The sequence below is a fragment of the Malus domestica genome, chromosome 15, assembly GCF_042453785.1.
Source record: "Malus domestica chromosome 15, GDT2T_hap1".
Classification (NCBI taxonomy): Eukaryota; Viridiplantae; Streptophyta; class Magnoliopsida; order Rosales; family Rosaceae; genus Malus; species Malus domestica.
Genome location: NC_091675.1, coordinates 29,197,984 through 29,270,072, shown reverse-complemented (window position 1 = coordinate 29,270,072; position 72,089 = coordinate 29,197,984). Strand labels below are relative to the sequence as shown.

Below are 72,089 nucleotides of genomic sequence, written 5' to 3'. Positions count from 1 at the left end.
ATGAATGTTTTTATAAATTCCGTTTGTCGTGAAACGGTCGGAGGTGTTTGGAAAGTTCGTCGACACCCACGGCCTCGCCAGAGATGGGTGTGCCTATTCCCGAGCCGATTTCGTCCCAAAAACCTTGCAAAAACACGATTTTGAACTTAAATTTCACATATAAGCTTCAATCTAGAACAGAAAGAGGCAAACTCGAAGCTTACCTAACTAGAGAAATTTAAGAAACTCGCCGGAGTTCCTGCGTTCGCCGAGACGAGAAGGAGAGGGAGAAAGACGAGGTTGCTGATGATGATGGGTGTCTTCCTGAAGCAGGTGTGATGGTGTGCGTGTGTGTATGTGGGTCTCGGACCCTTGGTGCAGAGAGAAAGGAAAGAGACGGCGCCGACGAGGGAGGAGCAGAAGGCGATGTGGGAGAAGGATCGAGAGACCTTGGGTCTCTGTGCATGTGTGTGGGAGAAGGATCGAGAGACCTTGGGTCTTTGTGCATGTGTGTGGGAGATCTGTGTGTGTGTGTGGGAGAATGGAGAAGGGAGAGAAGGGAGATCAGAGAAGACAAAAGAGAGAAGGATCGAGAGAGAGAGACTGTGTGCGTGTTGTGTTGTGTTGTGTGCGTGTGTTGTGTTGTGTGCGTGTGTGGTGGCATGTTGGTGTGTGTGTGTGGTTGGGTCATCTAACTCACACTCACCTGACAACTTTTACAGTCACTTTTTACAATTTCAGACCATGGACAAAAATAATAGTGCTTTCATAATGAAACCGTGTGCCATTGTGAGTCTGTGATATTCTTTCACATTCAAAACCGTGTGCTACTGTCTGTGATATTCTTTCACATTCTCAGAGGTGGAGTATCAGAGCCATCCAGAGCATTTTCGTTTCTTCTTCTTCTCTTACCCCTTTCAAAGCCATTCCAGATCCATTCCAGAGCTTGAACACAAAGGGTTCCATATTTAAAGTAAGTTTACAAACTTATATTTATATTATTGTAATTTATACAACAACAAAAAAATTTGTGTGGACTCGTATGTTAATTTTTTTAAGTAATTAATACTTGCATGTTAATTTTTGTAAGTAATTAAGTAATGTTAACAATTACATGTAAATTTTTTTAAGTAATTAAGTAATGTTGTATAATTATTCCCTAGGATAATTTTAATATGTTTAATGTTATTTATTATTTTATTAATATTAGGTTTTATTATCAAATTGGATTATTATTCATTAATATTAGGTTTTTTTTTATTATCAAATTGGATTATTATTCATTAAATTGGATTATTTATTAAATTGGATTATTATTAAATTGGATTATTATCAAATTGGATTATTATTCATCACTATGTTTTAAATTAGGATTATTTTTTTATCAAATTGGATTATTATTCATTAATATTAGGTTTTTTTTATTATCAAATTGGATTATTATTCATTAAATTGGATTATTCATTAAATTGGATTATTATTAAATTGGATTATTATTAAATTGGATTATTATCAAATTGGATTATTATTCATCACTATGTTTTAAATTAGGATAATTTTTTTTATCAAATTGGATTATTATTCATTAATATTAGGTTTTTTTTATTATCAAATTGGATTATTATTCATTAAATTGGATTATTCATTAAATTGGATTATTATTAAATTGAATTATTATCAAATTGGATTATTATTCATCACTATGTTTTAAATTAGGATTATTTTTTTATCAAATTGGATTATTATTCATTAATATTAGGTTTTATTATTCCATATTATTTTTATAATTACTTAAATTTTTACAATCATTTTCTTTACTTCGTATTTAATTCTTATGTAGAATAACTTTATTATTTAGGTTCTCTTATATAACCGTCATCACTACTATATTTTTTGACCGAAAAATAATTGTCTAATTTTCATGAAAAATAAATATAGGTACGTTTAAGATGTCCAGTGGAGTTACTAAACGTGATCCAGCTTGGGAACATGGAGACCTAATAGATGGAAACAAACATGGCACAATTTGCAAATATTGTGGTCGGGTAATGAAGAGTGGCGGAGTGACACGACTTAAGTACCATCTTAGTGGATTAGATCCACAAAAAAATGTCCAACGATGCGATAATGTCCCCCCAGAAGTGAAGGCAATCATCAACACATTATTAAAAAATAAAAAACAGCGGAAGGAAAAGATAACACATGGAATGGAAAATATTCAAGCTGGGCTACAAGGAAAAGTCATTGGCCAAGCGGTTGACAGTGATGATGATGACGATGAGGACGAATGTGATGATGACATGGGACCTGAAGAACGACGCAGTTTGAAACAGCATTACGTGCCTCCAAACAGTCAGCATGGGAAAGAGAACACCTTCATAAAATTCCTAATAGAGCACAAGGTTCCGGGACAAGTGGTGATGCACAAATGAGATGGGGAGGCAGTCTTAGAGAATCACAACCAACACCACCAATAGCCCCAAGTTTATATAAGTCATCCAAAGCACGTCAAAAGAGTGTTTGGAGTTATTTCAGTGGAGGTAATGTGAAGGAGGGAATGGGGCGTCTAATTAGCAAGTTCTTTATCTATGAAAATGTCCCTGCTGCGAAGGCATCATCACATCATTTCAAAAATATGGTAGTGGGATGTCAACAGGCCGGTGTTGGAGTACAACCTCCCACTCCCTATGAGATAAGAAACAAATATTTGGATATGGAGTATAAAGACATTGTCGAGTATGTTAACAAGTTGAGGTCAAAGTGGGAAACTAATGGTTGCACAATCATGTGTGACGGATGGACTGACCCGACCAGATTGTCTATCATAAACTTCATGGTATACTCCAAGGGAAAGACAATTTTTTTAAAGTCTGTTGATGCTTTAGACCATATAAAGAAGTACAAGTATATTTACAAATTATTGAGGGATGTAATCATGGAGGTGAGAGAGCATAATGTTGTCCAAGTCGTGACCGACAACAGTTCTGCATTTGTCAAAGTTGGAAAAAAGTTAATGAAGCATCATAATGTGTTTTGGACATCATGTGCAGCACATTGTATTGATCTCATGTTTGAGGCAATAGGGAAGAGAGAGAATGTTGCTACTGTGGTAAAAAGAGTTAGAACGATCACAAATTATATTTACAATCACGGTTGGTTATTGGCAAAGATGCATGAATTTTGCAAAGGAGAAATTATTCATCCAGCTACCACTCGATTGGCCACCAACTATATTGCATTAGACAACCTACTTAAGAAGAAAGCAAGGTTGAAGCAACTATTCACTAGTGACGATTAGGCCAACCACAATTTGAGCCGCTCAAATGCAGGTCGTATGGTGGAAAGTATAGTGCTTGATCATGCTTTTTGGACACAATCAGAACATGTGTGCCAAGTTTGAACCTCTTTACAAAGTTTTACGGATCGTTGACACATAAGTGTATCTTACTATGGGGGCAATATATGAGTTGATGCGTGTAGTGAAGGATGAATTAGAAAGAAAACATGGTGCAAGGTGGGTCATAAAGATAATTGAAGACCGATGGTATAAAACATTATACCACGATTTGCATGCAGTAGGTATACATTATGTCATAATTTGCAATTCATTTCTTTAGTCGCATAAGTATTATTTCTCTTATTAGAGCATGTGTTTCTTTGAACAGCATATTCTTTGAATCCTCGATACCAATACAGACCCGGTGTTGGAGATGATGGTACCCTTATACGTGCTGTACATAATGTATATTCTAAATTAGACCCTGCATCACCAGCAGTTGGCCAATTTGGAAATGAGGTACACAATTACTTAAATTATAATAATTACTTTGTTGGATTAAACTAACACGATTTATTGAATTCAGCTAACATGGTTTAAAGATGCAAGAAGAACTTTTGGAGAACCAACATCAGTTGCTACTCGAACAAAAATGTCTCCAAGTGAGTGTAAACATATTTCACGATAATTTTATAATAGAATTTGTTGGAGTTATTAGGCTTATCAACATTGTTTTTTATTGTAGCTGAATGGTGGATCATGTATGGGACCGATGCACCAACTGTGAGAAAGTTAGCAATCAAAGTATTATCACAAATAGCTTTCTCATCTGCTTATGAAAGAAATTGGAGCACATTTGCACTCATACACACAAAGCAAAGAAATAGGTTGGCTCATAGTAGGTTGGAAAAATTAGTTTATTGCTACTACAACATGAAGCTTCAAATTCGAGATAAGGAAGCAGAAATAGATCATGTTGACCGTGGTGACCCACTAGATGTGTTTGATATTGTTGTTGAAGATGATGATACAAAGGGTAACCAACTTTATCAATGGATTAGACTTCTTCATTTAGATGATGATGAAGGCAACCCAGCTCCCAGAGTTGCTGAAGAAGCACGTAATGAAGGGATAAATGTAGAAAGAGTATTAGCGGAGGAGGTGGGATCTAGTAGCGCTGACTCTTTAGAAGAAATTTTGCGCCCAAGACCAAGAAACACTGGAATTCCACCTTCTTCCAATCCTACACAACCACAACATCGTGCTGATACTAATGATAGCTCTAGTACAAGATTAGGAGGAGACTCACCTACCACCGGAGGTAGGAATGATGAAGGATATAGTGGAGCTGGAGGTAGTGGTGGTGGATATGGAAACTATGTTGGACCACCTCCCGGATTTATGAGCCCCTTCACTGGTGAGGCAAACTTCACGCATGCAACACAGGATGAGGACCATGGCAGTAGGCGGGCAGGACCAGGAATTGGTGCCATAGGGAAGGACTATACTCGTAGAGAAAGAGGCAAGAAGATTTTGTCAAGTCAAGAAGATGACTCGTTATCTATAACTTCGGACTCTGTTGGAGTAGGAAGTAGTAACTATGGTTATACTCATAACCAACCATTTCCCTACCCTTCATATCCCATTCCTGTTGGAATGGAATTGAGCGACTCATGGAAACAATCCGAGACTCAATCTTCAAATGATTTTGCTTATGGATAAGGTCAACCAATCTCGGATCCATATGGGTGGCATGTTAACAATTACATGCAAAACTATTTTGGGGATTTATCATTTGATAACTACTCTTCACAATACACTCACTCTACACATAAAGATGATGAAGATAGTGAAAAATTTGAACCTCATAGGAACTCTATGTGGTACTAAGTCACTCATGTATCTTACCATGCAATGTATAAAGTGTAAAATATTGTACTAATTCATTATATATAAATGATTATGGTGTGTTTAAATTTCTTTCATTAATTACTACATATTTTCTACACTCACAATGTTTGCCAGCTCGCTATATAATCAACTTGATAATGTTAAATCCATCATGCAATGCATTTCCTTCCAATTTTTTGTGATAAACTAATAGATAATTGACTAAATAAACATCCTGCAAAGTTTCAATAAAAATTTCCAAGTTTTTCTTACAATTTCCGTGGTTTCCATATTATTTTTATCGATATCGATATTATCCCGATATTTCCATCGATATTTCCGTGTTTTCGGACTACCGATATTTCCGATATCATCGATATTTAATACCTTGGTTGTAGTTAGTGGTTGCAGTTTCTTTAAGACAAGGAAAAAAGAAAAGAAATGTAGAAATCTGTGAAGCATGCTTACAACTTACAAATTGGTTCTCCTCTCGTTATCAAACATGCTAGTTTAAACTAATACGTGTTAATCATTGTAATAAGGTGAGTAAATGTTGGGGATAAACCTACTTTTTGTATGTTTGTATGTTTCTTTTTTATTTTCTTTTTAGTTGTGGGGAAAATTAAATAGCACTCAAAGAAGCTTATGTAGGCTCCACGATTCGAACATATGGAATTTTTCCAAGTGAAGTTTATAAGGTTTGAGTTTCAATCCTCCATTTGTTCAACTTGAAATGTTACACCTACCCCCAGATTTTAGTTATATTTCTATATTTTCTCCTGGAACATGTTTATGTTTATCAATTTGGTCCCTTATCTCATTTAATCATAGCCCTTGATCTAGATTCCCCATTTCTCCTAAATTGCCAAGTGGCAGGTCCCTAGCTCTCTTCTTTTCCCTCTATTCCCGAGCACTCCCCCTCATACATCTCTCTTTCTCTCTCTCGGAAACTCTCACTCTCTCTAGAGCTCCGAGAGCTCTTGTTTCTTTCCTCTTCGAAAACTAATCAAATCCAACAGATTAACCACATATCTAGAATCCTTGGGGCTTGAGGAACTTAGCTGTAATCCTGCATGCATCATTAGAACACCTTTGTGTGTTCTGCCATTGAAGTTGAGAGCTTCAAATCTCTGAAACTCGAACTCGAACTCGGGCAAGGCTCATTGCTCTATTCTGTTTTGTTGAGTTGTTCTCAGTCCAAATGGAAGGTTCTAATCTGTGCATGCACTATTTTTTGTTTTCCAGAACCCGACGAGTTCCGTGATCAACCCAGCCATTCTCGACCACGGTCGAGACTCACAGTGGTATATTCCAATTCCTATCACTTCAGCTGTGTTTTCCTCTTCATTTTTGGAGCTTGGTTTATATGTTTGTCGTCGGCCGGAGCTGTAGCAACTCTGGCATTCTTCCCCGACAACATGCAGGCCACCAAGCCACCCATGGTCCTTAGCTAGTATTTGGACCAGCCTAGTTTCTTATTTTTGGTTGGTTATTTGGCCTGCGGGCCGTGCCTTGCATGGGTTGTGCGAGTGTGTAATGTGTGTGTTTTATGCCGTGCGTGTGTGTGGGTGTGTGCATGTACTGTGTATGTATGGTGTGTGTGTGTGTGTGTGTATGTTATGCCATGCGTGTGTGTGGGTGTGTGCATGTACTCTGTGTGTGTGTCCGTGTGAGAGAGAGAGAGAGAGTGTGTGTGTGTGTGTGTGTGTGTGTGTGTGTAAGCGTGTGTGAGTGTGTGTAGTGCATGTGTGGGTGCTAGCGTGTATGTATGTGTGTTATGCGAGTTTGGGCTCAAGCCCAAACCACCCCCCATTTTGTTCCTAAACCTATCCAAACCCAAAACCCAATAGGTTCTAACCTTATTTAACCTAAACCTAAACCCTAATCCGAATCCAAACCCAAGACCCATTTCCATTTCTTGAAATTCTATAGTTGGGTAGTTTGATAAATTGTACATTTTTGTGCTTAGGTGAAGTTGCTAGTGGGGATTTCCTTAATCATTTTCCGCACAACTCTGCTGTTACGGAGTATCTGTGAGTGGACCCCTTTTAAAATTTGCATAATTTCATAGTTTAATTGCATAAATGAATAGCATGCCTTACGAGTTTATGAACTAATTTTATGTTAAGCTTGTTTATGGAATATGTTTGTACCATACTTGACCAATCCCGAAACTACTGAGCACCGGTCAACGTTATACCGTCAAGGACCCAGAAGAGTTTCCCTCCAACCAGGAGGCCAATCACAGCGCGGCACATGTCGACATCAGAAGCCAATCAAAGCACGACACGTGTCAATATCAGAAGCCAATTACAACACGACACGTGTCAATGTCAGAATGAAACTAAAAACTCTTTTCTATAAATAGAGATCATTCTCTCACAATATTTCCTAATGTCACTTGTACTAAATCATTCGCTTGAACCTATGTACTTGTGTAAACCCTTCACAATTAATGAGAACTCCTCTACTTCGTGGATGTAGCCAATCTGGGTGAACCACGTACACCTTGTGTTTGCTTCCCTGTCTCTATCCATTTACATACTTATCCACACTAGTGATCGGAGCAATCTAGCGAAGGTCACAAACTTAACATTTTCTGTTGTACCAAAGTCCCCACTGATTTTGTGCATCAGCATTTGGCGCCGTTTGTGGGAACGACACTTATTCCCACTCTCTTCAGCTTTGTTAAGCTGGTTTCCACCATTCGTACACTCTATTTTGACCAGGCATCCCTTTCCAACATGGGGAGTGAAGGAGGCCACAACACACAGAATGAAACCCCTCTTGCACTTGGTGTGAATCAACGAAGGAAGGAACAAAAGAAGTTTGCTCTTCAGGCTAAAGTCGATGGGTTAGAAGCTCAGAACAATAAGATAGCGATGAAGAATGAGATCCTCCAAGAGCAGTATAAGAAGGTCTTCGAGATGCTCCACGAGGTTAGATATACTAAAACACACGAGCTCATCAACGCTGTGAAAGTCAACCATTAACTGGGTGCCCCCCAACACAGAGGGTCATTTGCCCTCGACATGGGTATTCCTGTTGAGGAGCGAGCTACTCATCGAAATGGCGACCAACATGAGACTTCTCTCAACCGCTGCTTCGACCCGAAGCAGGAGGAGTGGAGGAAGGCACCTCCTTACAGAAGGAGTGGAAGGATCAAAAGTCATCTTTCACGATTGTCGAGACTTCCTAAAGCAACGTCGAGACAATCCTAACCATGTAAGCTCAAAGATCAATGACCCAAAGGTCTCTGAAAGACTTGGTCCCCTCCCATGTCCCAGGCCAGCTACTAATTTGGCGAAGGGGAAACAAGTCCTAGATGAACACGAAGGTATAGGGGACTCAGAGATGTTTCGACAAACATACCTTGGAAGTCAGTACGGTGAATCCAGGGAAAAATCACATGCTCTTGATCAAACCTTCCTACTTCCAAGAGGAGATGGAGATTTACGAAAGAAAGCTCCAATGGTACATGACTCCACTCAGGACCCTCTTGTCCTATAGCTCTTTAAGGAAGTAAACAAGTTGAAGGCCGAACGACAAGCTGAGATACCTGATTGGAACCAACCTAAGCCTGGCCCTCTTACAAGGAGGATCCTCGACACCCCATTCCAAGCAAAGACAAAGTAGAAGCTTGGCTTGCAACTCTATACTGGAAAGGAGGACTCGATTGAACATCTTAACCTCTTTGAGTCCACCATGGCATACCGGATACACACCGACGAAAAACGATGTCTTCACTTCCCCTCCACCCTCTTTGGCGGAGCTCTAAACTGGTATTGCCATCTTCCACCTGAGACGGTAGACTCATTTGAGGAATTGAGGAAACTGTTTGTTTCTCAACATATTTTCCAAACCGATCGCTTGCACCCTGCGAATGACTTGTACACTATTCGCCAGAAGCCAGACGAGTCATTACGTATGTATGCTGGCCGCTTCAGCCATGAGTATTCTCGTTGTGCCGAGGCAGACGACAAGACTGCCTTCAAAGCCTTCACAGCAGGCCTACGTGATTGTTTCTTCAAATGTATAATCAATGCTAACACTTGGAAGAATTACTCTGAGTGATGGCACATGCTTACAACCATGCCTCCGTCGAGGCAAGGACATATCAAGAGAAACCCCCCACAACCACCCCTTATCAATAAGTATGGAGTGGAAGCTAGATCCAACCAAATGCGAAGACCTCGAACTTCCAAACGGCAGCGGTGCCTCCCCCTCCCTTACTTAATACTTCGCCAAGTCAACAGACATATCAAACTCAGGGCAAAAGGAAATATTTCCATTCTCACCAGTCTCATTTTAGTAAAAGGAGTAAGGGACACTATCGTGATAACCAAGGGTATCACCACGATAATGCCCGCCCCCAGGCAGTCAACACAGTGGGCCAAACACGTGTCAAGACAGGCCCTACCCTGAGGTACGAGACATACACACCTTTGAAAGCCACATGCGTGGCCATTTACCCCAGCATAACACACCTGATACTGAAGCCAATGCCGAGGCAGTCGGGTTACAAGCCCAAGAACACAGGCACATTTTGTTGCTACCACGAGCATAACGGCCATGACGGCAAGAAGTGTATCACCCTTCGTGATCATATTGAAGCTTTGGCGCGTGAAGGAAAAATTGATGGATTCCTTCTTCACCCTTCAAGGGATAACCGTAACCAATGCCAAGTGAATATGATATATTCCATAAGCGGCGGCACATCCATATCTAAATCTTCCAATAGGGCCATGAAAAATAGCGAGCGAGCTTTAAGGCCTAGCCACAAAGTGTTTCACGTGAAAGACATCAGGGGAGGCAAGTATCAAAAGCCTAACTGGGATCCAATATGTTTTTACCCTGAGGAAGAAAGAGGTATCATCTACCCTCACAACGACCCACTAATCGTGAAGGCTCACATAGCCAACTTTGAAGTACGACGAATCCTGGTAGACACTAGGGCTTCGGTCAATATCATGTTTGTTAAAGCTTTCAGGGCACTTAATATAGCTGAACACTTGCTCGATCGCTTGATTTCTCCTCTGATAAGCTTCTTCGGTGATATCGTGCAACCTTTAGGGAGCATACACTTACCTTTCACCATTGGTACATGCCTTTACACAGCTACCATTACCACTAACTTCTTGGTGGTTGATTGCCCAACAGCATACAATGTCATCTTTGGACTCACAGACATCAATGATCTTAAGGCCATGGTATCCACATATATGTTGTTGATGAAATTTCCAACCACCTATGGCAATGATTACATCAGAGGAGATCAACTTAGTGCACGGTCATGTTACAGCACTTCGGTCAAGCAACAGCACCTGTCTGTGCCCAAGGAAACATTTTCTATACATGACCAAGTCATAAAGACTAGCCAGACGAAGCCAACTTGGATCTTCACGATGGCAACAGTCAACTCGACGATCTTCGAGATGACTCTTTCACACAGTAAACACAACTCGCTGAAGAGCTGGAGAAGGTTTCTATCTCAAAAGATTATCCAAATCGCATGGTGAAGATTGGCACCACCTTGTCACCACCTATTCGGTTAACATTGATCTCTTTTTTGAAAGAGAACACTGAGGTTTTCGCCTGGTTATACGAGGACATGCCAGGCATCTCACCCGATATCATCTGTCATCGCTTAAGTATTGACCCCAAGACCAAGCCAGTAAGACAGAAGCGAAGATCTTATGACGCTGAACGGTACGAGGCAATGAAGGTAGAAATTGAAAAACTCAAAGGCATAGGCTTCGTCCGCGAAGTCAATTATCCAACGTGGGTAGCAAATGTTGTCCTTGTTAAGAAGAATCCGACCAAAGAAAGTCTCCTGCTCCAAAAGGTCTTGTGGAGAATGTGTGTCGATTACATCGACCTAAACAAAGGATGCTCGAAGGATAACTTTCCTCTTCCTCTCATAGACAGACTTGTAGACTTTATGGCAGGGTGTGAACTCCTAAGCTTCATGGATGCTTACTCAGGATACAACCAAATTCTCATGAACCTTCCAGACCAAGAACACACAGCCTTCACTACTGATAGGGGACTATATTGCTATAAAGTCATGCCATTCGGCCTAAAGAATGCAGGAGCGACTTATCAGAGACTAGTCAATTCAATGTTCGCTGAACAGATTGGGAAGAGCATGGAAGTTTACATTGATGATATGTTAGTCAAGAGCAAACATGTTGACCAACACATCACCAACCTATCTGAAACTTTCCCCATTCTGAAGAGGTATCGAATAAGATTGAACCCCAACAAATGTGCCTTCGACGTAGGCTCTGGAAAATTCTTAGGCTTCATGATAAGCCAACAAGGCATTGAGGCTAATCCCGAGAAGATCAAAGCAATCCTCGACATAAAGGAACTGGTAATTTCAAAAGACATCCAGAGTCTTACAGGCAAGGTGGCAGCCTTAACTAGGTTCATCTCTAAGGCCATAAATAGATGTGCTCATTTCTTCAAAGCACTTAAGGGAAGTAAGAAGTACATTACATGGACTGATGAATGTGCCGAGGCATTCAAGAACCTCAATGACTATATGAGTAAAGTCCTTCTGCTCTCCAAACCTAAGGTTGGTAACACTCTCATTATCTATCTATCGGTATTAGCTTCAGTAGTAAGTTCCGTTCTCATTCGAAAAGATGGTAATGTCGAATGGTCTGTCTACTACGCTAGCAAGGCCTTACAAGAAGCGGAGACATGATAATCCAACATTGAGAAATTGGCTTTAGCATTGGTCATGTTCGCTCGAAAACTTTGCCCTTACTTCCAAGCACACTCCATCATCATGCTTACCAATCATCATCTTCGATAGATACTCCAAAGTCCTGACACTTCCGGGCGAATGATCAAATGAGAGATAGCATTGGGTGAGTTTAACATCTTCTACCAACCAAAGCCAGCTGAGAAGGGCCAAGCAGTGGCAGACTTCATCGCTGACTTCACATATCCTGTTGACATTGTTTCTACACCTAAATAAGTGGTTTCATTACCTTCGAAAGCTCAGAAAATAGAACCAACAACCCCAGCATGGAGTCCAACCAACAGGGTTGTGGAGCAGGACTAGTCCTTACGACCCCTGACAAAGTGGTGATAAAGTATGCTCTTCGTTTCAAATTCAAGGCGTCGAACAATGAAGCCGAATATGAAGCCCTCCTAGCAGGCTTACGTTTGGCCAAACACCTTGGGGTTAAACGAATTGATATCTTCAGTGACTCCCAATTGGTGGTTAACCAGGTCACCAACAACTTTGACGCTAAGGATAGCTCCATGGTAGCATATCTGGCACAAACACAATTGTTGCTCAAGCACTTCCACTACCAGATCACCTAAATTCCTCGAGCGGCAAACAATTATGCAGATGCTTTAGCTCGCCTCGCCTCAGCGGTGGAAGACAAGATTGGGAGAAAAATTCAGGTCGAATTGTTGACAGCACCAAGCACCATGGCTGCAGAAGTGTGCAACTTACAACAGGGGGATAGTTGGATTACCCCGATTTATAGATTCCTTGCTCATGGCACCCTCCCAGATGATAAAGTCCAAGCTAAGTAGATTCGATACAAGGCTACCCGTTACTTGATCATTAATGACTAACTCTACAAGCGGGGTTTTAACCTACCATACCTAAGATGCCTTACACCCGCAGAAACGGAAATTGTCCTTCGGAAAATACATGAAAGAGTCTGCGGAGATCATGCTGGATCTTGATCCCTAGCATACAAGGCTTTTCGCCAAGGATATTACTAGCCAACACTCCACCAAGATCCCATCAGAATATCCCGCTCATGTGATAAGTGTCAACGCTATGCAATTATTCCTCACTCCCCTCTCGAGCCGCTCACTCCTATGATCAGCCTTTGGCCCTTCGCCCAATGGGAACTTGATTTGATCGGCCCAATGCCTACAGAGAAGGGCAAGGTCCGCTATGCAATCGTTGCAGTTAACTACTTCATAAAGTGGGCCGAAGTAGAACCCTTGGCAACCATTACTGAGGTAAAAATAGAAGACTTCGTATGGAAGAACATCCTTTGTAGATTCGGCATTCCCAATGCAATAGTTATTGACAACGGGCGACAGGTCGACAACAATAAGTTCAGGATGTTCTGCTCTAAGTTCAACATCAACTTATATTTTGCCTCCTCAGCTCATCCCAGTTTAATGGACAAGTTGAAGCTATTAACAAAATAATCAAGCGAACTTTGAAAACTAGCTTAGACAAGGCTAAAGGTTGTTGGCCAGAATTTGTACCCTAAGTTCTTTGGTCATACCGCACTTCGTATCGAACACCAACAGGAGAAACCCCATTCTTACTTGCCTTTGGTACAGAGGCAGTTGTCCTAGTTGAGCTTGAGCAAGCAACGTTCCATGTCCAGAACTACATGCAAAGCGAAAATGACAAACAACTTACCCTCAACTTAGATCTAGTCGAGGAACACAGAAACCAGGCTGACTTGAGGAATGTCGCCTACAAGCAGCGCATCTCTAACTACTATGACTCAAGGGTCAAACCTTGTTCTTTCAAAGTGGGGGACTGGGTATTGAAGAAAAAATTACTCTCCGACATAGTCCCGAGTGAAGGAACACTTAGTCCAAACTGAGATAGACCGTTTAAAGTTGTTGGCATCAATCGCCCTGGCTCCTATAAGCTTAGAAGCTCTGATGGCAAGACCCTTAGCCATCCATGGAACGCTGATCACTTGAAGTACTATTACAAGTAAACTCGCATTGTACAAGTGTTAAGCTTCAACCGTTCGACATCCTATGTAACGAAGACTATTTGGCATGAATTCAATAAAAAGGTGATGTAGACAACTCGGTCCTAATCCTCTTACATTCCTAACAATGAAACACTCGTGTTCAAAGCTTCAACATGAATGCTTCCAACATGAAACAAAGTCTAAGTATATGTCAACAAGACTATACAAATAAATGAACAGCTTCATAATATATTCGTTCAATCATACATTCCAACACATTTATACATAAGCCAACTGTGCTTCGAAAGGGTTCAACATACTTCGTGTCATTCGACACTTGCTACAATGTGCCTCGACACCTTACCCTTATTCTCACCAACTAGGTGATGAAATGTGAAGAAGGAACTCATCTTCATGCCACCAACCAGGTGATGAAATGTACAACCCATACTCATTTTCATGCCACCAACCAGGTGATGAAATGTACAACCCGTACTCTAATAACATTTGCCATTCATGCCACCAACCAGGTGAAGAAGTAACTTATCCTCGTGCCACCAACCAGGTGATGAAAGGTGATGAAGGTGAAGGATGATTTTGTGAAAACATGTTCATTTAAGCAACATCAATAAGCATGCAATTAACAATTAAAGGCGGAATCATGCTTGCTTGCACTTAAAAAACAAAACATTAACCAAGAAATTCAAAGCCTAGTAGATTGGTGAACCATTAATCAACTCAAAACAAAGTGAGTTGAAATTTATACCTTTGTAGATTCCTCTTTGCATAAGCAAAGGCTAATCACCCAAAGAGAGGGCCTTCATTCCTTGCATATTAAATCTATGGATTTGGATGGAAGAATAGGATTCTCCAAGTTCCCAAAATAGAGAACCTCTAAGTATCTTCACCAAGGTTAGATTGGAGAAGAAATGAGTGACCTTGGAGTAGTGGGATTGCTAGATGCACCCTCCAAGGGGCCGGCCTCTTTAGAGAGAAAGGGAGAGACATGTTCTCTCCAATTTTCTCTAAAACAAACCCTTATGAATTTGAGTGGCAAACTTGTAAATAAGTCCAAGTTCACTACCCTAAACAATATGGCCGGCCATTAGGATATTTTGGACTAATTGGGCCTTTGTGAATCATTATTCATTAAGTTGTCATACAACTTAAGTTAATGGGCTTGACGTTCGAAGCCCATTGGGCCTTAAGGTCCAAAACTATCCCGAGGTATTTAACGAACTTATTCGTTTGATTAATTAACATATTAATTAATCCTTGCCATAAATAAATGATTAAACCATTTAATCATTCTTACTCATCTCCATTGTTTCTTCAATCTCCACCTTACACGGTGTGCGATCCATTAGGTTCCTTTTAGCGAGGCAGTGGGCGATTAAAACCATTTTACATCGATTGTGAATTGAAACTTACTTTCAATTCTCCCTTTAGTGATTACACACGTTTAGGGCTTCCACAAACCATGAGTGACACCTTGCAGCATATCATGGTTACCCAAGCTAATCAGAAGAGGTAGAGAAAACCTATTCAGTTTGGGATTACAAATGCAATACGGTCTTTCTCTAATACAATACTCTTGACCACATTGTTTGGTTTGATAGTTTATTTATTCATGTCTACTATCCAATGTGATTCGTGTGCTTATATGATTACCTTGAATGTGATTTGGAACGCATTCCTAAATCTCATTCATACTCTGGCCAGAGATTCTAAATCATATCATATAGTATTCTCCCCCAACGGTTTGAAGGTTAGAGATCCCTTGTTGCGCATTCACTTGCCTCCATGGCTAAGTGGCTTAACCCCAACGATGCCGTGGACACTCCAATGGAATGACGTTTGACATAATCAAAGATCAATGACTTAACCACAAGACAACTGTGATGCCTCAGGTCAAAGGACTACTTTGCATTATCCCAACCATGAGTTCTCATGTGACATGAGTATGAGAACTCATCGTTGATCGCGTTCAGTGAACTCATTCTCTACTGAGCACCTACGTACTTGTCTTGATGTCACACACACCAATGACTCGAGACTAGTCACTCTCCCTGAGAGAAGACATAGCACGTACCGATCTTGACGGACTGTCAATGCCCAATTGACAATCCTATGATCAGGAACATTTAGGATGTGTCTACGAAAGAATGGTCTCATGAATCTAACTTCATTAGATTGCATTCTCCCAATCACATATTCCTTGGACTTTATCGTTTAAGCATATAACATTTATATGAGACGGCTCAAACAATAATATTTGCCCTTTATATTTAAACTAGATTAGTTTAACATGTGAAATGTCCGTAAAGTATCATCATATGATTGGCTTTAGGGCACATTTCCAACAATCTCCCACTTGCACTAGAGCCAATCCGCTTGATCATCTGTGATGATACCTCTTCTGTAGTCATTTCATAAATGGCTGAATAGTAGGCCTAGACAATGGATATCTATATGTTATCCATAGAAGCAACCTTGAGAATAACGACGTCACCATTATACATGATTCTCAATCATGTGGTTCAGTCTCTCATATGAGTTCAGACCTTGATGAGACCTTGATTCCCTGGCTTGAGCTATCGCCCCATTAGTGTCATAGTGTCGATACACTAGATACATTTTCTGGTTGGAACCGAATAGAGAGTTCATGAATGAACTTCCACATCCAAACAACATTGTTGTAAGCTTCTTTATGGCAATATATTTTGCATTCATAATGGAACACACTAAAGTCATTACTTTAATGTTTCCATCCAAATATCTCTTTAGTCATAATAAACTACAATATGAATAAGATGGATAGTACTCATAAGATGGATAGTACTCTCTCTGAGTTACTAAATATGTTAGTAACTGTCGAGAAGACTATGAAGAAAGAGAACGTTGTAGGGACTGCTGCAGTAGCCTACAACAAGCCATCATCTTCCAAGGCCATGCCGCAAGGCAAAGGCAAAGGGAAGGAGAAGAAGTCACCCACTCTTAAGCCAAAAGGAGGAGTGAGGAAAAAGAAGGCAAAGGAGCCCAAAGGTACCTGCCACCACTGTGGAAAGGAAGGGCATTGGAGGAGGAATTGCAGGTTATACCTTGCAAGTCTTAAGGACAAGCCACAAGGTATGGTTTATGTTCTTATCTTCAATTCTAAATGTTAGATCTTCTAAATATTTATATTTGATATAAAGAGCTAATCACTTGTATAATTGTATATAGGTGGAGAAGCCAAGTAGAAGATGAACAAGCAAGGAAAATGTGGTGAAGGGTTCGGCCACTATGTTTTTTGCTTACTACTTAGGAAGTTTGTTAGGCATTAAAGATTGTCTTTAAACTTTCTTATTTTGTTAAAAACTTATTATGTGGCTTCATATGATGGAAGACCACTATTAGTGCCTAAATGTATAAAGGTATTTATATTAGTCTCTAAATGTATAGAGCTAATATTTTTTGTATTAAACATTATGAATGTTTGAAATATCATATTAATGTAATGTGAAGAATGCCTTTTTAATATACTATTTCCTTAAAGTAGTATTATGAATTGAAAATTGTCTTGTTGTATCCTAGATGAGATACAAGAGTTATATCACTTATTGTAATGTGATAACCAAACTTTAGATTTATCAATTATGGATAGATCTCACATGTAGGACATAAAAGGATACAATGAATCTTTAGATTTGGTTCCATTTGTCTACCTATGAGTTCTATATGAATTGACAAAAGTCTAGAGTATCCTTTCTTGAAGAAAAGGAAGATTACATTATAATGATATAAGTAATAAGAAAAAAACGTTTCTTATTTGGTCATCACTTGAAACACAATGATCAAGATCACTCTTGATTCAATTAGTAGTTTTGAACAACTAATTGGGCATTCTTTAAAAGGTTCTAAAATGTTAATTGTGTTAGTGATTAAACCAAGAAAGAAGTGTCTAAATCTATAAAATGTTTAAAGACTTTAGTCACTTAATAACAAGACATTAACTTAGTGAAGATTGAAACAAATAAGCTTTAAATGCTTTAAAGCTACTACACAATGTCTTCTTCCAATATACTCCACTTTTATACATTTTGAATGTATGAAGTGATTTCTCATTAAAGTCATGAGAAATAGTGGGAGGTGTGAAAATGGATATAAACTTGAATATGATTGGTTTATAGTTGTCAAAAGAATAATAGTATTTGACTATTATTAAGAGTTTGCAATTTTAATTGTTAAAAGACTCAAGCTCTTCAAACGTTAAAATTCTATGTTGTGTGACATTCTAAAGAATAGTCTTTTAATGTTGGTTTCGTCAACCTAGCATAAAATGGTTATATGTTGGGAGTTGTCCATAATTCTCTTTTATGAGAACAAGCTAAATAACCAAGCATGTGGACAAGTTGATGAAACAAAAGGGAACAAGTTTCAAAATGAGTCACAACATATGGTTTAAACAAGACAAACCAAATTCAACATCTCATGTAACAATATTGCTCTATGAAGTTTTGATAAAGAATTATATCAACCACCTAGAAGGAATGGTTGAGTTTCTATATCCTTAGTAGGAGTCATGCTTCCACTAAAGACTTGGATAATTCTTATATGACTACATTAAAGGTCTTAGTATGACTAAAACTTGAAGTATGGTGTATGACACCATATAATTTAAATGAATAGACTTAATGAAGTAAGTCACACATTTCATGGAATTACTTGTGAAGGAATTCTTTTGTGTGTGATTCATTTAAGTTAGTGGGAGCAATGTGCATTCAAATCAAGAAAATATAATTGTTATTTTTGAATGAATGCTAAGTTACAACAAGGGCATTGGGAGTGATGTCATAATTTGAGCAACAAGATGTAAATAAAGTCTATTAGATAGACTTGATAAAACATAGAAGTTGCTCGAGAAATGACAAAACATGACACGGTCAATTTTGAAGTTTAGACTTGAAATTGGACTTATTGATATAGCAAGGCTATCTCAATAATGTTATATGGATATTAAATCTCAAATGTTGTAGATTTAAGAAAGCATTTTCCTATGTGATAGGAAATCACTTTCATAGCCCTTATAATGAATGTGTCATAAAATCACAAAAGGGACACATGTATTGACTTGTGAAGTAGATATCCGAAAGTGAAAAACCACAAGGGTTGTCACTATAAGATATTACTATATCCCAGGATCAGAACCAAAGCAACTGAAAGAGTATTATTGCCTTTAAAGAAAGAAACATCAGAGTGGGACTCTGGAAGCGTGCATTCACTTAGGTTGTTAACCAAAGTGAAAATAAACCATTTTAACAAATGGAACTTCATAATGGATGAAGTACTAATCATATAAATGAATTGTTAGTATTGTACTACAATGGTCTCAAGAATGGAGCAAAGTTTGTATAAAGTATACAAACGAAATATATGTCGATATATAGTTTTAGAAACTGCTTCAAAAAGGTGTTTTGAATGGAAGGGGTTCTTTTAGAACCAATGATTGAATCCAAACCATAAGGTCGTCAGTAAGGTACTACGACGTAATGGGGCGATAGCTCAAGCCATGGAATCAAGGTCTCATCAAAGTATTCGAACACAATAAAGAGACATCATCAAATGTTTTGGAAACATTTGATAAGAAAATCCCTTTTAAATAATAAAAGAGATTAATACATAATCAAGTTAACCTACGAGCATAAGCTTTCTCAACAAGATGTATAAGATACACTAGTGATTGACTTTAGTGCAAGTGGGAGATTGTTGGAAATATGCCCTGAAAGTCAATCTTTGGAAGAAACCTTTCAGGACAAATGAATCGATGTATGGATGAATCTTATACATCAAATGGCAAAGACACGAATTAGGACTATCTCAATAAATGATATATGTCCTAAATAGTGTATCCATGGACAATGGATCGATTGAAGAAGTAATCTAATGATGTTAGACTACAGAGACCTTCTTCACATAACCATTGTGTCCAAAAGGTTCCTAGTCATTGGATTGTCGGAGGGAAACTGACAATGCTTAGACCGGTACATACTGTGTCCGCTTCAAATGGAAGGATGGAAAGTCTCATCCCATTCGTGTTGTGACACTAAGACAAGTATGTAAGTGCTCGTTAAGAGAATGAGTTCACTGAACACAATCGAACGAGAGTACTTGGATGGAGGTCTTCTCACATGTCAAGCAAGTAACTCTAATGGTTGGAATAATGTAAGTAGTCCTTTGACCTGAGGCATCGTCGTTGTCTTGTGGTTAAGTACTTGATCTTTGATTATGTCAAAAGTCACTCTATCAGAATGTCAACGGCATAGTTGGGGTTAAGCCACTTAGTCATGAAGGCAAGTGTATGCGCAACAAGGAATCTCTAATCCTCGATAAGAGAGGAAGAATACTCTAAGATATGATTCGGGAATCTTCGGCCGAAGTATCGAGCGTAATAAAGGAAAGCGTTCCTATACGACTCAATTGAATCATATAAGAAGGAATAATCACATTAGGGGTTTGACATAATATATCCATACCCTAGTAATGTGATTGAGAGTATTGTTTTAGAGAAGGATCGAATTACATTGTAATTCCAAATGAATAGGTTCTCCGAACAACTTCTACATTAGCTTGGGTAGCTATGACATATGGTTAGATGTCACTCATAGCTTGTGAGTTTTCCTAGATGATTAAATGTAGTCATCAAAGAAGAAAGGTGAATTAAAATGAAGTTTTAATCACTAAGTGATTGAATTAAATATAATCAATTGGATTGATGCCAATCACCTCACTGCCTTGCTAATTAGAACCTAAAATGATTGTACACCGATACACTCTTGTAGTGAGTAATTAATGGATGATGGAAATAATTAATTGGATTAATTAAGTGTTGTGATTAATTTAGAAAGTCTAAAGAAATCATAAAAGCGATAAAAATCGTTTTGGGCTTAAAGAAGCGTTCGGGTTTAATTGGGCCCATTGGGCCTAAACCCATTGGGCTTTTGTTCAAGCATTGGATGACTTGAAATAAATGAAAGCCCAAAGCCCAAACAACACAAAGAGGGTCGGCCACTTTAGGTGAAAGGGAGAGATATTTAGTCAAGTGGTTGACTAGGTTTCTTTTGTCTATATAAGGAACTTTATAGCACAAAGTTCATTAGGGTTTTTGTGTGTTTAAAACAACAAAGAGGCAAAAGAAATATCTCTCTAAAACACTACAAAGGCCGGCCACCTTAGGGGTGTTTTTACTAACACATTTTTCACCCTTTTGGTTATTCCTCCATCCATCTCACTACACTAGTGGGTGTGGATCTTTAGAGGTTTTCTACTTTGGAAACTTGGAGAGAACCTAGGAGCACTCTTACTAACAAAGTGGAGGAGGCAAGGAGGGAGGCTAGGCTCAAGGACTTCAAGGAGCAAAGGGCTTGGAGGTGGTCCATCCTTGGTCTAAAATCAAGATCAAGAGGTATAGATCTATTCCTTGTCTTTGTTCTTAAGTTAAATATTTTGATGCATTGTATATAAACCTATGAACCTTGAAGGGGATTTGCATGACTATAGCTTTGATATTATGTGTTAAATGCTTCCGCTGTTTTCGTATATAAAATTTGATTTGTATATGCATGATAGTCTTTTTCGAAATCCCATATGAAAACTCATTATTTTCCCTTCACAAACATAACGAGAAAACATCTTAGACTTCATTTTCATTGTACTGTAAAGCTGCAACAAATAACAAGCATTCATGGGTCCCTGGGATGAACATTACCAGAGCAGTGTAAGAGTGTGCTAATTAACATGGGCAATAAAAGTCGAAAATGAAAACCCAATTTACTGTAAAAACTAAAATGTATGTTACCGTGGTAAAATCTGGTTATTATAAACAAGTTGGTCTACATAAAAGAATATCCTTAACCTGACTGTCTAATAATATGAAGGAAACATGGATACCAATGATCTCAGTACAAACAAAAGAAAAATGAAAAATATACCCTAATGTTATAGCATTCTTTTCTCTGTATATCTTTTCGTTGCATATATCCACTACCATTGTCTTCTAAAAACAAAAAAACTAATAGGGAAGACATCTTGTTCTCTGTTGTAACTACGACGACCCCAAGACTTACAAATTTCCTAGTGACTGAAGGCAAGTCAACAGCTTTGAGGCAGATTGCATACAGATGCATATCCTAATGAGACTCATACGGTCCAACTCATAATGAATTAAATTGTTCAATAAACCACTAAACGCAATCCAAATAACAAGCATTCTCTCATCAAATTCAACTGCTTCTATACCGTTATACAATAAACATTCAAAACAAATGATTGAAACCTTCATATATATAAGCCGTCAAAAGTATTCAATTCACGTTTATGAAAGAAAAAAAATCAATTCTCAACAGCTAAATTAGATTTGCTTACTCCAAATCAAAGACCATCAAATAGCAAAGGAGGGATTGCATGATGAAAAGAGATGAAATATTTGTATGTTGAATTTATGAACAAGGGAGGGATTGGAGAAGGTTTTGAAGAGAAATGGGGGATGGAGGTAGCTGCTGCAACTGGGTTTGCAGTTTCTGCCTCCCAAACTGAATAAGTGAAGTACAAAAAGTCGTTGACTTTGCGCAACGCATGTGCACGTGAGTTGTGCAAAACGTCTTTGCGCGATGCATGCCTATGTCGCGCAAAACAGCTTTGTGCGACGAAGGCTTACGTGCGTCGCGCAAAGTTGTCAAAAAAAGGCGAAAGCATTCTTTATTTGGCGCCAAGATCTTGTGCGACGCACAAAACGTCGCACAAAGTACGTTTGCGCGACGGACAAAGTTATGTGTTTTGCAAAACAGCTTTGCACAACGTCAGCGTTCGTTGCGCAAAGTACCGTCGCGCAAACATCCTTTGCACGACGTTTTGTGTTTAGGGTCGCGCAAACATACTTTGCGCAGCGAAATTTGCTGCGTCGCGCAAGATTCCATCGCGCAAACATGTTTTTCTACTAGTGATCTGTTTAAGAATTTGTATAAAGGATATCATTCTTTGTATATTTAGGGGTGCATGTTGGAATGGTGTTTCTAATTTCGACATTAAAGTTTTTAAATCTGAACTTGAAATTTATGAATTTGAATATTTCTAAAAAATTGGAATGCATTTAGAATTAACAAATTTCAAACTTATTGCAATATTTTTTATTCGAAAGTTTTCACTTATTTCGATAAATTTTTTGGTTGTCCCACCTTTCTCTAGTTGTGCCATGCCAACAAGTTGCGAAAGATAGTAAATTCTAATTAAGGGAAAGACTATACAAATGTCCATACCAAAGGCAAGTTATATACAACCAAGCAATTATGCCAAACTAAACAATGCACCTAAACTAAGTATACTCGAGGAAGCACCAAAAAGCATCCAAGTAGAGTTTCAATGCAAGCCACACGACGCACATAAAAAAGTAATGAGAAAAATCAGAAAAGACAGGCACACAGATAGGATTGCACCCCTTGCCTATGAAATTCAAAACCCTAACGTTCAAGCAAAGGAAAAGATGGAATCATGCTCGGATTTAGCACTGGGGCCAATAGAGAAGACAAAGAAGCAGGAAGAAATTCAAAAAAGTAAAGAGAGGAGGTTGAAAGTGTTGCGAGTTATACATTAGTTAAAATGTAAATAGTAGTTTATTGTCCCACATTGGTGAAGTACATATGTAATACCAATTGTAACTCCTATATATACTCCACTGATCATGTGACTAGTGACCCTAGAGTGTTTGATGAGTTATGTGATTATGTTCGTGATCCGTATATTACTAGTGCAAATGGAGCACTTTCCCCTGTGAAGGGTGAAGGCACTATCTCTTTGACTCCAACCTTATCACTGGTCCGTGCTTTACTTGTTCCTGATGTTAAGTGCAATCTTTTGTCGGTAGGAAAACTTCTTGATACTTTATATTGTTCTGCTCACTTCTATCCTACGTATTGTTATTTTCAAGATATTCAAACTCAGAAGATAATTGGTTATGGTAAAAGGATAGGGGGTTTGTACATCTTGACTATAGAGGATACTGTTGTTTCCGGTTCAAATAATCATCCAGTTTTAAGTGCTAAAGTGGATAACAGACATCAAATTTGGTTGTGGCATCGACGATTGGGACATCCATCATTCAGTTATATGAAGCATCTATTTCCTTCTTTGTTTCGCACTTGTAGTGATTCAGAGTTCAAGTGTGAAACATGTGTCATGGCTAAGAGTCATCGTGCTTCCTTTCCTGTAAGTGATTCTAAAGCTACTTTACCATTTGATTTGATACATTCTGATGTGTGGGGTCCTGCAAAAGTTACTTCTAATGGATTCCGTTGGTTTGTTACTTTTATTGATGATTGTACTCGGGTAACTTGGGTGTTCTTGATGAAAAATAAGAGTGATGTTCCGTTACTTCTTCAAGAATTTTGTACAATGGTATCTACTCAGTTTCAGACCAAAGTTAAGGTCTTCAGGTCTGATAACGGAGGAGAATATGTGAATCACACTTTGGCATGTTTTTTCCGTGATCATGGTATTATTCACCAGACGACTACTCCGTTTACACCCCAACAAAATGGTGTGTCCGAACGGAAGAATCGTCAAATAATGGAGGTTGCTCGCTCCTTGATGTTAGATAAATGTGTTCCTAATCATTTGTGGGGTCATGCTGTTTTGGCTGCTGTGTATTTGATCAATCGTGTTCCAAGTCGGGTTCTTGATTTTCAGACACCGTTTGATGTGCTACAAAAACATGTTTCTCTTGTTTCTGTCTCAAAGCTTCCTCCGAAAGTGTTTGGGTGTATTGCGTGTGTGCATGTCTACTCTCATCAGCGGAGTAAACTTGATGCATGTGCTATCCGGTGTGTCTTTATTGGGTATGCTAACAATCAAAAAGGCTATAAGTGTTATCATCCTCCGACTCAAAAAACTTATATTACCATGGATGTCACCTTCCATGAGGAAGTTTCGTATTTTGTGAAGTCCTCTTCCGACTCTCCACTTCAGGGGGAGAGGGGGAGTGAAGTGCAGATTCGAAGAGATAATATGGATGATGTGTTACAGACAGAGTTGGGAACAGAACCTATTATTTTGCGTGATACTAATCAGTCGGCTACAGATGATGATCGGTTGCCTGCTGCTGATATATCTGATGAATTACCTTCTGATGATCGGTTGCCTGCTGCTGATATGTCTAACGAGTTGCCTGATGATGGTTCGTCCAGTGATGATTCTTCTAACTGTTTGGTACGAGATGGTGGCATACATGAGGTAAATTCTGACAATTCTTCTACTTATCAGTTGCCTCCACGAGCTAATCGTGGAAAACCTAAAGTACAATATGAGCCTGATATGCATGCCAAAGCCAAATATCCTATCAACAATTATGTGTCTTCTCATCGTTTGTCCCAACCATATGCATCTTACATATGTCAGCTATCTAGTGTATCAATTCCAACAAAATTGCAAGATGCTTTGTCTGACCCTAAGTGGGTTAATGCTATGAAAGTTGAGATGGAAGCTTTGGAAAAGAATTCTACTTGGGATTTGGTTCCGTTACCAAACGGGAAGAAAGCCGTTGGATGTAGATGGGTGTTTACTATTAAGCACAAAGCAGATGGTTCTATTGATCGGTATAAAGCCAGATTAGTTGCTAAGGGTTATACTCAAACCTATGGGGTGGACTATCAGGAGACCTTTGCTCCTGTTGCCAAACTTAATACTGTGCGTGTTCTTCTGTCCTTGGCAGCAAACCAGGATTGGCCTCTGTTGCAGTTTGATGTTAAGAATGATTTCCTTCATGGTGATCTTAAGGAGGAAGTGTATATGGATCTCCCACCTGGTATTGGAACATCTCCTGGAAAAGGTATTGTATGCAGGTTACGAAAGGCCTTGTATGGTTTGAAACAATCTCCTAGAGCATGGTTTGGGAGGTTTACAAGTTCAATGAAGAAGTTTGGGTATATCCAGAGTCATTCAGATCATACTTTGTTTCTAAAGCGACAAAATGGTAAGCTAACTGCATTGATTATTTATGTTGATGACATGATAGTGACTGGTAATGATCAAAAGGAGATACAACACCTTCAAAAGTACCTAGCTACTGAGTTTGAGATGAAAGAATTGGGTGAATTGAAGTATTTTCTTGGAATCGAGGTTGCACGATCCAAGCATGGTATTTTTCTATCTCAAAGGAAGTATGTTCTTGATTTGTTAGCTGAAACAGGTATGTTAGATTGCAAACCTGTTGATACTCCGATTGAGCAGAATCATCGTCTGGGCTTATTTCCAGATCAAGTTCCAACTCATAAGGAACGGTATCAGAGGCTTGTGGGGAGATTAATTTATTTGTCTCACACTCGCCCTGACATTGCTTATGCAGTTAGTGTGGTAAGTCAGTTTATGCACTCACCTAGTGAAGCTCATATGGATGCAGTAACTCGTATTTTGAGGAACTTGAAGATGGCTCCTGGCAGAGGCCTGGTTTTCTCCAAGAATGATCATTTGAATGTCGAAGGGTATACAGATGCAGATTGGGCTGGTTCTATCACTGATCGGCGATCTACATCTGGATACTTTATGTTTGTGGGTGGTAATTTAGTTACTTGGAGAAGCAAGAAACAAAAAGTGGTGGCTAGGTCAAGTGCAGAAGCTGAGTTTCGTGGTATGTCTCATGGTGTATGTGAGTTGTTGTGGTTGGAAAAATTGTTGAGAGATCTTGGGTTTAAACACAAAGGTGCTATGAAACTTCATTGTGATAACAAGGCTGCTATTGAGATTGCTCATAATCCAGTGCAACATGATCGAACAAAACATGTGGAGATTGATCGACATTTCATTAAGGAAAAATTGGATGCTGGAATTATTATGTTTCCGTTTGTGAGATCTGGAGATCAACTGGCTGATGCTCTTACTAAGGCTGTGTCTAATAGTGCGTTTTCCGACTCGCTTGACAAGTTGGGCATGCGTGACATCTTTGCACCAACTTGAGGGGGAGTGTTGCGAGTTATACATTAGTTAAAATGTAAATAGTAGTTTATTGTCCCACATTGGTGAAGTACATATGTAATACCAATTGTAACTCCTATATATACTCCACTTTGGAGATTAATAAATATATAAGAAATTCCCAAATATTATCATATATTTTTGGTATTTACCATGTTTAGTTCAATAGAAAGAAAATTAGATTTATTACTGTTCGCCCAATTTCATGAAATGTTGTATGCCATTTTGTGTGTGTATCGTGTTTCGACGAGTACAGAAGGGGGATTCAATAGATCCATGCTCGACAGACGCATATGGTCAACAGACTAGAAGGTGCACCCGAATTCCTTCATGAGACCATGTGCGATCTAGCTTTCGTGATTGGACGTGATTGTAAATTGACTAATTAAAATTAGATTAATCACTTCGATTTTGGATTTGCAATGTATATCTTTCTTTCTTATAATACAAGGATATGTCTTATAATACAAGGATATTAAAAAAAAGAACATGGTATCGCATAGATGTAAAGTCCTTTAATTAATCACTTGAGCTATAAATTACTTACCACGTACATTACTACATGCTTTTAAACTAATAATTGTAATGTCTCTTAATTATTTGAGTTATAAACTTACTGTGCACAGTATTACATGTTTTTAAACTAATAATTGTAAGGTCTTTTAATCACTTGAGTTACAAGCTTATTGTGCACACTACTACATGCTTTTAAACTAATAATTGTATGGTGTCCATTTTTTTTTTGTGTAATTAGCATTACAGAAGCTTGATTATATTACTAACAATATGCTAACATTTATATTTGCATAAGAATTAAAAGCCAAAACATTGACAAGCACATAAGATAATTACATTAATGGTGATACAAACTTAGGTGGAGAAGTGGAGAACATGACTTTAGCTAATTTAACTCAACCCAAGTAATTTTTTTTTAATCATATCTGCGAACCGATGAAAGCGTATTATTTATTATCACAGAAAATACTGATAATCTTGTGCTAGCTAGGGTGGGTAACAACCAATTTGGGCGGAAGGCCAACCCCATGTACACAAATTAATTTTCTTAAATTTACAAAATGTTTAGTCATTTCAAATGCAAAATGTTACGTTGTATCTCGTTATCTCACATTCATTTTAAATACAATGTATTAACTGCTCTTATGGTATATTTTTCTTTGGCTAATAGGTATCCCCATTGCCAAATTAATCCAAACTATTTCCCTTCAAGCCATGTCATTAAAATATATCCTTGGATTGTTTATAATTTCTATAGTTTACGAGACAGAAGAGGCATGAAATGCAACACATACAGATACATATATACATATATATCATGTTCGATAATATATATATGTATAGACACACGCATGCAATCACTCCCCCAGTTTTCCCGATTAAGCAAAATACAACCTACATGTATTTTGATACAGGCTTCTTCTGCCATCTAAATCTAGAAATTGACGTTAAAACGTATCCAAAAGTACTCGCTTCCTTCGACGATTCTTTCGCTCTAACAGTTGCAGATCATCACAAAAAAAAATGCATCTCTCTCTCTTCTCACCCTCCTCCTCCACCAAACCATCCAATCAAAACTAAATATTTAAATAAATAAAAACCCCATTTTACATCTTCATCATCTTCACCAAATGGCACCATCAACAACAAACAACCAACACACGATCATCAGCAAGCTCCCACCAAAACCCACCTCCAAATCGACGACTGCCCCCCCCAAAACAGCCGTTAGTCTGCTTCTCTGTCGCGGCCTACGCCAAGTCCGTCGTAAACCACCTCCACTCCTCACCCCATTCAATCCCAATCGAACAAGGCCTGACCGACGAAGAGCTGGCCTCCCTCGAAGCCGCCTTCGACTTCACCTTCCCCCCTGACCTCCGTGCCATCCTCCAGGAAGGCCTCCCCGTGGACCCCGCCTTCCCCAACTGGCGCTCCTCCTCCCACCAACAACTCCGGATCATCCTCAGCCACCCATCCCGCAGCCTTATCAGACAAGTCTCCAACGGAACCCTCTGGTGCAAGTCGTGGGGTCCGAAGACATCACCACACCATCGTCATAGTGATGTGGACGTGGCAAATTGAAGAGAGCACCGGTTCTGGTTCCGATATACCGGAACTGTTACGTGCCTTCCAGGCTGACCGTGGCGGGTAATCCTGTTTTGTACATTGACGCGGAGAGGGTTAGGGTTTTGAGCTGTGACATCACTCGGTTTTTTCGCCAAGAGTTTGGGTTCATGCACGTGCCTGTGTGGGCCCCCAAGGTGGCGCGGAGGATCGAATTTTGGAGCAATGTGGCGGCGCGTGAGGAGAGGCGCGGGTGGTGGAGTAGTTATAAGTTGGCGGAATGTTTGGAGGAGGTGTTTTGGAGGCTGAGGGAGGGCGGGTGGGAAGAGGAAGAGGTTAGGGAGATGATGATGATGGATGGCTATGGTGAGAAGATGAGAAGTGGGCCCTACGCAATGGGAGATGGCAATGACTTGGCGGGAGTGGGGTGGCGCGTGAAGGTGCTGTCTAGGGTTTTGTTGCGTGGGGGTTGGACCAAAGAGGATGTGATAGACTCCCTTGGTCTTGAGGGAACAGAATGAGTAACATGCTATGCGCTTCTTCATAATTAGAACCCTCATTTGTACCATCATCGTTCGGAAATTAGTCCATTACCGCTCGGAAATTAGTCCATTACCGCATTTACAAATAACATATTTTTATTGTAAAAATTTCATAATTAGAACCGTTCAACTTTTTAGACTTTATTTTAAGATCATTCTTACAAAAAGTCATTCGAATTAGAGTTCGTTTAGTCATCCAAATTTATCAAATACATCAAGGGTGTATGTACTAAGTAACATATTCATAGTGTACCGTTCATTTATTTGATACATTTGGGTAAAAATAATTTCTTATTAGAATAATATTTTGTAAGTATAATCTTCAAATGAACATTATTAAATTGAATGGTTCAGGTTTTAAAATTTCTACATTGAAATTTATATTTTCACGTGAGAGAATAAGTTTATCTCCAAAGGGGGAATGTAAGTATTATCTTTTTTTTTTTTAAATATAAGAGGTATCCCACCACATATTTGATTGTATTTAGCTAGGATGGAAATTAGTTATATTTTGATATCTTTTTGGAGCAATTTCACTCGTTGAGGAAAGGCAAAGATGAGAGCATTGAATTTCCCTTACTATTCACTCTAAAAAGTAATTACCTTTGTGCAACTCCACTTGTTGGGGAATAGCAAAAGCGATTACTATTTACAAATATGTATGTATGTGTGTGTGTGTGTGTGTATATATATATTATGCTTTGTTGGCCTTATCCTCCACGTGTCGACATTAACGCCTTACATTTCCGATAAGGTTTTCAACAACTTTCGTCACGCCACATGTCATTATCCATTAATAATATTCAATCATATTTTTTAAGAGATTCTCGACCATTCCCGTAGTGCCACATGTCCTTATCCAATCTTTTGGTTTCGTCGTATTTCTCCAAAAAACTCCTTCAAACCATCACATCTTCTCACACCAAGCCTCATCCATTCTCTCTACTCATCTCAATTCATAGATTTTTAGAAAGAAAGTTCTTTCAACAATGTCTATCTTGAGGAGGTTACAAGAAAGTTGAGAACAAGAAAACGAGCAAGAAGATGAAGAAAGAAGAAGAAGACGTGCTTAATAGTGAAAGCGTGAAGAAGCATCAACCTGTCAAGTGGTGAAAGCGATAACATCAATCGATCAACACAACAGAGAAGCAAGTGGTTCAAGAACCGGTCCGGTGTTGAACCTCAACCGACGTAGGGGAAACCGAGGTGATAATCTATTGGAAGATTACTCTATCCCAAATAGTTTGTACCTAGAAGATTTATTTTTGAAAAAGATTTAGGATGCGACCACATTTGTTCAACAAAATCATGGTTTCTATTTGTACTATGATAATTACTTTGTTCAAAAGAAAGATGTTGAGAATGTTTTAGGTCTTGCTCACTAGATAACTTGTCTTGCTCCATATTCAATGCATGTTGGTAAGCCAATTCATCAACTAATTTTGAATAATCATTATTATAAAAAAAAAAAAAAACTCCCTCTTGCAGCTCTTTTCTTAGCAAACTTCTTATTAATAGGCATTGGGGCTTCTTGGGTTTGTGCGACCAATTCAATTAGGGTCTGCAACGACAACTCTTCAATAATTGATTTGTGTAGGGGAGTCTCGTTCAACGCAACTTGTGGACCACTAGGTAGAATTTTGTACTTTAGAGTATGTTTCACACGCTAATTGCATTTTAACATTTATTAAGAATAAAATGTTATTACCTAATTGGCTAGATTATCGTCACTTCGATAAATTCCTTCTGCTTTTGTGACGTCTTTTTGCCAAGCTTTTAAATCTTAATGTAGATGTTTTTACCTATGCGACAAAGATTTCTTGGTTCGGGATATGCCTTGAATGTGCTCAGTGAATTGTGCATGAATTTTTTTTCCATGTGTGTTGCACCCTCATCTCATTTTTTGTGACTAGGTCATGAGTAACAAGCACCCAAGCCTCCAGCAAAGTGACGTCTTCCCAATTCGACCAATTTTTCTTCCCACTCATTTTTTTTCTATAACAAAAGGATTTGAAAAATGGAAAATAAATATAATAGATTGTAGTGAAATAAATATTGAGTTATGGTGTGGGAATTGAAGAAGATTGTTGAGTAATTATAGAATTAAAAAAATTCTACATTAATCTTGTCGTTGACTTCCATATTCTTTGGAAATCAGACACACCAGGTTATGCCACGTGGCACATGTGACATCCAGTCCTGAATTTTATTCCCAGAAGCAATGCAATTACCATAATGCCCCTTACATGCAACATGGATTTTCTACATGCACTTGTCATTTATTTTCAGTCCTCGTCTTTTATCTTGCCATATTTAAATAATTCTCTTCAATATGAACACTGGGTTATCAGCCTTGTTTCAAAATGTAGACTTTACCTCTGCTTATGTTTCAAACTCAACTTGGGTCTATAAAATTTGTTGAGCTTAACCATCTACGCAGAACTATACCCTCTTTTTTTTTTTCTACCTATGCCTCTCACTCTTGACTCACTACCTTTCCTTCAATCTCCCTCTAGTTTCCCATCGCCGAAACCACGCCATAATTGCTCTTGCCAACTCCGATGAGACAACAACCACCAAATCTCTCTCTCTCTCTCTCTCTTTCTTTCTCTCTCTCTCTCTCTCTCTCTCATGATCAAACCTAGCTCAATGTACTAAACCAGACATCTTCTTCGCTGTTAGTCTTCTAACAAGATATAACAATGAACCTACACTCAGACACTGGACCGGTGTTAAAGACATCTTCAATTACCTCAAAGGTACGACAAATTTTGGTTTGTTATATCCTATGAATCCTCGAGATGAGCCGCTGCCCCCCTTGATTCTCGAGATGATTATGTTGACACAAGTTACTTGTCTAACCTGCACAAGGTGCGTTCTTAAACAAGTTACGTCTTTACCATTTGAGACAACACAATATCTTGTTGAGCATATTTGAAGCACCTGCAGACTTTCTTTTATCATTGACGTCCCTAAAATGGTTTATGAAGATAACGCAGCATGTTTCGTACAAATCAAGAAGGGTTTATGAAGATATCTTGTTGAATGAAGCAAATATGTTCCCATGACAACCTGTCCGACCTGTTCACCAAGTCACTCCCTAAATCTACTTTTCATAAGTTTGTTTGAGGAATTGGTATGGGTAAACTTTCTAAATAGTAACACTGTTAGTTCTTTTTGGAATTATTTCAAACTCAAGGAAGTATCCGAAGTATACTCACTTGAACTTAATATACTTTTTTCCTACAATTAGGAGCATTTTTCCTTTTGGGTTTTTGCTAACTGACTAGGTTTTAACGAGGCATACATTCAAATTGATCATACCCTTATGTACGTCCTGTAGACATTTAAATTGACTTTGAATTAACTCACATTTTTTCTTAGACTATGGATTTTTGTCACATATTGGGTTTTACAATAGTCGGATTTTGTGAGACTTATTTTCATATGCAAGTTTCCTTGTTTGAGACTAGTGTGTTCTTAAATAAGTGCCTACGAGACGACTTCAACTTTGTTGTATTTGATGTAACATTTACTTGAGTATTTACACATTTAAAGGTGAGTGTTTTGAATATTATTTCATATGTGATCATGTAAATCTTAGTTGAATTGGGTTTAATATGTGATCACATATTATTTAATATGTGAGTTGTGAATATTTTCCAAAAATGTGGATAAACGTGCATTTGTAATAGGCAACCATGGGCCTGTAATTTGTTGGGTGTAAACAGAAAGTGGCTTTAGAGAAACGGGCTTTTCTCTTTCTAATTTCCGACTCCTTCTACACAATTCCTGCAACAAAATTGTCAACAATTGGTTTCGCATTTTCGCTTGCCATAAATTCTCTAAACAATACAACACCAACGACTGACAGATACAGCTTTGCTAAGAGATGGCCATGGCGATGGTCCGAGCTGCTGGGCTTCAGACCGCCCTGCGCGGCGGCTCTCGATCAGCTGCTCCTCTAAAGCGCTCCTTCTCCTCCTCTGCTGGACACAACGATGCTCGTAATTTCTTATCTTTCTCTCTCCGACGCGCGCGCACACGCACACGAATATATGCGATTATTTAATTTTTCTTACTGATGGAATTATTATTTCTTAGTTTGATTACGAATTTTTTATCCGAGAAATTCCAATTAACATTTGAGTGAGGAACCTCTCCGTATACTCTTTGTATACTCTTTGTGAGGATCATTTTTGGAGCTGCGGGTGTATGTTAGGGTTTTTACCTTAGTTCCTATATTTTTGTTATTATTTTCTTCCCCTTTGTTCAATAGTTTGATAGGTTTGTGTATATTGTTGTAAAAGCAATGACCAAATATAAGATGAATTTAATTCCGGAATTCGGCGGAGTCTGAAGCCTTTCCGGTTAGCTTGAATAATGTAGAATGCTATGGTGACACCTTAAGCATTGATATCCATCTGGGTTTGGAGTATAAAATTCGTTCTCGATACGATTGGCATCGCGGATTATTTTAGTGGTTTTACATTGCATTGATCTGTTTTTCTACTTCACTTACTCAGGTGAGGCGGACAAGTGGGAGAAGATAACTTACTTAGGCATTGCTGCCTGCACTATTTTAACTTTTGTTAACCTGTCAAAGCCGCATCCTCACTATGAACCGCCTCCTGTGAGCTTTCTTAAGCGTTGCGATTTTTTCGCTTTGCATTCCTTGATATTATGTCTTTACCTTCTGCAGTTGATAGTGATCCACGTTTTCTGTTCTTTATGTTTGCAGCCATACCCATACTTGCATATCCGCAATAAGGAATTCCCATGGGGTATGATATATGATTCTGAACATCATTATAGACTGATTTTATGATAATCTTTTGTTGACCTAATGTGCATTTCACTGTTTTCTTTTTACTAGAAACAATGATTAGATTTGAACTGTGGTCTCATGTGATTAAGTCTGATTTGATGTTTTTAGTATATTTCTCCCCAAAGATGGATTCTATGTTGGAAATCAAATAATTTGGTTTGTTTTTTTTTAAAGGAGGGGGAGGGTGTCAGGTAGTCGACAACCGGCACTCCGTTCTTATGTCGAATCATTAGACTTGGACCACTTGGATCTAACAGAAGACATAACACAAAGCCAAGCCCAGTGGCGTTCTGGGATTTCATATAGCCGACCTCACTTAGTGGGATAAGGCTTTGTTGTTGTTGGTGGTGTCTTTTAAATATATCTTTCATTTGATTGCTACATCTGGCATCACATTCGAAAACATTATATTCACCTTAGCCATTATTTTTCATCTTGGTTTTCGTTAGTACCAGTATGTCTAGTGAAGAACAGGTCGTTCGGGTAGTAGTAGGAGCATGTTTGAATTGTTTTCACGACCTTAGATGTCTTTCGATAATTTGGAAAAAAAAAAAGGAATAAGGGAGGCCAATATCTACTAAGTATGTGAAATGTTGTTCCCAAGTTGATACCAATTCTAGGACTGGATTTTAGAATAGCTGAAATTGAATCATTGTTAAAGCTGGTACATTCTTGTTCGTAGACAGAAATGCGTGCTTATTGGTAAAAAAAGGTACGCTATTTTGTTTTTCCAAATTAACTTTCATTAAAAAAGAACACAAACTTCAATTGCTTTTGTGCTCTGAACAGCTTTCTAATTTGCCAACTTTTCCTCGGTGCATTTGGAGATAATGAGATGTTGAGGCATTATTGTTTTCTGTTTCTACTTGTTCACAAAGTTTCGTCTGTTTATTCTCTTTCTCTTCAAGAAGTTTTGCTCGAATATCTGAGCATTTTCTTTGGTGTTCAGGTCCGGATGGCCTTTTCGAAAGAAAGCACGACCACTAGGCTGGCATTTGTGACATTTCAAGAAGGGACCATTTGGAATGACTCTCGTTCATGTTCATGTCAGACGGATGCATTAGTCATCTTTGGGTTTATTTGGATGTGAATACGTGCGTGTATTTTTCTTTATGAAATCGGGATCAAGACTTTGTGGTTAGTTGTTCAGTTTTTAGTTATGTTTGTCTGTAACCATTGACGCACATAAATAAGATGATGAGATGTTGGTTTGTTTCTCTTTCCAGCTTCCTGATCTTCAATCTATATGTCTATTTTTTCCCGAATATGGTGATATTTTCGGTCCCTCAATATGTTCGACACAGCTTTTTCTGAGAAATTTATCGACTGAAACATTAAAGTGAGAATTTCAGGATGCAAGTGAAAACTCAGAATCACATGAGGTTTGTGGTGAACAAGTGCCCGATAACAGATGGATAGCTGGTTATATATAATACGCCGTTTAGCAGTAACACTCGAAGTTTTGTGTTCTGCCGAAGCAATAATCTCAAGTCCTTTCCCTAGAGAAATTCTGAAGTCCATCTACCGGACCACCTCATTCTTACGGATCTAGACACAAAACTTTCGTCTGCCCCATGAGAGATTTTCCGTCGGACACTATGAGCGTGTGTTTTGTGAGAGAGGGGTGGAACCAAAGTTTGAAAAATGGTGGGCTTGACAAATCGAGGGCACCATTCCCTGGGCCACTTGGGTCCCACCCTCCTCTCACACCACCAATTCAGGTGTTGTACCCAAGAACCTCTCCTTTCCCTAACTTAGCATTCCTTTGGCAAAAGATAGATGAGAAAAGAAGAGATTCTTGTTTTCCGACGCAGGGCACCAAACACCATGCGCAGGTTGGACCAAAATACAAGGGGTAAGGTTTTGCGTGTCCGAAGATGGTCATATGGTCTGGATGTCCGCACCTAAAAAATTTCTCTAGAAGAGTGAGAGGAAATACAGCATCAAGGAGTGGATCATATGAATTATGCAATTGCAGAAAACTTGAATCTTACAACTTGTCAAAATATTACCCACAAGATTGATAATATACTTAGAACTATAATCACAAGGAGGTAGAGTGGTAGAGTGATCAATGAACGTTACAGTTATGCACAATCAGTAATCACCTCACAAAAAAAAATATATGAAATCAAAATGACATAAATGGTTGCGCAACGAATGGTGAACTTATTAAAATGTTTTACTCAGCGGCCGTTTCATCATTGTTATTAGTTTCAGTTTTGCTTTCCGGCAAAGTATCCAGGTCTATACGAGCCTCTTTCTCTTCTTCGGGGATTGAAGAATTTGTCGAATCCAGTGTCACATTCTGGCTCTCATTAGTATTGTCATTCAAGTTTGAAGAATCTTCGTTCTCTTTCTGGGCATTACCAGATCCTTCTCCGACAGCACCTTCATTCTCCTTTTGGCCTGCATCTGCATTGACATTGTCGTTGGTGTTGCTTTGAATAACATTCTCATTCTCATTCTGTCCAGCCTCAACATTAGTATTGGTGTTTGAAGATTCTTCTTTGTCTTGGGATACTGAAGAATTCGACGAGTCAACTGATTCTTCCTTTTGGCCTGCATCTGTATCGGCATTTTCATTTGTGTTGTTCAGAACAGCGCCGCCATTTTCATTCTGGCTAGCATCAGAGTTGTTATCTGTGTTTGAGGGTGCATCTTTCTCTTGTTGGAATGAAGAATCAACTTGTTGCTTTTGGCCAGCATCTTCAGTCTCGTTTGTTTTTTGAGAGAGTATATTTTCCTGTTTTCCTTCTACCTCCATGTCACTGCTGAGATTTTGAGTCTGCACAATGCTCATGGTTGAAGGTACAGAAGTTTTATCAGTTTCCGTAGGTGTACTGGAGTCGACAGTCTGACTATCCGACACAACAGATTCTGCATTACTAGAAGTATCTAGTGTTACTCCATTTGTTGCATCTCCATTCTGAGTTATAGTGGAAGCTGTTGTGCTAGAGTCTTGTTGCTCGCTGTTGGTAGCTACATCAGATCTCTTGGTTTGCTCTAATACAACATTTTGCTGTGTAGAGTCATCTTTCTTAGGGCCCACTTGCTGCTGATCTGTAGAATTTTGTGGTGTAGAGTCATTCATCTTTGTGTCCCCTTGCTGCTGATTGGTTGAACTATTCAGTGTAGAGTCATCTGTCTTGGTGTCTACTTGCTGCTGATCGGTTGAATAACGCATGGAACCATTGTCTGATTCCAAGTGATTACTCTCACCACCACCCGCTTCAGTTTCCTTGGCCTTTTCATTATCATTCAGTTCAATCTTTTCAGTCTCTTCCACATTTGAGACCGACTTGTTTTGATCAACATCAACCACTTCAGTGCTATTTGTATTATTTTCTTTGTCTCCAAACTGCTTTTCTTCTTTAGAATTTTCTGAACCGCCTTGTTCATTATCTTGTGTTGCATTCTGAATTTCATGGGACATAGCACTGGAGGCATCATCAGCCCTGTAAGGCTCTTCTCTTGCCCCCTCATCAGTTTCACCTCCATCTCGAACTCGATCATCAGTTAAAAGCAGCTTCTCAATCTTATCACCTTCCTTCTCTTCGGCCTCCTTTTCTTTATCATCTGTATCATTGCGTTGATCCCCCTCTTTATTATCCACCCCTTGAGTCTCCTCCGATGTTCCTTTCTCATCACTTCTGTCCTCTTTGGTCTCTTCATTCTCCTTCTGTTCAATTTCTTTCTCTTTGGTCTCGTCATTCTCCTTCTGTTCATTTTCTTGCTCCTTGTTCTCTGCATTCTCCTTCTGTTCAATTTCTGTTTCTTGGGTCTCTCCGTTCTCCTTCTCTTCATTTACTTTCTCTGTAGTCTCTACATTCTCCTTCCATTCACTTTCTGTCTCTTTGGTCTCTCCGTTCTCCTTCTCTTCACTTTCTTTCTCTACGGTCTGTACATTCTCCTTCTCTTCACTTTCTTTCTCTTTGGTCCCTTCAGTCTCCTTCTCATTGCTTTCCTCACTCTCCTTGGCTTTATTGTCTTCATCCTTTCCGTTTCCAGTTTCATCCTCTTTGCTCTCTTCATTTTCATTCACATTCTCCTCACTAGTAATCTCCTTGCTCGTTTCACTTGCTTTCTCTCCTTGTATAGAATCTTCGGGATCATGTGTTCTCTCTTCAATTTTATTTTCACCATTTTCATTTACCTCATCATCTCCAGTGCCTCTTCCTACGCTATCAATCTCTTCAGGCTTGTTTCGCTCTTCTCCATTCCTGTTATCTTCTTCTTCCTCCTCCTTCCGCGCTGCATTGCTATCAACAATTTCATCCACAACAGGCTTTAGGTCCTTTCTTCCTAACTTCAAGATTTGGTTGCTGCCATCCTTTATGCTTTCCTTGAACTCCGCTTTCTTGCCATGAGACTGCTTGACTTGGTAAGCCAGCCAGACGCAGACACCCAGCAAAAGAAATAGCTGCAGAGCATGCTTGACCTTGAACCCTTTAGATCTGGAGTTCCTGCGAGGAGATAGCTTGAACATACCGAATCTCTATCAGGCTACAACCAGTATGTTTTCTTTACAAAACCTGCGTAAAATTCAACTTTTCAAATACGGGCAAACAAAAATTGAAATCTTCCCAGTGTCACCAATCATAAGATGAAAACAGGTAGTTTGATAAAATGGAAATTTGGTACAAGAAAACATTCACTTAAACTCATCTACTTATCAACTTATGACAGCAAAAATGTGTTTGCACAGCAGTAACTGTGTGAATGATGAATCAAACTCTACGGATCGAACCGAAACCAGCAACCTTGACTTCAACTAGACAAGAACCCAGTAATGTCAAGTCCCTATTGATTTTGAGATGAAAAGCTATCAACATTGTTAATTTCGAGAGAAATCCCACTTGGGTTTGATCATCATCTAACCAAATCAACAATCTTTTTCCCGTTCCACAGCCAAGACATTGACAAAATTACAATCAGATCTCATCACGTTTCGAGTTTCTAAATCAGAAGACCAAATCTCAGAATGCCAATCGATCGAGAGAGAGAGAGAGAGAGAGAGAGAGAGATACCAGAGGGAGTTGGAAGCGGTTGGATTCTGGCAAGGATGAACGGTTAAAAACTTGTCTTCTTTCTGGAGTGGCGGGTAAATTACCCAAAATGCTGAATTGCAGGGAGTAGCAGTAGGTATTCTCTCCTGTAGAAATGCACGCAGTTGGAACTCCAACAAAATGCAAGATCGCAAGAGCTCCTCCCGGAAAAAAGCTTTTTCTGCTCACTCCTCTGCCCTCCAATGCTGCTTCTTAGATTCGGATCTGGAATACCTATTTGCTTTTCCCAAAACGACGCCGTCCCCATTAGCACTTAGCACATACTGGGTTCTCAACTCGCCACGTGTCCCTCTCCAGATCGAATATGTCGGTGACCTTTAAGGCAATCCCTTTTCCCTTTGCGCCTTCATCACAACCCCACCAAAACGACGCAAGCGACGACCGCCCAAAAAAAAAAAAAATGGCATCGAAGCTACTTGCTTCCGCTCTCCGCCGCCAAACCCTAACCACAAAACCCGCCTCCGACTTCGTCCGCACCCTCTCCACCGCCGCCGCCGTCGCCGAAACCTACGATGACCCGGATGGAGTTTCAATGAAAGGGGTCAAAATTTCTGGCCGGCCTCTGTACCTGGACATGCAGGCCACGTCGCCGGTGGACCCCAGGGTCGTCGACGCCATGCTTCCTTACTACCTCACCCGGTACGGAAACCCCCACTCCCGGACCCACATGTACGGCTGGGAGTCGGACTCCGCCGTCGAGACCGCCCGCGCCCAGGTCGCCGACTTAATCGGCGCCTCCCCCAAAGAAATCGTCTTTACCTCCGGCGCCACCGAGTGCAACAACATCTCGGTCAAGGGCGTCATGCACTTCTACAAGGACAAGAAGCGCCACGTCATCACCACCCAGACGGAGCACAAGTGCGTTCTGGATTCCTGCCGCCATCTCCAGCAGGAGGGATACGATGTGACCTACCTTCCGGTGAAGTCCGACGGGCTTATCGACCTCGACGAGCTCCGCTCCTCGATTCGGCCCGATACAGGCCTCGTATCGGTCATGGCGGTGAACAACGAGATTGGGGTTATTCAGCCGATGGAGGAAATTGGGGAAATTTGCAAGGAGTTCAAAATTCCATTCCATACGGACGCGGCTCAGGCGCTTGGGAAGATCCCAATTGATGTGGACAAATGGAATGTGAGCTTGATGTCCCTTTCGGGGCACAAGGTTTACGGGCCCAAGGGGGTCGGAGCTTTATACATGAGGAGGAGGCCAAGAATTCGGGTGGAGCCCCAAATGAATGGAGGTGGACAGGAGAGAGGGATTCGGAGCGGAACTGTTCCGACTCCATTGGTGGTAGGGTTTGGTGCGGCCTGCGAAATTGCGAAGAAGGAAATGGAGTATGATGAGAAGAGGGTAAGAGCGTTGCAGGATCGAATGTTGAAGGGAATCAGGGAGAAGCTTGATATGGTTGTGGTGAATGGTAGCGAGGAGAGACGTTACCCTGGGAATTTGAATCTTTCGTTTGCTTATGTGGAAGGGGAGAGCTTGTTGATGGGGTTGAAGGAAGTGGCGGTGTCGAGTGGGAGTGCCTGTACCAGTGCGAGTTTGGAGCCCTCATACGTGTTGAGGGCTTTGGGGGTGGATGAGGACATGGCTCATACTTCTATTCGGTTTGGGATTGGGCGGTTCACAACGGAGGAGGAGATTGACCGGGCGGTTCAGCTGACGGTGCAGCAGGTGAAGAAGTTGAGGGAGTTGAGCCCGCTTTATGAGATGGTGAAAGAAGGGATTGATATCAAGAGTATTCAGTGGTCACAGCATTAAGGAATTTGGTAGAGGAACTGGGTGAAGCAGCGAGTATACATATGCACGAGTGAGCTGCAGCTGATAGAGTAGATGGAGAACTCGAGGTTCATTTTGCTATCCTTGTTGTAAATGCCTTTGACAACTCTCCATAATTACTTCATAACTAAGTTTTGCAAACACATAGTTGTTTTCGATATGTGCCCCGTGCTGTTATGTTTCCTTGGCATTTGATATGGGCAAAGATAGGCGAGGATGATACATTTGTTGGTCTGATATATTGTTTTCTTTGCTTGGGTTTTGTATGGGTTGAATAACTATTTTTCACTACAGAAATGTTTCAATATGACATATGAAGATTGTGGTGAATGTTTGAATAATGGTTTGTTACTTGGTAGTTTGGTTCTTTTTCATACATAATATGCATATATTCATGATTATGGAGAAGACACAAGATTGCGCACTTGAGACACTGATCATAGGAAATTGTTGCATTTTAGTCGCTTCTTGTGCTCTTTAGTTTGGCATTTCGTTGCAGACTCGATAGTCATAAATACTTATTTAAGTCTTGCTATCACATAGTAGGGTTTACGGACAAGGAACACTTGCAAATGTCAATGAAAGAGTATCTCATGGTGTATTGCCTGGAATCCATAATAAGGTTTATGGACGAGGAGCACTTGCTATCACTTATAAGTCTTGCTATCACGTAATAGGGTTTCTGTATTGCCCGGAATCTATAGTTCTCATGTCATTTAGAATTCCCATGTGTCTTGTGGCTTTTTGTTTTGACTTTCATGTTTTCGCTTTCTTGTATCTCGTTCATTTCTCCCGCCACCTCCCGTCATCCTCTTCATTCCTCATTTCTCCCTTTTACTTTCTCCCCATTTCTGGCACAAGTGAAAACGAAAAACTAAAGTTGAAATTGTGTTATACTTTTTGGTTGTTGTAGGATCACTTTAGGAATTCTTTGAGTGGAAGAAGTGATGATAAGACAATTAGGAGGATGAGGTTAATATTGGCATCTTATTAGGGGCAGTCCGTCGGTATTTGATTGCAGAATCTTTCTATAGCAGGAGCATACGGCCAATATATCACTATAAGGTACTCTACCCCTATCCATCATGCCCATATTCATATTCTGCTTCATTGTCATGCCTTGTCTTCCCAACACTCCTTTGGTAGCACTTCTGTTGTCGTAGTATACCATCAATGACGTCGTCTCCATTTGATACGAACCAGTTGTGATGCAACCAAACACACACAAACATTTTCAGCATTAGGGATCACTTCAACTTACACCACACGGAAATTCAATGAAAGTATTCTGCTTCAAATTGTTTTTTCGTTTGATGTGTCTTGGTGATGCACCTGCCAATCCATAGGAGAATATAAAACAACAACAAAGCTTTTTCCCACTAAGTGGGATCGGCTATATGAATCCTAGAACGTCATTGCGTTCGGTTTTGTGTCATGTCCTCCGTTAGATCCAAATACTCTAAGTCTTTTCTTAAGGTCTCTTCCAAAGTTTTCCTAGGTCTTCCTCTACCATTTCAGCCCTGAACCTCTGTCCCGTAGTCACATCTTCGAACCGGAGCGTCAGTAGGCCTTCTTTGCACATGTCTAAACCACCGTAATCGATTTTCTCTCATCTTTCCTTTTATTTCGGCTACTCCTACTTTACCTCGGATATCCTCATTCCTAATCTTATCCTTTCTCGTGTGCCTACACATCCAACGAAGCATCCTCATCTCTGCTACACCTACGTGTTGATGCTTCACCGCCCAACATTCTGTGCCATACAGCATCGCCGGCCTTATTGCCGTCCTATAAAATTTTCCCTTGAGCTTCAGTGGCCTACGACAGTCACACAACACGCCGGATGCACTCTTCCACTTCATCCATCCAGCTTGTATTCTATGGTTGAGATCTCCATTAAATTTTCCGTTCTTTTGCAAGATAGATCCTAGGTAGCGAAAATGGTCGTTCTTTGGTATTTCCTGATCTCCGAACCTCACCCCTAACTCATTTTGGCATCCGTTTGCACTGAACTTGCACTCCATATATTCTGTTTTTGATCAGCTTAGGCGAAGACCTTTAAATTCCAACACTTCTCTCCAAAGGTTAAGCTTCGCATTTACTCATTCCTGAGTTTCATCTATCAACACTATATCGTTTGCGAAAAACATACACCAAGGAATATCATCTTAAATATGTCATGTTAACTCATCCATTACCAACGCAAAAAGGTAAGGACTTACGGATTGTTGATGCACAAAAGCAGTGAGGACTTTGGTACAACAGAAATTATTAAGTTTGTGATATTCGCTAGATTGATCCGGTCATTAGTGTGGATAAGTATGTAAATGGATAGAAACAAGAAAGCAAACACAAAATGTACGTGGTTCACCCAGATTGGCTACGTCCACGGAGTAGAGTTCTCATTAATTGTGAAGGGTTTACACAGTCCATAGGTTCAAGCTCTCATTTAGTGAGTACCAGAGAATGATTTAGTACAAATGACATTAGGAAATATTGTGGGAGAATGATCTCGTAATCACGAAACTTCTAAGTACCGAAGTGTGGTATCGTCTTCACTTGCCTTATCTGTCTCATAGGTAGATGTGGCATCTTTTTTGTAAGTACTCTTCCTCCATCCAGGGGTGGTATCTTTAACTGGTGGAGATGCACAAGGTAATGTATCAATTTCACTTGAAGCTTACTTATAGTTTCAGGCTTGGTCAAGCGCGATACAAACCATGTAGTAGGAGTCTCCCAAGTCGCCGAGCTAGGGGATCTGCTGAAAAAGGTGACAGACAAGGTAAGCAATCAAAGCTTCAAGCAATCAGTCCTAGATTAGAAGTTTGGTTTCGAGTTCCGGCTAATTGTTCTCATTCTCCCTATCTTGCAGGCAGCATGAAGGATAAAGAGAAGAAAAGGAGAAGAGGTGATATGAGATACTTTTGTTTTTTAAGAAGTAACTTTCCACATGCTTATTCTTGAACTAGGCTGAAGGGTTTTCTGGTTTCCTCCAGAGTATAAGGCCGACTGAAGAATTTGAGGGTCAAAACAAGTCCATCAAATCTAGAGTACGTTCGACACTGCTCATATGGGATACTTTTGCTGTTGACAAAGTAGTGGATGTATCGGCACGTGTACTGTTACGCTTATCTCTACATGCTTCCTTGTATCCTTCTCACATGCCCTATCTATTCCTCAGGCAAATGTGGTATCTTCTCTGGAAACATAAGATGTTGAAGATGAGTACTCGAGAGCAATGTCAGGTAAGTAATCAGGTAAGGGGTTCCAGGCAGTTAGTTCCTGACTGGAAGCTTGATTCCAAGTGCTGACTGATTGCTCTCTTTTTCCTTGTCTTGCAGGTAAGAACAAGGCCAAAGGAAAAGACAGGGAAAAAGCATGATATGAGATACTTTTGCTTTTAACCCTGATGATATGAGATATTTTTGCTCTGGTGTAGCTTGTTTGCAGAGGTATTCTCGGGGGGAGAGAAAGCTGAGTATTTCGATAGGTTTCGTTGGGAGTGCCCTCTCAGATATGAGGAAGGGTTGAGCATTTTAGGAGGTCTGCCTGTCTGTTGAGGATGGAGGTCAACATATATAGGAGTCTCCCTAACAAGAAGTAGTAATACTATTTGTTTACCCTGCTTAGTCATAGCACGGTAGTGGGAGCTGCCAGCTTCACGTGTTTTAACTCTGTCAAAGCACTTTGAAAAAGTGGTATGTGATATCTGGAAAGCTGATGTTGCGTGTGAAGATTACAAACAAGCTTTATCCAAGGAGATCTGGCTCTCGAAGTTGAGAAAGCGGTGTGAAGATTACAGACAAGCTTTATCCAAGGAGATCTAGCTCTCGAAGTTGAGAAAGCGGTGCCTATTCGGTTTTCAAACAAGCAATCCTGTCGGGGATCTGTCTCTTGAGATTCGGATAACAGTGCCTTTTCGATTTTTGAGAAAGCAATCCTGCTAAGAGTCTGGCTCTCGAGATTCGGAAAGCGGTGTCTCTTCGATTTTTGAGAAAGTAATCATGTTGGGAGTCTAGCTCTCGAGATTCGGAGGACGATGCCTCTTCGATCTTGAAGCAAGCAATCTTGTTAAGAGTGTTTTATCGAATGTGAGTAAAGGTTAGGCCTGTTTGCTAGTCTACCTTGCCACGAAGCACAGAGGTTGACACACAGGGACTTTCCAATTATCCAGCAGTTGTCCTGTTCTTTTACCCTTGTGGGTAATAATATGATAGCTAGACCTTCAAAATTTATGTGTCTAAACTTTGTTAGTGCTGTTTCTTTGCTATTCTTTTACCCTTCTTAGTCATAACGATGTAATGGGAGCTGCAAGCTTCACATTTTTAAACTTTGTCAGAGATCTTTGGCAAAGTTATCTGGGGTACCCGTGAGCTGATGTTGCGTGTGGAAAGTTGATGATTGAACAGTAACATTCACGTGCTTTCTACTTCACCAGAAATCTTCGACAGAATGCCCATAATTTCCGCAAAGTTGAGTGTGCATGTGACAGGTGCTGACAAGGTTGAAAAAGCAGGTGCCTATTCGATTTCTAAGATCAGCCTTCGTGGTCTCTGAGCAGCTTAGCTTTTAAGAAAGCAAGCGCCTCTTCGATTTCTGCGATCGGCCTTCGTGGTCTTTGAGCAACCCAGCTTTTGAGAAAGCAAACGCCTCTTCAATTTCTGAGATCAGCCCTCGTGGTTTTTGAGCAACCCAACTTTTGAGAAAGCAAACGCCTTTTCAATTTCTGAACAGGCGCCTATTTGATTTCTGAAGCTCCGTCGAGTGCAGATTTTTATAGAGGCTGGCATTAAGTTCCAAAGCACACTTGAATCTCCACCAGTAGAAGCTCCCTTCTTGCATTTCTAAGATCTTGATTTGCCCGACATCTTCTCTCTTCAACACCTTTGAAAATGTCTGGCCCCTCCGACCGCCGTTTTGACTTGAATATTGTTGAAGAGGCAGCCCCGCCTTCTCCAGACAACATATGGCGCCCATCCTTCTTATCCTCTACTGGTCCTCTTACCGTTGGAGATTCCGTGATGAAGAATGATATGACCGCTGCAGTGGTGGCCAGGAACCTTCTCACTCCTAAAGATAATAGACTGCTTTCCAAACGGTCTGATGAGTTGGCTGTCAAGGATTCTCTGGCTCTCAATGTTCAGTGTGCAGGTTCTGTGTCTAATATGGCCCAATGCCTATTTGCTCGAACTCGCCAAGTTGAATCATTGGTGGCTGAAGTGATGAGTCTCAAACAGGAGGTTAGAGGGCTCAAGCATGAGAATAAACAGTTGCACCGGCTCGCACATGACTATGCTACAAACATGAAGAGAAAGCTTGACCAAATAAAGGAATCTGATGGTCAGATTTTACATAATCATCAGAGGTTTGTGGGTTTGTTCCAAATGCATTTATTGCCTTCGTCTTCTGGGGCTGTATCGCATAATGAAGCTCCAAATGATCAACCTCTGATACCTTCTCCTTTTAGGGTTCTGTCCAGTACTGAGGCTCCGAATGATCCCCTCCGGTGGCTTCCCTTTCTGGGGCTCTACCGACTGCTGAGACTTCTCCTAAGCAACCTTTGTGAAGGCTTCCTTTTGTTTGTTTATTTTGACTAATGTATATGTACATATTTGCAACTTATCGAAGATATCAATAAATAAGCTTTGTTTCATTTCAACGTATTGTGTTAAATACATCAAAGCTTTCTTCACTAAGTTCTTTGAATTTTTCTTTTGTTGAAGCTTGTATGTTGAAGCTTTGTGAGTGGAGCATGTAGGTTGAGGTAGTGTTCCCTTAATTTCCCGAGTGAGGAAAACTTCTCGGTTGGAGACTTGAAAAATCCAAGTCACTGAGTGGGGTCGGCTATATGAATCTTAGAACGTCATTGTGTTCGGTCTTGTGTCATGTCCTCTGTTAGATCCAAGTACTTTAAGTCTTTTCTTATAGTTTCTTCCAAAGTTTTCCTAGGTCTTCTTCTACCCCTTCGGCCCTGAACCTCTGTCCCGTAGTCGCATCTTCTAACCGGAGCGTCAATAGGCCTTCTTTGCACATGTCCAAACCATCGTAACCGATTTTCTCTCAGTTTTCCTACAATTTCGGCTACTCCTACTTTACCTCGGATATCCTCATTCCTAATCTTATCATTTCTCGTGTGCCCACACATCCAACGAAGCATCCTTATCTCCGCTACACCCATTTTGTGTACCTGTTGATGCTTCATCGCCCAACATTCTGTGCCATACAGTATCGCCGGCCTTATTGCCGTCCTATAAAATTTTTCCTTGAGCTTCAGTGGCATACGACGATCACACAACACGCCGGATGCATTCTTCCACTTCATCTATCCAGCTTGTATTCTATGGTTGAGATCACCATCTAATTCTCCGTTCTTTTGCAAGATAGATCCTAGGTAGCGAAAACGGTCACTCTTTGGTATTTCCTAATCTCCGATCCTCACCCCTAACTCATTTTGGCCTCCATTTGCACTGAACTTGCACTCCATATATTCTGTCTTTGATCGGCTTAGGCGAAGACCTTTAGATTCCAGCACTTCTCTCTAAAGGTTAAGTTTCGCATTTACCCCTTCATGAGTTTCATCTATCAACACTATATCGTCTGCGAAAAGCCTACACCAAGGGATATCATCTTGAATATGTCCTGTTAACTCATCCATTACCAACGTAAAAATGTAAGGACTTAAGGATAAGCCTCGATGTAATCCTACAGTTATGAGGAAGCTTTCGGTTTGTCCTTCATGAGTTCTTACGGTAGTCTTTACTCCTTCATACATATCCTTTATAACTTGGATATATGCTACTCGTACTCCTTTCTTCTCTAAAATCCTCCAAAGAATGTCTCTTGGGACCCTATCATACGCTTTTTCCAAATCTATAAAGACAATGTGTAAATCCTTTTTCCCATCTCTATATCTTTCCATCAATCTTCGTAAGAAATAGATTGCCTCCATGGTTGAGCGCCCTGGCATGAACCCGAATTGGTTGTCCGAAACCCGTGTCTCTTGCCTCAATCTATGCTCAATGACTCTCTCCCAGAGCTTCATTGTATGACTCATTAGCTTAATACCCCTATAATTCATGCAATTTTGTACGTCGCCCTTATTCTTGTAAATTGGCACCAAAGTGCTCTTTCGCCACTCGTTTGGCATCTTCTTCGTTTTCAAAATCTTATTGAAAAGGTCAGTGAGACATGCTATACATGTCTCTCCCAAGGCTTTCCATACTTCAATCGGTATATCGTCTGGGCCCACTGTTTTTCTATGCTTCATCTTCTTCAAAACTACAACCACTTCTTCCTTCCTGATTCGACGATAAAAAGAGTAGTTTCTACACTCTTCTGAGTTACTCAACTCCCCTAAAAAAGTACTCCTTTCATGTCATTCATTGAAAAGATTATGAAAATAACCTCTCCATCTGTCTTTGACCGCGTTCTCTGTAGCAAGAACTTTTCCCTCCTCATCCTTGATGCACCTCACTTGGTTTAGGTCCCTTGTCTTCTTTTCCCTTACTCTAGCTAGTTTATAGATATCCAACTCTCCTTCTTTGGTATCTAGTCGCTTATACATGTCGTCATAAACCGCTAACTTAGCTTCTTTCACAGCTTTCTTCGCTTCTTGCTTCGCTCTTCTATACCTTTCACCATTTTCATCGGTCCTATCCTTGTATAAGGCTTTACAACATTCCATCTTAGCCTTCACCTTTGTTTGTACCTCATCATTCCACCACCAAGATTCCTTTTGGTGTGGGGCAAAGCTCTTGGACTCTCCTAATACCTCTTTTGCTACTTTTCGGATACAACTAGCCATGGAATCCCACATTTGGCTAGCTTCCCCCTCTCTATCCCACCCACACTGGGTGATTACTTTCTCTTTAAAAATGACTTGTTTTTCTCCTTTTAGATTCCACCATCTAGTCCTTGGGCACTTCCAAGTCTTGTTCTTTTTTCTCACTCTTTTGATATGTACATCCATCACCAACAAGCGATGTTGATTAGCCAAGCTCTCTCCCGGTATAACTTTGCAATCCTTACAAGTTATACGATCCCCTTTCCTCATGAGAAGAAAATCTATTTGTGTTTTTGACGACCCACTCTTGTAGGTGATCACATGTTCTTCTCTCTTCTTAAAGAAGGTGTTGGCTAAGAAGAGATCATATGCCATTGCAAAATCCAAGATAACTTCCTCATCCTCGTTTCTCTCCCCAAAACCATGGCCACCCTGAAAACCTCTATAGTTGTCTGTCTCCCTGCCCACGTGTCCATTTAAATCTCCTCCTATAAATAACTTCTCTGTCTGGGCAATTCCTTGCACCAAGTCTCCAAGGTCTTCCTGATGCGTAAAATAACTAAGCACACAAATTAAACCCTCTTTTGACAATTGTAGTATGGATGTAAGTAGGGTATCGTTCTAGGCCGGGGATTAGGAGGGATTGCTAATCTATTCTAAATTAATTTAAAAATATTAAATAAGACTCAAGGACACAAAACTAGGCTAAAAACTCTAATAACTCGAAACACACTTAGGATAACTCAAAATAATGAAAACAATCAAATTAGACACTAGGAACTGCAATGGATGGAAATTGAATTAAAAGACTAACAACAAAGAAAACTAACTAAATAAAATAATTTAATAATTGGGGGTTTGGTTTTGACGAGAAGTAAATTAAACTTAAATAAATTACAGAATTGACAAAAACATGAAATTAAGGTGAAAGGATAGGTGATGGATTAGCTAGAGGGTTCTTCTCTACACATGACACATATGCAACCTAAATTGATTTTCAGTTGTTCTTTCAATAAGTTGTGAATCTCAACACTTCAGATTAACCGTGAACAGCACTTTTTTAATCTTCAAGTTTTCCTTAAGTTATTGAATTGGACGGGAAAACGCATACAACAATTCAAAACATTCTTCAAAAGTCCCCTACGTGAAAAGCACAATAGAGATACAATCAAAGATCATTAGACTTTGTGAAAACTATAAGCATTGACGAGGCATTCGTAACTATGAAAAGCATGATACTCTTGCCAAGAATTCACTTAACACGATTGTGGATAACAACCTTCACTACTTGTGAATATAAGTTCATAACGATTAGGTGAAATTCACTTATATTCTAGCATCAAATTCATGCATGTAAATTAAGTATGCATCCTTAATCGACATACAAAAATAAGTTATCAATCAAGCAGTTAAGCAAATTAAATCACAACTCAGAAATCACAATTGAAGGTAATCAATTCATATTACAAACATAGTCATGACTTTGAATTAACCTCTAACCAAAATAAATTTAGCTACACATTATTCTCAAATTAAACCAAAAATTAAAACATAAGTTGGAAAGATTTAACCAAGAGAGGAGGGTGCTTGCTGCTTCTGTCTTCCTCCCCGAGGCTCACTGCCTTTCCCTATCACGCTGACTTCCAAGCTGCCAAAGGCAGCTTTCCTGCTTGTTTTCTTCCTTCCTCTCGGTTCTCTCCCTTCCCCTCTATATGCTGCCTTCTGATTTCCTCCTTTTTTTTATTTTCTTTTTTTTCTTCTTCTCCATCCGTTCCTTTCTTTTCTTCTACAAAACAAAACCATCATGATGATGTTTCAAACATCATCATGACTTATCATTATTATATATATTTTTTAATTTAATTTAAAAGCTGATCTACACAGACAGTTTTGACAAATTTATTACATAAAATTTCACTTGTTCTATTTTTATTTTCTTTGCATAACAAATCCTATAAACACAAAAATAACGTAAATAGCTCAAAAATATAAGGAACTAACTAAGAAAAGACGAGTGAATTTGAAGTAAAAATATATATAAATATGATCCGATCAAATACCCCCATACTTAGCTTTTGCTAGTCCTCGAGCAAAACAAAGAAAACATGAAAAAGTACTAACATGAAAAACATTAGTTTCCCCCTATGTGACCTTCATAGAATTTCATTTGAGAGCACAAATTATCAAGAACCATAGCTAGCACCAAACAAGTTAATCCAAGTTCATCTTCCTTATTCAAATATTAGCAGTAATCTTTTAATCATCCTTGAAGGGTAGTGTGTGAGATAGCCATGCTAATGCAATTTCAAGTTTTTATTTTTAAAATCATCATATGCAAACTAGTAACCTTCTCACGGGATATACACTCAATCACATATGTGTTTAGTTTTAATGTGTTTCACTCAAAGAATCAAATGTGAAATTTCTACCATAAGCTTGCATAAAGATCTCATTTCCACAATCATAATTGCAAAACTTAAATCAAGAGGACTTTTATTGGATGTAATGAGGCTTAGGGATAAGGTTATTGAAACGAAAGAATAGGAAAACACAAGTTCCAAGCTACATTGCAAGCAATTCTTTTGTTTAGATTTATAAGAACTCAAGCTCTCCAACGATTCTTCTGATACCTCCAATCACACCCTTAAACTGAAACTTTAAAAACTTTTTATTTTCTTTGTGTACAATCTTTCTTTTTCTTTTTCTTTTCTTCTCTTTTCTCTTTTTTTTTTTTTTTTTTTTTTTTAATACAAACATGAAATACCCCCACAATTATTCTTTTGCCAAACACCTTCAAAGTACTTCACAAATATTTCTCATAAGACAATCTCGCATTGCTCGCTTGGAAAGGGTAAGGAAAAATGTTTCAGGTATAAGGGTAGACATATCTGGTGATAAGAAATAGAAGACTCAACATACACGGCTCAAATTGGCAATCTAATGATATCATTTTTCTTTGGGAAACATGATTATTTGGGCCATAGTGGTAAACCTAATGCCTCTATCATTTCCAAATTCATGCAATCAATGACAAACATTTCGAAAGATCGTTACGCAAGTTCTAGAGATGTATCTCACATAAGTTCATCACACATAAAAAAATAGGAGTGTATGAAAAATGCACACACTTTCAATAGGCTCAAAAACTCACATAGGATGTATATGGTCACTAAATTCACATATGAAGCTTTAAGTCATACTTTAGTTTCACATTAACAAGGCTATGTGCATTTGGTTTTTCAAAGATGATCAAACATGTACAAAACTAACAAGAGAATTAGGAATTTCACAAAACACATGTTAACTAAGTTCTTGATGATCATGGTTCAAATTTGATCCAATTATATCATTGGGTCGGGAAACTAACAAAAAATCTAATTCAAAACCATAAGGGAAACAAGACAATATTTTTGGATTTTTAAATTTTCCGATTTTTTTTTTATTTTTTATTTTTAAAGAAAACAAAAAGCAACAACACAGAAACAAATGAAATTCTAGAGATTTCTACCCCCACACTTAAACTTGACATTGTCCCCAATGTCAGAAAACACTATAACGCAAATAAAATAAAATAAATAAATAATAAGAAACAAAATAAATCAATTGGACTGAAAACTTCTCTAATTTGCAGTAAAATCAAGCGATGACCCCCAAGATAAAATTCTGCAATCAACTTCAAGGGTGGAAATAACCAAAAGTTCCTGCAAAGAAAAGAAATAATTCAGTTAAGTAACGCAAGAAAATAAAATAATAATAAAAATAAATAAAAAAAAATTGCAAACGAAAAATTGAAAATCACGATAAAAGACAATGAATAGAACTAATAAGTGATCATTGGTCGTGCTTGTTGACTTTCCACAGCTTTCCTCTTGAACAGGGTGACACTTAGCTTTTTACTTGCAAGTGATGATTTGATGATATTGTACGGCGAAGCTTTGCTCTTTGGTGATGTTGCAGTTCCTTATTTGTTCTCCAAGCAGATGTGGCAGCTTCTCTAGTTCTTCAGCTCGGACTCCTTCCGCTGGGATGATTGTGCAAGCTGCATTCTTCTCTGCTTGTTTCTTCTGTACGTTGTCTCCACATGCTGTTGGTATCATTTTCGCTTGCCTTATCTGTTCTTCAGGTAGATGTGGCAGCTTCTTTGGAATTACATCAGCAGTGGAAGACGAGTACTCGAGAGCAATTTCTCCATGTCCTGCAGGTTAGAACAAAGACAAGGAAAAGGACATGGAGAATGCATGATATGCTTTCAACCTTTATGATATGAAATACTTTTGCTCTGGATGGGTTGTTTGCAGGGGTATCCCAGGGAATGAGGAATACAGTGTGACTCGAGAGAGTTCTTTGGGAATGCATTCTCGGAGATGAAGAAGTGCTGAGAGGGTGTGCATTTGCTGTGGAAGGCGAAGGTAAATACTTATAGGACTTTTCTTCACAACCGGAACTATTCTCTCACTCATTGTCGGCAGCCGGTGGATGGATGAATAGTACAAATTACGCGCTTTCTGACAAAGCTGCCCGTAATTTCCGCAAAGCAGATTCCTCATTGATATCTGGAATCGGCGCTTCGAGCTCTGAGCATCGTCGATTGTAGAGGTAGCATGTGACACGTGCGGATAAATCTGGAAAAGAAGATTTGCCCGTGGGTTGAAGCCCAGCTTTTGAGAAAGCTAGCGTGTCTTTGACTGTTGAATTTCCCTCTTCGATTTCTGAATTGGTGCTTCGACAAACTGCCCGAGATTTTCGCAAAACAATTTGCGTGTGACAAGTGACGACACGTCTGGACAAATTGATCTTTTGAAATCCGGGGTTCGGCTCGTGGTTTCTGAGCAAGCCCAGGTTTTGAGGAATGCAACGCCTCTTTTGAGAAAAGAATCCGGCTTTTGAGAAATGAGCCCCGACTCTTCGATTTGCGAGAGGACGCTTCTCTGAGGAGCGCCTCTTTGATTTCTTCTTTTTATAGAGGCGTTAATTTTGTTCCACAACACACTTGAGCTCCCTCCTGTAAACTTCCAAAATCTTAATCAGTCCGACTCTCTTCTTTCTTCACCACCTTCTGAAAATGTCTGGCCCTTCCGATCGTCGTTTTGACTTGAACATTGGTGAAGAGGCAGCTCCGCCTTCACCAGACAACATATGGCGCCCATCTTTCATATCCCCTACCGGTCCTCTTACCGTTGGAGATTCGGTGATGAAAAATGACATGACAGCTGCGGTGGTGGCCCGGAACCTTGTCACCCCAAGAGATAACAGACTGCTCGCTAGACGGTCTGATGAATTGGCGGTTAAGGAGTCTCTGGCTCTTAGCGTGCAGTGTGCCGGTTCCGTGTCCAACATGGCCCAACGCCTATTTGCCCGAACCCGTCACGTTGAATCGTTGGTGGCTGAAATACAGAGTCTCAAAGAAGAGATTAGAGGACTCAAGCATGAAAATAAACAATTGCATAAGCTTGCACACAGTTATGCCACAAACATGAAGAGGAAAATTGACCAGCTGCAGGAAAATGATGGTCAGATTTTACTTGATCACCGAAGGTTTGTGGGTTTGTTCCAACCGCATATGCCTTCGTCTTCTGGGGCGACACCGCGTAGTGAAGCTTCAACTGATCAACCTCAGATACCTCCTCCTTCCGTGGCCCCGCCGACTGCTGAAGCTCCGCCGACTACTGAAGCACCACCTGACCAATGAATGCTACTAGTTCACACATCATTGTAAAATATTTTTAAGTTTAAGTTTTTTTTTTTTTTGTTTTTTTTTTTCTTTCATGAAAAAGAATGCAAGAATATCTTGCATATCTATCAATGTTTCAAAAATAAACCCACACCCAAAAATAATTAAATAAACAAAAATAAAAAAAATGACAATCATGGCAAAATAAAAATGCAGAAAAGTGAAGGTTTTTAGAAACGCAAAACTGATTGTAGAGCGATTCATAGATCTTCCTTTTTTTTTTGAATACATGGGTTGCCTCCCAAGAAGCGCTTTCTTTAACGTCTTGCAGCCGGACGATACTTCCTTCTAAACTTGGATAGGGCCCATAGCATGGAATTGATCCTTGAATGGACGGTGATATTTGACGTGATCCGGCAATGGTTTAAATTCTAGTGTAGGTGCCTGAATCATCAAAATCAACAAGTTAGTATATACTAAAATCGAAATTGGAGAAGATGGCTTACTTGCTTTGTCCGACAAGAACTCATTGACAAACACCACATTTTTGAAAGTTTCAGGGATATTGGACTTGGCCAGATTGAATATGATGGTTGGGACTTGTCCCATGTCATAAAATTCAACTTCTTTAGGAATGGTTGTCTCAAGCACATCCTCTTTGATGCATTCTAGACATTCCCCATCCACTTCTTTTTCTTGATTCTTTGGAAAGGTTTCAAAGATGCCTTTCTCACCCTCTTCTTCCTTGGATTGCATGATCCTGCAAGGAATAAAGACATTTAGTGGAACGGGGTCAGGACGAATTGAATTTGGGCTTACCTTGGTTGTAGTGGACTGCATAGAGGGCATATGGGGCTGCGGCAAGGGTGTTGGGGCTAGGGTAGGCTGCAGCAATGGTGGTTCTTCCTTTGCCGTGGCCTTGTTATCCTCCTCTTCTTCGAGCAGTAACTGTTCATCCATGTTTTGGCTTGGTTTGGACATCTTGGGTTCATCTCCAACCTCTATGCCACTTTCCAAGTTGATAGCTTCAATAATTTCAACAGTTGAGTCAGTTACTTCACTTTGTTCTTGCATTTGTCCCATGAATTCCGCGATCTCTCCCATTTGATTCTTCAATTCGCTCATCACTTGGGCTTGATTTTGTGATTCCTGCGTCAAAGAAGTTAGTACATCAAGAATTTGAGCACAATCTATTGACGAACCTGAATTTGATTGGAATTGTTGCAGGGCAGGTTGTGGTGGCTGCATAGGCGTTGTATAGAACTCCTCATATGGCTGCCAATATTCTCCTTGTTGAGCCTCCTTGGCTTGATTTTGTGAGCCATGCGCCAAAGAATTTAATTCATTAAGAATTTGTTCATAATTTATTGATGAACCTGAGTTTGGTTGGGTATATTGTGTATGAGGTTGTGGTGGCTGAGCAGGGCTTGAATAGAACTCATCATATGGCTGCCAATATCCTTCGTGTTGAACTGGTTGAGGTTCCCACCACATAGTGTTTGAATGATCCCTCCAATCTGAATTATACGTGTTGGAAAACAAGTTGTTCATTGATTGATTATGATCATGATAACTCTCCCAACTCCTTTGTGGATGTTGATCTGCTTGATATCCTTGCGTATAGGACACATCGAATGTAGGGGTGCTTTGTATTGTGGTCCTTTCGATGTACTGTGACAATTGAGAAGTAAGAATTGCCATTTGAGCTTGAAGATTAGCAATTGCCATGTCTTACTTCTTTTAGTACCTGATATCAAAGAAATAAAACTAAATCAAATATCATAAGTAAACAAAACAGGGTAATTAAAAAAAAATAAATAAATAAAAAAAAATAAAAAATAAAATAAATAAAATAAAAATAAAAAATAAAAATAAAAATAAATAAAAATAAAAAAAAATAATAAAAATTAAAATAATAAAAATAAAAAAAATAAAAAAAAAACTAAACAATTTAAACAAGACTCAAGACAAGGGATTAGCAACTTTGCTAATCCCCGGCAACGGCGCCAAAATTTGATGCGTAAAATAACTAAGCACACAAATTAAACCCTCTTTTGACAATTGTAGTATGGATGTAAGTAGGGTATCGTTCTAGGCCGGGGATTAGGAGGGATTGCTAATCTATTCTAAATTAATTTAAAAATATTAAATAAGACTCAAGGACACAAAACTAGGCTAAAAACTCTAATAACTCGAAACACACTTAGGATAACTCAAAATAATGAAAACAATCAAATTAGACACTAGGAACTGCAATGGATGGAAATTGAATTAAAAGACTAACAACAAAGAAAACTAACTAAATAAAATAATTTAATAATTGGGGGTTTGGTTTTGACGAGAAGTAAATTAAACTTAAATAAATTACAGAATTGACAAAAACATGAAATTAAGGTGAAAGGATAGGTGATGGATTAGCTAGAGGGTTCTTCTCTACACATGACACATATGCAACCTAAATTGATTTTCAGTTGTTCTTTCAATAAGTTGTGAATCTCAACACTTCAGATTAACCGTGAACAGCACTTTTTTAATCTTCAAGTTTTCCTTAAGTTATTGAATTGGACGGGAAAACGCATACAACAATTCAAAACATTCTTCAAAAGTCCCCTACGTGAAAAGCACAATAGAGATACAATCAAAGATCATTAGACTTTGTGAAAACTATAAGCATTGACGATGCATTCGTAACTATGAAAAGCATGATACTCTTGCCAAGAATTCACTTAACACGATTGTGGATAACAACCTTCACTACTTGTGAATATAAGTTCATAACGATTAGGTGAAATTCACTTATATTCTAGCATCAAATTCATGCATGTAAATTAAGTATGCATCCTTAATCGACATACAAAAATAAGTTATCAATCAAGCAGTTAAGCAAATTAAATCACAACTCAGAAATCTTAACTGAAGGTAATCAATTCATATTACAAACATAGTCATGGCTTTGAATTAACCTCTAGCCAAAATAAATTTAGCTACACATTATTCTCAAATTAAACCAAAAATTAAAACATAAGTTGGAAAGATTTAACCAAGAGAGGAGGGTGCTTGCTGCTTCTGTCTTCCTCCCCGAGGCTCACTGCCTTTCCCTATCACGCTGACTTCCAAGCTGCCAAAGGCAGCTTTCCTGCTTGTTTTCTTCCTTCCTCTCGGTTCTCTCCCTTCCCCTCTTTATGCTGCCTTCTGATTTCCTCCTTTTTTTTATTTTCTTTTTTTTCTTCTTCTCCATCCGTTCCTTTCTTTTCTTCTACAAAACAAAACCATCATGATGATGTTTCAAACATCATCATGACTTATCATTATTATATATATTTTTTAATTTAATTTAAAAGCTGATCTACACAGACAGTTTTGACAAATTTATTACATAAAATTTCACTTGTTCTATTTTTATTTTCTTTGCATAACAAATCCTATAAACACAAAAATAACGTAAATAGCTCAAAAATATAAGGAACTAACTAAGAAAAGACGAGTGAATTTGAAGTAAAAATATATATAAATATGATCCGATCACTTCCCAAAATTTCTCTTTCGAACTCGTATCCAACCCTACTTGAGGTGCGTACGCACTAATGACACTGATGAGTTCTTGTCCTATTACAATCTTGATTGCCATGATTCTATCTCCTACCCTCTTGACATCGACAACATCTTGTGTCAAGGTCTTGTCCACGATGATGCCAACATCGTTTCTCGTTCTACTTGTGCCCGAATACCAAAGTTTAAACCCTGAGTTTTCTAGATCCTTTACCTTAAGACCAACCCACTTAGTTTCTTGTAGGCACATAATATTTATCCTTCTCCTCACCATAACTTCCATTACTTCTATAGATTTTCCCGTTAAGGTTCCTATATTCCACGTTCCTAAACGCATTCTACTCTCTTGAACTCTACCCTTCTGTCCTAGCTTCTTCACCCTCCCCCGTCCAATAGGATCAAAGTACTTCTTTTGTGTGTCCTGTGTAAAGTTGATAGGAGTATATGCTCCCAAACAACTTTGAGTGGAGTCGTTCGAAAAGAAGTTTCTATGGCCCCCTTGCTCATTTAACACTGCATCCGGGTGCCGATGGAGATACAGCGACCCTTGCTCACTTATCATTGTGCTCGGGCCACACAGCGCGCCACTTATGGGTGACGTCCTAGCTTTAGCGTGATTTCGTTCTGGATTCATTTTCATAAGGATTCGACGTAATCGAGGAGTGCCAGTTGTCGATTACCTGACGCCCTCCCTCTCCTCCTTTATATATATATATATATGCACACACACACACAGTGTGACCCTTTTTGCCATGAAGGCTTTACGATTGGTCAATTCTGATCGGAATTATACCATCTGCGTTTATGCTATATTCTGTAAAGATTATAAACTAAGCGGGTAAGCAGTAATCTAGACATTGGTTTGGAAATTATAATAAGCAGTTTAGAATACAATCTTTGTTTGTTTTTTTTATAACTTCAAAGTCATAATCGGTGTCGATATCGGTGCTGTATGCATGATGTTTTTTACATCCTTTTATTTTTCTCTCTCATGTGACCAATAATATCATTGTGTTGTTACTGACCAGTAACTGGGAAGTCGTTTTCTCGATGCAAGTAGGAAGTGAGGGACAATACTTATCGTAGGGGCTACGGAACGGAGTAGGATTGTCTCCCCACCTATTCTCATCCCTTTTCTTCCTCGTCTCACACTTTGTTTTTTCTCTTATTGTCTCTATTAAAAAAAACTAATAGAAAATGTTGACGTAATTTAATTGTAATCGTTCAAATAGGAAGAGATGGAATGAAAGGAGAGAGAGATTAGGAGGGGGAGAATGTGGGGATGATACATTTTGTCTATGGCCTAGCCAAATGATGGAGAAGAAAATGACGTATACAAAATCACCTTATTTAAACTATCAAAATGGTGTATGTCTTTGTGTGTTGGAAAATGACGTATAGTTGAGTGAAAAAGGAGTGGGAATCGCATGTATACAATCTTAAAACGAAAAATCTCTCCTTGGTGAGAGTCTTAGTTTGGTCTAGTAACTGCAAATTCGCTTCTTTCGAGATTTGTCAGTTATCCTTTGGGTACTTTCTTCTTCTATGTTTCCTCTGAATTGTGGATCTGGTCCTTGGGTAGATTCGGTGATTGTTTGTTTCCTTTGATCTAGCTGAGCTGGTGGGTCTTTGCGATTGTGTCAGTTCTAGCTCTTTGGGAAGCTCAGGAGGTAGGTAAGCGTTAATTCACAAGATTTGGAGTGGGTCTTTTGGGCGTGGATCTTTTGAGTCGGTGCAGGATTTGTTGGGGAGACTCAGGTTTGCTCTCTTTGGGTTGGTGGGGAATTACATTCCTTTACTAAACTTATGACATTTGGTGCGCTTGTGTGAACTTTTGACTCAGGAAGTAATTGCTCGCAACTGCTACTACATTTATCGAAGTCATGAGGGTCCAAATAACTACTACTTCAGAGAATAAATGTTTCGAGGACTCCCATTCATTGTCATCGAGGTATTTTCCTTACTTTCCTACCTTGTTCTTCTGTGTTGTTCTTGTACTTGGAAAACAAAATAAACAGGGAGAAGGACACAAACAACATATCCTTTACTGTTCTAAGGAGATTCTGCACAAGGCATTCATAGTCCTTCTTTTGTATAAATCCACTCATCTGGTCCAAGAAGTAAGCTACAGTAATAGTTATATGGCACATCGGGAAGTGTAGGAATTGGTGGTCCATCTAGATAAAACGATGGATCTGTCAACCATGGAACACGAGATCAAACTGGTGGGTATAGCTTTGATAAATCGAAACCTGAATAGATGGGGTGTCTGGAACATTCTTCGATCAACATGGAAGGACTTGGGTGAGGTTCAGGTCAAATGGGTACGTGAAAACCTTTATATTATCTCTGCTCCAGATGAAAGTGTGGCTAATAGGATTCTGAGTTAGGTACCCTGGGCAGTCATGAAGCAAATCTTTTTAGTGAAAAGGTGGCCTCCAGAACTAGCGTTGGAAGATATACAACTGGAATTGGTTCCTTTCTGGATTCAACTTCGAGGAATACCTCTCGCACTCACGTCCGAGGCTAATGTAAGACGTCTTGTACAAGATGTTGGAGAATTTTTGGAGCTGGAAGATCTATCCATAGCTTGAGGTTTTCTTTAAGCTAGGGTTGTTGTCAACACATTACATCCACTAGTACCTTGGTGCTGGCTTTCTAGGGGACAAAATACAGACACATAGGTGGAATTTCATACGAAAGGTTGCAAGATTTTTGCTACTGATGTGGAAGAATATGACATGTGAATACTGAATGTTTGTACGAGCTTTCAAGGGGTAGTTCAGCTGGTTATAGGGAATGGACCAAGGTGGCTCCAATTCGTGATGTGGTGGTTCAGCAACGATCACTTACTCTTGGAGTAAGGAAAAGACAACATGCGAGTGTAGTTAGGACTAGTAGACTTGGAAGCTCGCAAGGGAGTCGGGGAGCTAATAATGATGTACATCAAGGCGATGGTGTTAGTAGGTTTGAGAGGTTGATAATGAGTACTATGCCATAACTCCCAATTAAGAAATCTAAGAGATGGCATCGACTTGCTAGACCTGGAGGGGAAGGGGTAATACGTATTCCTCCGGGGAGTGTGTCTGAAGGTTTGCACATGGAATTCAGGTTTGAGTCTTCATTGTCAGCACCGATGTGGACTCTTTCACGACGATATGTGGTCAGTCCTTCAGTCACACTTAAGGAGATTCCGGAAGGTAGTGAAGGGGAGGTAGAAGGTTGTCGATTGAAAAGAAGTGTCGAGGAGGAGGACTTGGAGCCTATCCAGTCTCCACAAAAAAAGTTTAAGAACATTGAAAGCAACCAAGACATGAAGAAACTTACAGCAGAGAGACTGAGGCAGATGAGTATTAGAGAAATATGCTTGATGGTGGAAAGAGCTATTTATGCGGAGGAGGAATTTGAGGAATTACCAGTTGAGTATCAAGTTATGTAGGAGTACTTGGAAGAGGTCTCTTAGCATGAGCGAGCTGCTCTGTTGGCTCGAAAGCAAGCAAAGTCTTCCCAAGGAGGTAGCGGCTGGCCTCCAACAGCCACAAAGTCACCATAAATTATATCTTTTTGGAACTGTCGTGGTCTTGGGTTGGACACGATGGTTCGAGCCCTTTATGAGCTTAATTGGAAATATTGGCCCTCAATGATTTTTCTATTAGAGACAAAGATGAAGGATCATAGAATTGTTGGCGTCGACATTTAGGGTTTAATAATAGGTTCAATGTCCCTCCCATTGGTAGGTTGGGAGGTTTGAGTCTTTGGTGGGGCTGAATACTTAGACGTGGTTATCAGTTTGTATTCCAAGCATGTTATCGATGCCTGGGTTCGATCGGATGGGGAGTCTTGATGGGTGCGTGTTAAAGGTGTATATGGAACTGCTTATTGGGAGGAAAAAGCACAATTTTGGGATTGGATGAATACTCATCTTCGTTCATCTTGTGTTCTTTGGTTGTGTGGTGGGGATTTCAAGGAGTTTCTTTAGGATTCTGAGAAATCTGGTGGCTCAGCTGTTTTGTATAATAGGCCTCAGTAGGAATGCAAAAAGTTGGTGGAAACATGTTGGGCACGGCCTGGTGGCAGGGCTGCTTTGGAACGTTGGCATAAAAGGCTTAGTGACTACTGATCTCAACTCTTTATGTGGAGTAAAAATAAATTCAAGTGGCGAGAACAACAAATTGAACAACTAACCTCTGAGCTGGTTGAGCTTCAACAAAATTGGGGTGCACATGTTGATGAGATTCATGAGAAGGCCAAATTGATTGATAAGTTATCGGCTCAGGATGAAAGCTTTTGACAACAAAAGTCACATGTTCAATGGCTTAAGGTTGGGGATGCAAACACCAAGTTTTTCCATCAGTCAACCATGTAACGGCGGCAGAGGAATCATGTGCTAAAACTCAAACAGAAGGATGATAGTTATGAGGAGTGGCCAAATAGGGTTAAGATGCTTATTGATGACTATTTTCTCAATCTTTTCACTTCTGTGGGGAGCAAGAATTGGGAATCTTTTTTGGAGTGTGCACCCACTTTAGTTTCAGATAGTATGAATGAATCTTTGTTGTCTTCAATCTCTGATGTCGAGATTCAGGATGTAATGATGCAAATGGGTGGGTTTCAAGCTCCGGGACCTGATGGTTTTCAAGGTGTGTTCTATCATTCTTTTTGGGAGACTTTTAGGGAGGATGTTCATGCTCTGGTTCGGCTCCTGGAATGTGGAGAAGTTAATCTTAGCCGACTAAATTCCACTTATATTGTGCTTATACCGAAAGTTCCACATCCGGAATCTGTCTCTCAGTTTTGACCGATTAGCTTATGCAAATACTCATATAAGATTTTGGCTAATGTTTTGGCGAATCAATTGAAGTCGCTGCTTCCCAATCTTATTTCTCCTATGCAAAATGCTTTTGTGCAGGGTTGACAAATTCAGGATAATATTGGGATTGCTCATGAACTCTTCCATTTTCTTAAACTTCAGAAAGCTAAGCATCAGTTTGAGTTGGGTATCAAGCTTGATATGCATAAAGCGTATGATCGGGTAGAATGGGATTTCCTTGATACGGTGACGGAAAAAATAGGGTTTCATTCTCGTTGGCGAAAGATTATCATAGGATGTATCAACTCAGTTAATTTTGCGATACTTCTTAAAGGCCAACCTGGAGCCAAGTTTGCTGCTTCAAGAGGTTTACGACAAGGGGATCCTTTATCTCCTTATTTATTCCTTTTTGTTAGTGATGTTCTATCTAGGATGATTAATTCAACAGTTGAAAAGAAGTATTAGAAAGGGGTGAAGATGACCCAGCATGCTTCGGTAATTTCCCATATTTTCTTCGCTGATGATGCACTTCTCTTTTTGAAGGCTACTAAAATGAATTGATGCCATTTAGTTAACATTATTGAAGATTATTGTAATGCCTCAGGTCAAGCCGTTAATCTGCAAAAATCATCAGTGTTCTTTGGTGCTAACATGCCGACGGTAGTTTCGACGGAGCTGGGGAACATTCTTAATATGCAGGTGGTTTCCGATCCGGGCACCTATCTTGGTGTTTTTGCCCTGTGGGGTATATCAAAGCGGCAAGGTTTGGCTTTTGTTAAGGGTAAGGTTTTGTGGAAAATACAAGGGTGGAGACAAAGTAGTCTCTCTTAAGCGGCTAGAGAGGTATTAATTAAAGTGGTTGCCCAAGCGATTCTTGTTTACCCTATGAATCTATTTAAGTTCCCGGGTGTAGTGTGCAACGAGTTGGACTTTCTAATATCGAGCTTTTGGTGGGGGTCAATCGGCGAGGAGCGGAAAATTCATTGGGTGTCTCAACACACTTTAGGTTTCTCGAAGCCGGACAGAGGTATGGGGTTCATAAACTTTAGTGATTTTAATGATGCCTTACTTGTGAAACAGTGTTGGCGACTGATTCAAAACTCGAACTCTTTATGGGCATTGGTCCTCAAAGCTAGGTATTTTCTGCATTATTCTCTTTTTGATGTTAAACGTGAAAGTCGGGCCTCTAGGGCTTAGCATAGTCTTTTGGTGGATCGAGATTTGTTGATGAAGGGATTGTAATGGCAAATTATGAATGGTTGTACTGTTCGTCTGTGGGTGGATCGTTGGCTGCCTTCCGTTCCGTTTCTTATGCTTGGACTAGTGTCTGTCATTAGGGACACACAGGTTGCATCTCTCATAAGCCCTACTTCCTGTGCCTGGGATCTTAGTTTTCTTCAACCTTTCTTATCGACGGAGGAACAAAATGCTATCTTGGCGACACCCATTAGGGATCCTATGCAACATCGTCGTCTTGTTTGGCCTTCTACTAAGAATAGGGTGTATGTGGTCAAGTTTGGATATCACCAGTGGGTCAGCGACCCTTCTCTTCCCACTTTATATCGAAACAAGTTTGGCGACCTATTTGGAAATTGAGAACTCCGCCTAAACTTCGTCATTTTATGTGGCGCATTGCTCATCGTGCCCTGGCTACGACGGAAACTCTATTTGTTCGCCATATTGCCTCATCCTCTATGTGTTCGATATGCCATGATCATGCAAAATCTATTGAGCATATCTTCTTGTTATGCCCTTCGTTTGACGACATTCTTAATTACAAAGTTGATAGACAAGCGATCTCTTCCCGGATGGATTGGTTTCATTCCATTGCTACTAGGAGGTTCCATTCTAAGATGGAGTAGGGTATTGTGCTTTCTCATGTCGCCTTTGTGGATGCAAATTTCTTCCACCTTGATTTTGGACACAATTGCACCTACAAAACAAATAACACCTTAGGTTAAAGCCAAAAGCCTCACACGCCCACGATGATTTTTTTTTGGGGGGGGCTTTGGCCGAAGAATCTTTGATGCCAAAGTTAGAATTTTGAGGGAAAAGTGTTTGGAGAATTTAGAGAATTTAGCAAGAGAATTCGACCTGAGTTTTGGAGAGAATGAAAGGCCTTTTATAGAGGTGTGGCTGGCCTCCTTGGGTGAGAGAGGATCGGCCACTTGGCTCACTTTATGGGCTAGGTTCTTGATTTGTGTTTAATTGGGTATAATTGAATAATTAACTAATTAATTAGTCAATTAATAGAATAATTGCCTAATTGATATAATAAAAAGGGAAAGATTTGAGAGTTACCTTGTGGAGAGGATTTGATGAGGATGGATGAAATAGGTTTTGAATTGTTACCTATTTTGGGCACTTTTGACTTGGTTGAGGGATGATTGTCCGTTGCTTGCACGTAGGAATCCCGATATGCCTCAAGGGTATTTTTGTCTTTTTAATCCAAAAATTCACATGTCGTCTTGTGATTATTTTTGGCTCCACAAATGCTCCCACACCTGTTAGGCTGCTCACAGAAAAGGGCAACATGTGTAGAGATTTTTTTGCTTTAGGAAACTTAGGACTGCTTCATATTTTGATGTAGATTCCCTCTTTAATAAATTTCTCTCAAAGCTTATTTAAGTTCACCTTAAGTGGATTATTAGATCAACTTTGGAGAGCAATTTATTTTACCTTATAAGAGAGAGCTTAGAGGATATTTGTTCCCCCTCCTCTAGCAATCTTTTGGGCCAAGAGGCCTACTGCGGCCCTTTTTTGTTTGTTTGTTTGTTTATTTGTTTATTTTTTTTTTTTTTGAACAACCCTTTAGACCCTAAACCCTAAACCTTGCCAAGAGTTGGTCCCTACCTTTGTTTTTTGTTTTTTGAACAACCTTCTAACAAATCCTTCTTGTGTCTTTGTAGAAGTTCTTCAAGCATGTCTTCCTCACACCACAAGAATGATGATGGTGCGCCGCCCTTGTATCGTCAAGGCAGGTCTTTGAGCAAGGTTGGTTACTTCAAGGCTGCTCACTTCAAGATTAGCTCCGATGACTTGTTTAGAGACTTCCTTGAGGCATATTGGCATGCTATTCCGTCGGGAGTGCATGTGAAACATGTCAAAAATGGTAGCAGCCATGAGCCATGTGATGGGGCTCAGAGAGCCATCAAATTCCACCCCTACTATTTTGTGTTGGGATTTATTTTTCCTAAGCTGCGATTTTTCTAAGAAGTGCTCTGCTCCATGAAATGTGCCTTCGCTTAATTTTCTCTGAACACGGTCCGTATGATGGTGGGTTCCACAATCTTAGCCAATTCTTTGACTTAGATTTGACCGTCAACGAATTTTAGTACTTCTTTGACATAGGTCACATCGAAGGAGTTGAGCAGCTGCGATCTTGCCATAGGCTTTTTGATAATTTGAGTAAGGGAGATCATGACTGGGCCAAGGAGACTTTGGAGATAAGTGGAGAATGGAAGTTTGATTCTTCCCCCGAGTTGCGTGTTCCCACGATCTTCATATCTGGTAAGTAAGCTGCTTAATCTCTTAGCTGCTTTGTATTTGTGCTAAGCTACTCATTGTATTTGTGCTAAGCTACTCATTGATTTTCTAATTGTCTTCTGCTGCTTTTGTAGATTCAGAATTCGGCTCGACTCCTAAGACTTCTCTGGACCTGAAGAAAGTACTTGTTGCTCTGGGTATCCCCTCCGAGTACCGTGAGTGGCATTGGCTGCTTAGTCTTTTTCGTAAGGAAAAAGATGGGCTGCCCCTGAGAAAAGAGATAAAACGAATCAAGGCTAAGGCGTTAGCTCGTCCTATTACTGTGGTGTAGCCCACTACAAATAAAGGTGGGAAAAAGAGGCATTCCCCGTCTGCTCAAGAGACGCCTACTGAAAAGAAACTGAAGACTTATTCCGCTGCTTGTAGGGATTCACCGGTTGCTCAAGAGATGTTTGCTGAGAAGAGCTGAGGGCTTCTTCCGTTGCTCGCGAGGGTTCATCGGCTGCTCCCAAGCTTGTGATTGACTTGACTTTCTCCAAAAGTGAGAAAGATGAGGCTACTAGATCTATGCCGGTGGTGTCTGCCGTTCCAAATGCTACTAGTTCGATTGCTGATAGGATTGCCTAGCGTAGAAGTTCCTCCGTGCCTCCGATGTTGAAGTTTGTGTCAAAGCGTCCCTCTGGGCTAAGTTTGGTTCACATTTGAAGAGACTTGCTACTATGAAGAGTGACAAGGTGCCCATGCTTGCCAAAGTGTGGCCAAAACTCATCCCCTCCGCTGTTGAGACCGACTCGTCTGCTGAGAAGGAGACTGCTTGTGCAGATAGTCGTGAGAAATCCACCAAGTCTGTTTCTGGGGAAGTTGATAAGATTTGTGAGCTTTTGAAACCAGATATGCTTGAGGACATGGATGTATGCGCCAAGTTTGTTGATGGCGTCAAATAAGTTGTTGGCCCAAGTTCCTTTGCGAAGCATACAACCTAGTATATGAGGACTATTTGGATTCGGCAAATATACCATTGATTCGAATCGTCTTGGTTGGTTGTACCTCGTCATCGTCTGCATTCCGTATAGGTTGCGCAGCTGGCTTGTCCAAGTATCTGTCAATCTTGCCTTCTTTCATGAGCTTTTCTAGGTAGTTTTTTCGAGTGTAACAGTCGTCGTTTGTGTGACCAAAACCTCGGTGGAATGCACAGTATTTTGTGTGATCCAACTTGGAAGTATCTCCTTTTGATTGTTTCGATAGCTTGAACCATGACTCGTTCTTGATGTCGCAAGGGAATTAGTGGATCAGAATTGAGAACTTAGAGTAGTTCTTGGATGTTAAGCCTTATTTGGTCGTGGGTCAGTCCCTGCGTTTGGCCTCATGCCTGCTTTTGCTGGACTGTTTCTCGTCCTCTTTCATTTGAGCCATTGTCGACTTTTTTCGAGGCTGCTCGGGTGCCTTGTCTACTCGCCGAGCCTTGTCCCAAAGTGCATGCTTTTTCTGCCAAAGCAAAAGAGTCTGCTAAAGTGATGTCTTTTTTCACGATCATTTCTCCAAACAGTGGGTGTCTGTTGGGAGTCCATTTTAGAAGGTTGCATTTGCTATCGAGTCGTCGCATCCGACGATCTTTGCCTTTTCTGCTTTCAACCTCTTCACGTAGTCATGGAGTGACTCCTTTGGGTTTTTCTTCACGGGGAACAAATGGTTGGACTTTTTCTTGATCGTGCGATAGGATGAGTATTCGTTGGTGAAAACCAAGGAAAGATCATCAAAACTCCGGATGGATCGTGGTGGCAAGGTGTGAAACCAATCTTGCGCCTCGGCTTGTAAAGTTGTGGCTAATATTTTGCACATAAGGGCATCGTTGTTCCGATAAAGGACCATCGCCCTCCGGTAGTGCTTCAAATGCCACTCCGGATCTCCATCTCCTTTGAAAGTTGTGAAGTGTGACATGCTAAACTTGCATGGAGGCTCTGCCTGCTCGATCTCGTCCGTGAAGGGTGACCTGCTTATGTTGGTCATATCCTACCGTAGTGCTTCATCGGCCACTTCGTTACGTTGGAAATCACGCAACCATTCGTTGAGAATCATCTCTACCTCTTCCTGAATTTGCCCTTGTTGGGGTAGCAGAGCCCTCGACTACCCCCGATCTTGTCATGTTGGTCTAGGCTATTCTTCTCCATGCTCGACTAGTATGTGCCACGGCTACAGTGCATGAGGTAGATTCTTAGTAGGCGAGGGATTTTTTCGCAGGCTGCTGGTTGAACTTGAGCTGGATTGAGTGACTGCTTCTCTCCGTTCGTCATGTTGCCTGCTTCGATGTGATGTGAAAAATTCTCCTTACAGGCCTAGCCACGAATGAACGCTTTACTTAAAAGGCTGCTCATGTTGATTATCAAAGCATGGCCCCAACTGTGAATGTATACTCGTTCATGGGCCTAGTTAAGAATGCATACTCCTCCACGCGCTAAGATAGGAGTATACGTTATCTCGAGATCCCAATCGAGAGTGTATGCTGCCCGAACACTCGGTTTGTGGTTGGTCGAGTGGCTGCTTACCAGGACACTGTTGGAGAGGTTCTTTGTCTGCCCTTGTTCTAATTCGAGACACTTCGTTTGAGGCACATTGGATCTCAGTGCATTGTAAGAGCTGATTCACCAAGGTTGTCTGTTGTGCAAGGGCGCTCATTAACTCTATGACTTGTCGGGATAAGTGTTGTTCGCCATTTGGGTTGGAAAAGCTTGGAAAGAATATGCCTCTTTGAGCGGTGGAAGGGTGGTAAACTCCGGGTGCAAGATTTGAGTTGGAAAATGTCAAATCCGTGGAGAAATGTTGTGAGAATGCCCTCAGTTCGATGGTAAGTCCAGGTGGTTGAGATAGCCTTGGGCCGACTTGGGCTGCTTGGGAAGCCACGAGAGTAAGCTGCTCGACATGTGGTGCATGCGAGTGCGAGGTTTAGGCTTAGCTTGGCAACACGTTGGGCTCGCGTTAAGCTTGGAGTGACATGGCTTGGGTCGTGGCTTTGGTGCTGTGAGTCTTGGATAACACGACTTGAGCTTGGGCCCGTGCAAGTTTGGATGGAACGACTTGGGCTGTGGTAGTTGTGCCATGGACCTCGCCACGGGTGGTTGCCATGGTGGAGCCTCGTAGTGGTGGTGCCACTCCGCTTATTGTGACATTTAGCCTTGTGGATTGCCGCGGTCCCATCTCTTGAATATTGAAATTTTCACTTGTTGAATTTTCTAAATTTCTAGCCATTGTACTTCTTTTTTACGTTTTATCAAAGAATTTTTTCAAATAAAAAATTCTAAAAATAAAAACGTACGAAAAATCTACAAATGGACAAGAAAATAGAAAAACCTTTGATGCGAGAGTCTTTAACGAGTGTGTATCTCTTCTCTTAATGAAAGCACCAAATTGTGGATGCAAATTTCTTCCTCCTTGATCTTGGACAAAATTGCACCTACGAAACAAATAACACCTTAGGTCAAGGCCAAGAGCCTCACACGCCCACGATGAATTTGGGGGGTGGGGGGGGTGGGGGGCGTTTTGGCCTAAGAACCTCCGATACCAAAGTTAGAAGTTTGAGGGAGAAATGTTTGGAGAATTTAGAGAATTTAGCAAGAGTATTTGACTTAAGTTTTGGAGAGAATGAGAGGCCTTTTATAGGGGTGTGGCCGGCCTCTTTAGGTGAGAGAGGACTGGCCACTTGGCTCTCTTTGTGGGCTAGGTTCTTGCTTTGTGTTTAATTGGGTATAATTGAATAATTAATAGAATAATTGCCTAATTGATTAGCTAATTAAATAAGAAAAAGGCCAAGAGCCTCACACATCCACGATGAATTTGGGGGGGGGGCGTTTTGGCCTAAGAACCTCCGATGCCAAAGTTAGAATTTTGAGGGAGAAATGTTTGGAGAATTTAGAGAATTTAGCAAGAGTATTCGACTTGAGTTTTGGAGAGAATGAGAGGCCTTTTATAGGGGTGTGGCCGGCCTCTTTAGGTGAGAGAGGACTGGCCACTTGGCTCTCTTTGTGGGCTAGGTTCTTGATTTGTGTTTAATTGGGTATAATTGAATAATTAATAGAATAATTGCCTAATTGATTAGCTAATTAAATAATAAAAAGGGAAAGATTTGGGAGTTACCTTGTGGAGAGGATTTGATGAGGATGGATGGAATAGGTTTTAAATTGTTACCTATTTTGGGCACTTTTGACTTGATTAAGGGATGATTGCCCGTTGTTCGCTCGTAGGAATCCTGATATGCCTTAAGGGTATTTTTGTCATTTTTATCCAAAAATTCACGTGTCGTCTTGTGATTATTTTTGGCTCCACAACCTTCACTTGTTGGCAAATTTAGAAAGCTCGGTGCAATTTTTTGTTCAATCAATCTCCTATTAATCTTACCTAGGTTCTTCTTGCCATTTCCTCTTCTGCTGCAGTGTTTCTCGATGTGACTAGTGATGTGACTAGTGCGCCTTCTCCTCCCCCCCAGCTTTCTCCCCAATGACAGTGTCGGCGGCCCGTTGGAACCCCCTTTCATCCATTTTCCTCAAACTGAATGAGGATGCTAGTTGACATGCACCATCTCTAATAGGTTTTGTTGGGATTGTGATCAGGGTGAGTGGGGTATATTTGTGGCTGCAACAAGGTATGAGATCTAGGCCTAAAATGCAGCGACAACCGAAGCTTTAGCTATATTGCGAGGGTGTGAGTTGGCTATGGATTTAGGGCATCGATCAGTTATCATTGAGTTTGACTCCAAGGCTATAATTTCATCTTTATCACCTTCGTTGGACAATGACAGTTGGGAGGCCTTTCCTACCTTATTGGTTGTTCAAAGGTTAGGGGAGTCCTTTCAGGACTGTCGCTGGTCTTGGGTTCCAAGGTCAGCCAATATAACGGAGGATACTTTGGCGTTGTGTCGTAGTACAAAGATGTGCAATATCACATGGGTCTGTAGACCTCCATCTTCGTTGGTTCATGTACTCAATAAGGATGGCTTACCTTGTCCCCTATGATGTATGATGGCAGGTGTTGGGGCGACACTTGAACCTGGTTTCAATGTCTTTCTCCTTATCCCCTTCACTGCTTTATTTTGTTGCTTCGTTGCTTGTTGGTCTTGGTGTGGGCTTTCCTTGTAGCTTTCTGGCATCTTTGCCCTGGAATACATTTCCAGTTTTCCAAAAAAAAAAAAAGGAGTGAGAATCAATTTGATCTACAATTGTCCACCTCAATTTTCCTTTGTTTTCGGTGAACGCCTTACAAATATAGGTATATCATCATGTGGTGTTCTATGTTAATAAAATAATAATATATGAACAAAACTTTATACTCATTTTTATTCCATTAGTATAGAATTTCATTCTTTGTGACATGCAAATTTCTTAAAAAGACTCAAAAGAACTTATCATGGCCCGCACTTGATTTTGAGCCCCCTACCCAACCTTTTTGACCCCACCATCTCTCTCTCGTGGTAGTGTCCCGTGTCCGAACATAAACCTTTTTATATTGAGGATAAAAATAAAAAAAAGCTCTTTCAATTTTAACCCAATTAGAGTAATGGTTCCTTAACTAAAAGTTCATGAACAATTGTCACAGCCCATCCCAGAGATGTAAGTTAATTATTTATTGGAGGTGTGAAAATTCAGAATTACCCC

General features: G+C 39.9%; 4 protein-coding genes and 2 long non-coding RNA genes across 7 annotated transcripts; 4 read left to right on the top strand and 2 right to left on the bottom strand.

Annotated features, from left to right (window-relative positions):
- The first annotated feature begins 33,175 nt into the window (after positions 1–33,175).
- LOC114821657 (cytochrome c oxidase subunit 6a, mitochondrial-like) lies at positions 33,176–35,524 on the top strand. 2 transcript variants are annotated; one of them, XM_029094649.2, is made up of 4 exons: positions 33,176–33,478; positions 33,998–34,104; positions 34,213–34,255; positions 35,249–35,524. In XM_029094649.2, the coding sequence occupies exons 1-4, from the start codon at positions 33,364–33,366 to the stop codon at positions 35,284–35,286; spliced, it is 303 nt and encodes a 100-aa protein (XP_028950482.1). In that variant the 5' UTR covers positions 33,176–33,363; the 3' UTR covers positions 35,287–35,524. The 2 variants fall into 2 exon arrangements, with proteins under 2 accessions (XP_028950482.1, XP_028950481.1); XM_029094648.2 differs by having other exon boundaries at positions 33,186–33,478; positions 34,474–35,524.
- Positions 35,525–36,250: 726 nt separating this feature from the next.
- On the bottom strand, positions 36,251–40,018 carry LOC103405432 (uncharacterized). The gene is made up of 2 exons (XM_029094063.2): positions 39,330–40,018; positions 36,251–38,834 (listed from the first exon to the last, which is right to left on the bottom strand). Exon 2 carries the CDS (start codon positions 38,786–38,788, stop codon positions 36,482–36,484), a length of 2,307 nt encoding a protein of 768 aa, XP_028949896.2. The 5' UTR covers positions 38,789–38,834; positions 39,330–40,018; the 3' UTR covers positions 36,251–36,481.
- LOC114821535 (cysteine desulfurase, mitochondrial) lies at positions 39,673–41,489 on the top strand. The gene has a single exon (XM_029094064.2). It carries the CDS (start codon positions 39,673–39,675, stop codon positions 41,128–41,130), a length of 1,458 nt encoding a protein of 485 aa, XP_028949897.2. The 3' UTR covers positions 41,131–41,489.
- Positions 41,490–42,061: 572 nt separating this feature from the next.
- On the top strand, positions 42,062–66,208 carry LOC139192497 (uncharacterized). Its single transcript, XR_011576694.1, has 3 exons — positions 42,062–42,213; positions 59,995–60,102; positions 65,871–66,208. It is a non-coding gene; the product is annotated as an uncharacterized lncRNA (long non-coding RNA).
- A 96-nt stretch (positions 66,209–66,304) lies between these two features.
- LOC139192498 (uncharacterized) lies at positions 66,305–66,718 on the top strand. The gene is made up of 2 exons (XR_011576695.1): positions 66,305–66,471; positions 66,582–66,718. It is a non-coding gene; the product is annotated as an uncharacterized lncRNA (long non-coding RNA).
- Positions 66,719–68,016: 1,298 nt separating this feature from the next.
- Positions 68,017–68,454, bottom strand: LOC139191835 (uncharacterized). The gene has a single exon (XM_070812861.1). It carries the CDS (start codon positions 68,452–68,454, stop codon positions 68,017–68,019), a length of 438 nt encoding a protein of 145 aa, XP_070668962.1.
- Positions 68,455–72,089: the final 3,635 nt, after the last annotated feature.

Coding starts and splice junctions, on each gene's coding strand:
- LOC114821657 (XM_029094648.2), top strand. CDS start 33,364: ATGGCCATGGCGATGGTCCGAGCTGCTGGGCTTCAGACCGCCCTGCGC. Junction 33,479..33,997: donor TGCTGGACACAACGATGCTC/GTAATTTCTTAT, acceptor TCACTTACTCAG/GTGAGGCGGACAAGTGGGAG. Junction 34,256..34,473: donor CAATAAGGAATTCCCATGGG/GTATGATATATG, acceptor TTTTTTTTAAAG/GAGGGGGAGGGTGTCAGGTA.
- LOC103405432 (XM_029094063.2), bottom strand. CDS start 38,788: ATGTTCAAGCTATCTCCTCGCAGGAACTCCAGATCTAAAGGGTTCAAG.
- LOC114821535 (XM_029094064.2), top strand. CDS start 39,673: ATGTCGGTGACCTTTAAGGCAATCCCTTTTCCCTTTGCGCCTTCATCA.
- LOC139191835 (XM_070812861.1), bottom strand. CDS start 68,454: ATGACCAACATAAGCAGGTCACCCTTCACGGACGAGATCGAGCAGGCA.